Raw genomic sequence first — 68,236 nt, 5'->3', positions numbered from 1 at the left:
GCGAAGGGACAGGAAAGGGGTGGGGGGAAGGGGAAGGAGAAAAAGAAGAAAGCTTCCAGATGAATTTTCTCTAGCCAGGGCCTCCAACCACTGCGCTGTCAGGCGCTGCAGGGCAGACTCAGGCCTGAAGTCCAGGCAGAGTCAACCCCACGAAGCTGGGCACAGTTTGGCTTCCAACTTGCTGGCGGATGCGCATTTCGGCCTCTCACCCCGTTCCCTCACATCACCTTCTGGGCAACCGTTTCTGCTATTCCAGATTGTGGCTCTCAGCAACAAATAAATCTTTTTACCAGGTCCTGAGTTTGATTCCTGATCTCCCCCAAATAGAAACAAACAAATAAATCTTTTTAAACTCTGGGAAAAAAAATCTTAAAGAGTCTTAACTTGTCAGATGTCTTGTAAAACTTTAAATCTGAGGTTTTTTTAAAATATAGAGTCCAGTCCAATCTTGATTTTGCTACCAACACTTTATCTTAGGCTATTAATACAATAAGATTACATTACTACAATGTCACTTCAGCCTGCTCAGGTTTGTAAAAGTTTCAGCTGGAGCATTCAATTTCTACTGAACTCATCTAAATAAAAGAAGTATTTAGCCAATGATATATATTTTAAAAATATATACAGAGAGTAACTCCTTGTAGTAATTTCTTTTTTCACCTGAAATTGTCACACCAGTGCTTTGGTTGGACTGCAAAGTCAGAAGTTACTTCTGGCTGGGCATGGTGGTGCACGCCTATAATCCCAGCACTCGGGAGGCTGAGGCAGGGGCATCGTTGTGAGTTCGAGACCAATCTGGGCTACAAAGTGAGCTCAAGCCCAGCCTGAACTGCATATCGAGACCCTGTCTCAAAACGACAAAAAAAAAAAAAAAAAAAAAAAGTTACTTCTGGGTCTCACGGTCCATATTATGACAATGATACTGAAAGAGAATACCTGGAAAATATGACAAAACCCTTGAAAATTCAACACCATGAAGACTACACCTCAGCCCCGCTAAAACACCAGGCTCACCATGTTAGTGCTGCTTGCCTCACAGGGCTAATGGCTAATGTGCATCTCATAAAATGTGTCCTAACCCTGCCTGAGGCAGGTTCAGAATACTCTGTCACTATGGCCTGCTTTGCCCTCAAGATTATTTTCTCACAGAACATCACTGCTACACTCTGGCCAGCATTCCATGGTGTTCGTTCAAACACCTTCTTCATAATAGCTTTTCCAAATGCACAACTAACAGGGGAGGAGCATGAGCAGAGGTGGGTTCTGGGTTCCCAGCGTCTGGGTTTGGAGTCCCTCCCAGTATTATTCTTTGTGCCACTTTGACACAGGTTTTGTGAAATGGAGACGATGCTTGTCATGTGGTGGCACGGACAGGTGAGCATGGGATAATCATGTAAAACAGTCAACACGGTGGGGCGCACAGGCAAGCCCCCAGTACACGTTCCCACTGTTATTATTTACTAAAAAAGCACATCTGCCCCTGGTTCTGCTGACTGGTAGAGGTTGAACATAATTTTAATCTTGAAACATCAAGCAAGCTGAGCAGAGTGCGGTGGCGCCTATCTGTAATCCCAGCACCCTGTAGGTTGAGGCAAGAGGATCGTAGTGAGTTAGAGGCCGGCCTGGAATGCACAGAAAGCCTGACTCAAAAAACCAAAACAAAACAGAAAACAAAAAACACCAAGCAAACTAGATTTATTTATTCGCTCCACAGCTGTTGAGCAGCAACTCTGTGAATAAGGCAGATCAGAGCCCCAGCTCAAAGAACTTGGGTTTCTAGTGAGATCTGTGCATTTGCAAATTCCTCTGAGCCGGTTACCAGGCAGCGGCTCTCCAGGCTTGCACAGCAGCCTGCTCCTTCAGTTTCTTGCTGCCCTGTGACTAATAGGTCCTGTTAATAATAGCCTGAGGTCTCCAAGGCTTTTCCTTAATAGCACACTCCAAAGTCACGTGCAGCGTGTCAGCTATGCCCAGCATTGAAAGTGCATTTTCACTGCTGGACTTCTTTGCATGTGTTTTTCAAAAACCCGATGTCATTTGTCTTCCCTGGATAGAAATGGAAGCTTTGTTTTCATGCTTCAGTGTATTTAGTCTCAAAACGGCATCGCAACTTGGCAGGGTCTATACAACTAATTTGCAAAATTTACTATGCCAAACATATTGAGGAGGACTTGGGGGGGGGTTTACTGCCATAAAAGGCGATTCTTCCAAATAATTAAATGCCATCCTCTCTTGCTTTATCATGAGCATTTTTGGCACACTGCTTCACAAAAAATTGCCAGAGAGGGTGATACTTTAAAAAACTGGTCTCAGATAGGGTATTCGGTATCTTGATCTTGATCAAACTCATCACACCTATTGGCCCACTCAGCGGGTCCAAGGGAGATTTTTGTGGGTGAGATCCCCAAGTTAAAGAACACTGGTGTGCAAGACATCAGCAACAACGGTAGGCGGCATGGAGCAGAGCAGAGAGCCAGAGCACAAGAGCCAGTACGTCCTTATCTGCCAGTTCTGACATTTGGATGGTTCTGGTCTCTCCCCCACTCTGCCAGGTGCTGAGACTGAACCCAGAGTGTTCACACTGAGCTACACCTACCTCCATGTCTTTTGGAGGGTCTAAGTTGCCAAGCTGTCTAGGCTGACCTCATACCTGAAAATCCTCCTGTCCATCCTCACCGAGTCAGGGTCACAGGTGTGTGCCACTACACCTGGCTGGTATCTTTTTTTTTTTTTTTTTTGCAGTACTGGGGATCGAACTCAGGACTTTGCGCTTGCTAAGCAGGCGCTTGTGCCACTGAGCTATATCCCCAGCCCGTGGCTGGTATATTCTTGACTATGAGTTGTACTTTTCTTTTTCTTCACCTATCTGTAATTTTTGCAGAGTGAACATCACGAATGACATGTTGTAGACACGAGATTCTGTTAGCTACCTCTGGTGAACATTTCTTGCAGTAGGCTTGAAATTACTGGTGAATCTCAACACATTTGGTACGGCTTGTATTTAGGTTTTGTCAGGATAGATCTGAGTTTTGGCTTAGTGCTAGGGTGAATGCTTAGTCAGAGATTTATTCTGCACCCTTACAGTATGGCCCTTTCAGGGTTTCAGTGAAAATCTTTGGCTATTTGCCAAGCCTAACTTGGGGGAACTTTCAACTCTAAACTCCCTCTTTCCCGTGATGGGCAACTGCTGAAGTCTCTGCTCACTTCTTACTGCCACGAGCTCTAATTTTCTGCTTGGACTGCCAAGGAGTCTCACTTGCACGTGTACAGTTCGGGGGTTTGCCAAGGATTTGAGGGGAGTGTGGATACATTTTTGGTGCATCAGCCTTTGGGGTTCTTTCCTTTCCCAAAGTTTTACTCAACTCCTGACCACTCCAGACACAGCTCACTGTCTGAGTTGTCAGGCTAAGCCTGTGGCTTTCTGCTTTAGTCCTCGTCCCTCAGGGGCGCCCACTGAGAAAACTGACGTGGCTCTCACAGTGTGGTCCTCAGGCCAGCAGCAGCATCACTTGTTAGAAACGAAAGTTTCAGGCCACGTCCAGACCCAGCGATCAGAAACTCAGGGTAGGATCCCAAATCTATGCTTTTAATCACGTCCCCAGATATTATAATACAAAGTTTCAGAATCACCACCTTGGGGGAAAGCCATACAAGTGTGGATTTCCCTCACAGTGCTTCCTTTCTTCCAAGGACCAAGTCTCCTGTATTGTCTGGTTCTCGCCAGTGGGCTCACACAGGTGTTTTGTTTTCCTTTTTGCTCCGAGTTCACAGTTTCTTTTTTTTTTTAAGGAAGGGTTAGGCTTCTGCAAATTACTCTATGATGCCAGACCAGCATTTCAACATTGTTTTTTAGAATATACTACACATGGCTTGATCTTTTAAAAATAAGCATAGACATGCTTTGTAACTTAGAAACAAATTTAAAATATTTTAACTGATATTTGATTCAAATCTCTGTGAAACCTGGAAACATCATACAGTTTTATAGGACACAGCTTGAGTATCTCCAGAATAAGCCATATGATGGACAGCATGGATGGGAATTAACTTCAACCGTACAGGCGCACATCACTATGGAAACTGTCGCCATGGCATGAGACCCATGACCGAGGTGGTAGACGAGTTTGTGCAGAGCAGGGAGGGATGTAGGGTGCTGTCTTTCTGGTCCCTATTCCAAGAAATCCTGAAGATTTGCTTTACACCTTGACAGAGGAAGCCTGTATGCGGGGGCCAGGTTAGAACCTCTTTGGGAAGAGCAGTCACATTTCCAGCCTTCCAACTTGTTTTCAGGAGGAGGCTCTTAACTCCCCCAGGTCAGAGTCACTGAGCAGCTCAGCTCTGCGGTCCTCACCTGTTCACACTCCCAGCAGTGCGGAGGGTCCCACTTCTCAAGCTGTACACGTAAGATCTGTATGATTTACCACTTGTAAGTAATGCCCTAATCAAGAACACTGCACTGGAATGATACATATGACAACTGTTCCCTGTGGGGACAGAGGTAGGGCGGAACGGTCTGCCCTTACCTGTATTTCTAACACTGTTTCTTTAAAGAGATAGGGGCAGAGGGGGAGATGTTAGTAGCTATTCCATGTCAGTGGGGTCTGGGTGTCTGCTTTATTTTTTGTTTGAAAGATCTCATAGTAAAACATTTTAACATTAAAAGAATGCATGTGGAGACACGGTGCAACCTAGTCACCGGGAGGTCACCAACCACCCCCTGGGTCCCTCTGCGCTGTGACACGCTTTGGGGAGGAATGTGCTGCTCTGACCCAGCTCTTCCCCGCTGCCAGCAGACACCTGCTCCCTCCGTGCTGCGGCTGTGTTGCGATGTCACCCCATGCACACAGCCCAGTGTCCCACTCAAGTTCCTTGTCTGTAAAATGGGCATGTTAACGGTAGTAGCTACCTATTCGGGCTTATGTGAAGATTTAAATTTGCTGAGTGACAGGTACATAACTGTTCTATAGTCACTGACTATTATTAAGGAATTAACATGAAATTCATTTTACTTTGAGTATCTTTCCTACACCATGGATTAAGTCTGAGGCCACAGGGATGCTCAGTTGAGACCTGGCCACCAAGCCTCAAAGGAGAAAACACTTTCAGCTGTGGCTGGAAGAGCTGATGTGATCACATGTCCTCCTCGTCCCGGCTGCATCCCGAGTGCCAAGGCAGTCAAAGCTTGCGTCCTGCCTGCAAGGAGGGCGCCCCTTTCTGTCTGTGTGAAAGCCCCAGACTGCTGACCCAAGCGCAGAGAGCCTGGCAGAGCCCAGGGGGCCCCCTTCTTCTCTGCCCCATGCCTCGGGGGCAGCCCTGCCCTCCTGGCCTGTGTGGCTGGGCAGCAGTCCTTGCTGACACCCTAGGGGGCTGTTTAGGCTCTTTATTCAAGGTGATTTTCCCAGAGTGGCTCCGAGGGCAGCATCACCTCTGCAGCCCAGAAAGGGCTATCGCTGTGAAAATACAGCTATAAAGGATGAACAAAGATCCAAGAAATTTGTCCCCTAGAAGAGTAAGATTTCAACTACTTTTCAGTTGTGTTTTCTTTTTCTTTTTTTTTTTTTGTTTTTTTGGTTTTTTGGTTTTTCTCCGGTACCGGGAACTGAACTCACGACCTTGCGCTTGCCAGGCAGGCGCTTTGCCACTGAGCTAAATCCCCAGCCCCGTGTTTTCTGTCTTTTGAGCATTCATTCACTTTCTAGGTCTGGAATTTCACTTTCTCTGTGCTGCACTCCGAGATACTGTCCTCCCGGGTGAGACGCCGAGGCTCTCCTCCCCTGGATGTGGACAGGAGCCGTCACCCCACAGGCCACTTCCCAGGCGGCTCTCCTTGCCCTCGGGAGATGGACTCCCGGCGTTCCTGCTGTCTCCGGACCCCCAGACTTCTCCCGAGCCCCTCCCGCTCCCCCGGTCTAAGTATCCAGCGCAGCTCACTGTGGTCTGCAGCACAGAACCTGCAGTTCACCTGGCCTTTCCACTCTCCCTCTTCACATGGGCGACCCGCCTCTGGCTCCATCGCATCAGTGCCTCTGACCTGTCTCCGTGCCGCAATCTCAGAACAGAGCCTCCCCTGCTGCAGTAGCAGATACCACCCCTCTGCTCTGCCTGCCCCGGGGTTGCCCACCGTGCTTCTGCACTGCCTGCCAGAATATCCTTTCCAGAACACAACCCTATGCCAGCTCTCAGCTTAAACGCAGTCCTTTAACGCTGCCTTCCCCAACTGATACCAGAACACATGTTCCCTGTAAGAGGCCACTGCTGTCACTAGTTTCTTCTGCAGGTTTTCTCTCTCTCTTTCTCACACACACACACACCTTACTTTAAAAAAAAATATATATATATATATATAAATGGTAGCCATTTTAAATGTTGGTATAAAATTTTAAAACCCCAAGGGTAAACAGAACCCTTTGTACCCAAATACAAAGTCACATAGGCACATGCCTTACGACCCACCCGACCGTTTGCCCTGGTGCCCCCTCTGTAACTGGCCGGACGCTCTGTGCACTTTTGGCACTCCATAAGCACCCAGAAAATATTATTAAGCGGCAGTGCTGTGCCAAGTGCCAAGTCTGTTAGAGGCTCCCAGGTCTACTTCAACATGGGCAATCTCCAAGGAAAGAACGCAGGAACGGTGACGTCTGGAGCCCGGTAGAAACACACCAGACTCATCTGTCTGCAGTTCAGAGCCTCTGCCCAGCCTCCTTCTCTGGGTTCCTGGGTCTGCAGCAAAGGGACAGGAAAAGCAGATTGGCTGGGCTCTCAGCTTGCTGGCATAGAGCGCCCGTTTGTGCTAATGCCCAGGCTGGGGGTGCTGAGATCAACACTCCCAAGCCAGTTCTCATCCCCAGGCAGCATTTCCACTTCCCATCCTCCACCAGGGCAAGACAAGCCCGGACACACAGAGACCACGGGTTTGGCCGGAGACGGCAGTGGGGCAGCTGCTGTCAAGCAGCGGCCTCAAGCTCCTGCCATGTCCTGAGGTGCTGTGCAGTGTTTGGGGACCTCCTGAGGGTGATGTGTTCGGTCACTTGCTGGGTCCTCTGCTCCCACACAGTGCAAATCCGCGGGCTGTACTGAGAGGCCACCTTCCTGGCTGGGTGCCAGGTACAAGGGCAGCAGTTTCATGTCAGAAAGGTGGACTCCACTGAGGACACATGACAACACAAGAAGACACATTTCTTCCGCACCCTCTGAGGCACTGTTTTCCAATTTTGTTTCTGCTGCAATGCAGGACAGGTGGCTTCTATCACCAGTATACTCCTTGGAGGGTCATAAGCAATGTCCCTCAAAACACGGTGTGACATCACCCCTTCCTCTCCCACTCGAGAGCATCTTGGAGTGAGTGGGAAAGACACTGTCACATCCGCCTTGAACCCGTCTCACTGAGGTGCAGTTCAAGTTACCTCGAGTGGCAGCCCACATGCTCCGGTCCACTCATCTCCAGTCCCTTCCCAGGGTCCAGGCTTCCAGAAAACACCCGTTGGGCGGTCTGCACAAGAACTTCCAAACTCAGCCTCCAAACCAAACCTCTCTGAGGCGAGGCTAGCTTCCTGCTTTGAAAGAATAAAATGCAGGAAAAACAGAACCCGAGTGAACAGCTCAGTGTATTATCCTAGCGTCAATTTATAGTGAATTAACTAATCAGCCACAAATGTCAGTGCAGTGTCAAAGCCAGTGCTTGTCACAAACTGCCTGAGCAGCACATCAGAGTTGATGCAGCGCCACCGTGGCTTTGCTGGGGGAGCTGAAAAGGGAAGGATGCTCCCTGCACACTGTCCTCAGAACAAAAAATGAAGACCTCCTCCCAGAGGGAGCGACTTCTAGCAGTGATGATCAATACTGGTGTTGCCAGATGTCCCAATTAACTGCACCAAACCCATTCAACACGCAAGTGAGAGGCCCAGCCTGTTAGGATAATTAGGCTACGCTGAGTCAAGTGGAGGCTGCATGAAGACCACGCCTATTACCAAAGCTATCTCCTCACTTAATTAGTTAAAAACACCCTTGGTTTTTCACATTTATCTGACTGGGGACAGTGTCCCTGGACCAGTACCGAGTGACATCCGGGATATGGAAAGGTCTGAGTTGATGATATGGTGATTGGTTTTAAAAAGGTCATAGCCTTCCTGTATTCATATTTGAGCAGGCTTCTGACCAGGTGCTTTAAGTGACAAGGTGGAAATTCTCTTTCTCCATCTTTGTTTGTTTGTTGCTCCAGAGTGACAGGGTCTTGCTCTGTGGCCCAGGCTGGCCTTGAACTCACTAAGTAGCCCAGGTTGGCCTCAAGTTCTTCAGGATGTTTATTCCAGCCGCATATTAACTGGGACCTTGGAGGCAGGGTTCTGGCTGGTTCTATGGCTGATGTCATTGCTAGTACCTGACTGGTCTGGGTTCTGCGGCCTCGGCTCCTGCTGGAAGGAATGGCTACTGTCCAGTGTAGAATCTTGTTAATGGCCCCACCATGAGCAGAGGCCCAACACCACTCATTAATAAACAAGTGCAAGCGAAACCTGAGATCATTTTTACCTGTAAGTCAGACAGAGATGAAAATATTGATAACACAGGATGGACGAGGTTGTGGATAAATGGCAGACTCATCAATCACTGATAAGCATGTTCCATGGGCCACTCCTTGCAGTGGGTGGTTTTGTTAGTGGCTATTCCAATTTTTACATACTCATGCCCTTTCTGGCAGGTCCACTGCTAGATATTTATCATACAAACATACTCACAAATGTATGCCAAGAAAAGAAAAATGTACAGGGATGTTTCCTGCAGAATTGTCTGCAATAGCAGCAAACTAGGAACCCATAAATGTTTCTCAATAGGGTCTGGTTGAATATACTTTCGTGTAGCCATACAATGGAATTATGTCACCATGAAAAGAATGTGGTTAATCTTGCATGTAAAATGGAGAAAACCCTCCCAGATACAGCATCAGATGAAAAAGCAAGGTGCATATAAAATGTTTTTGCAAATATACACAAAATATTAACATGGCTATTTTTCTAATAAGGTACATATTCTCTATAAAAATATACACTACCTGGCAGGTTGTGGATAACTTTCCCCTTGCTTGAATTCTCTGGTAATCTATATCGTCTTTACGTATGTGTAAGTTCAAAGATGTCCATGAAAGGCTCGATTTTCCCTAACGGCCAGAGCAATACTGCTGGATCTGGATGTCCTTCCAGAACCTCGCTCCTCCCCAGCAGAAGGTGGACTTCACTACTCTCCTCCTGAAGTTGGTGGGACTCTGTGACAACTTCAAGAATTAGGATGCTGAGGAAGTGGCACCGTGTGGCCATACAGCCTCCATCTGGCTGCGAGCTGTTGGAATGCCATCCCGGAAGCCCACCGTGATGTGTGACCAGCCATCCCACAGTTCAGTGGTCTGCCTGCACTCACAGAGCTGTGTAAACGACCCCACTGTCTAATTCTGGAACACTTCCATCCCCCAAAGAGAAGCCCTCTGGTACCAAATCGTCTCCTTCTGAATGCCTGGAAGCCACACACCTACTTTTCTCTCCGAGGACCTGCCTATGTCCTGGACAGTTCACATAAATGCCATTGTACAGCATGTGGCGTTCTGTGCTTGGCTTCTGGAGCTTAGTGCAATTGTCTTCAAAAGTTCTTTGTGCATAAAATGAACACCCACCTTCCACCTAGCTCACACTCTCTGTATCAAAACTTCATTCCTTCCCATGGCTCAAAAATATTCCATTCTGTGGCTAACCCATTTTTGTTTATTCACCATTTGATGGATATTTGGGTTGTTTCCACTTTTTGCTTATTAGGAATAAGGCTGCTATGAACATTCACGGACTTTTTCTGTGATCCTGTTTTTATCTATTTTGCATTCAAGCATTTTAAAATCACCTAAATATTAGATGATAAATAATACATAAGTAAATGATATTAAATAATAAATGATACACAATTAAAATAACACCCCCAGGAACTACTCCTTCATGATGATTCAGATTTAACAAGGACCACTGGGTAAACTTTTTTTTTTGGTTTTTCTCCGGTACCGGGAACCGAACTCACGATCTTGCCAGGCAGGCGCTTTTGCCGCTGAGCTAAATCCCCAGCCCCTGGGTAAACTTTAAGTACCAACACTTCAAACCCAGGTCTTTCCTTCACATAACCTCTCACTAAGTCAGCCTGGATTAAAGACACACTTTACTGTCTGTATCTGCAAAAAAGAACCTAGAGCTATTAAGTGGTCTTCGAAATTCCTCTGCATTCTAACACAAAAACCCATCATTTTAATTCGACGTGGAGGAAGGACTTGAGCACCTTCTAGAATTTGGGGTTCGATGTAGAACACAGATAAGAACTCAGCTGCGTGGTTCTGTTCACAGCACCCTCTCCCTCAGGACTGTCCTGCCCTGCCCTGCCCGCCGCCTGCTGCTGGCGTGTCCAGCAAGCCTGTCTGCCATCAGAGCTTGCTCTTTGCCTCGTGTAAGTTGAGTAAGGAAACAAGACATTTCTTTGGGGCAACTGCTGCAGAAGTCACTTGTGGAAGAGAAACCTCATTTATAAGGAAGTGTAGATGTTTTCCCGGTTTCCATCCTTGGCGCCTCACCACTGAATGGCTTTCTTTCTCCTGGCCTGTGTCCTGGCACTCTATCCAGGGCAAACGATGACCAGGAAGCGGCTCACGGGGTGAGGAGCACTGGGCGCTTACCTGACGGGGCTAATCAGGGACCTGCACACGTCCTTGCCTTGTGGGCGACATAACCTATGTATGGACCCACACTTCCCAGAACAAAGGTACGTATCCCCTTATCAGGGGAACCCTCTGACTGGTCTCCTCTACGTGATCAGAGACCTACTGTCAGCCTCAGAGAGTTTTCCAAGAGCGTCTCTCGTCTTCTCAGACTCCCCACATTACTATGGAACCAGGCCCGTCCCATTCCCAGGTCACTCACGATGCAGGTTACTTCAGTGTGGGATGGGGAGGGGAAGAGCTTCATTGTTTTTGCAGAGGTGATATTTGCTAAATGCAGAAACACCACGTACTGACAGGTTGTTTAAGAGCGCCTGACATCCCACCTTTCAGAGGTAACAGATGTATCCCTTTGGCGAGCACATCTACTAATCTGTTTGACATGTGGAGTTCTTCATACAGTACTTCCAAAGTATACCTGAGAATGCACTGTTATTGTGTTCACCAAGAAGCTGACCTTAAAGCAAAGACTTCGGGAAACCAAGAAATTCATCTGAGAAATGCAACGAACAGGAATGGGGAGTGGGGGAAGGGAAGCGGAGGGGTAATCAGCTGGCTGTCCTTGCAGAGGGATGACGCTTGATTCCAAGGGGAAACCCAGAAAATAGTGTAAAACATGGCCTGAACTAGTATAAGACATCTCACCTGGTGGGTGTTGGGTGGGAGCATTTACCCCAGAGGACGCTCCCTGGAGCTGTTAATTCTGACCCCTTGCAGACTGGAGGGAGCACAGGAGAGGCAGGCAATGGTGGCCAACAGAAGCTACAGAGCGGGGCTGCTGAAAGACGTGCTGGTACTAGGATGGGTCTGGGCCATAGCAGGCGTCAAGAGAGTATCCACCCCACGGAGCCTTCTTTTCCCAGGGAGACAGGATGAACACGGCATGTGGAGTGCCCCAGGCAGTAGTAAGTTCTGTGGGACACGTGAGGCCAGGGAGGGAATTCTAGGGAGGAGGGAGAAGAGGTTGGTTCTAATGAGCAAAGAGAGCCACAGGTGACCCCCGAGTGAAGACCTGAAGGGCGGTGGCTCATTTGGGCCAAGAACACACCAGGCAGAGGAAACAGTGCAAAGGCCCTAAGGCAGGTGCATGCCTCAGGTGTGTGAGCAGTGTGAGGGGTCAGCAGTGAGGCCAGGCAGAGAAGAACCTTACTGGCCGCTGGGGTCCTGCAGGCTCCGACCTGGAGCAAGAACAGAAGCCACGGAGAGTGGATCCCTGCAGCTGTTACTCTGAGACTGCAAAAAGAGGAGCACAGGCAGAAGCCGGACAGGCAGGGCCTGCAACACTCAGGGCGGTGAAGCGGAGGAGTGAGAAGCAGCAGGCTTCTGGAAATGTGGTGGAGCCAAGACTGATGGAGGGTGTGAGACGAAGGAAGGAGTGGACGGATTTGGCCTGAGCAACTAAAACATGGAGCTGCCTTTTCTTGAATCAGGGAAACTTGAGAAGGACCGAGCTGGAGATCAGCACAGGCTGGGAGCCTGGTGTCGGGCTGATTTGTGATTCTCTTAGATCCTGGAGTGGCGATGCCAGTAGGAGGCTGGAGAGAAGGTCTGAATACCAGCGGACAGGCCCGACATGGGTGCAGAGTGCGGAGTGGCAGCATACAGGTGGGAGGACCAGCAGTTTGAGACCTCCTCAGAAGAGCGAGCCAAGCAGAAACGAGGTCTAGGACTGATGCTGAGTTCCAAAGCCTGAGGGAGGCGGAGGACAAAGCAAAGGAGCCTGAGAAGGTGCCACCTGGGAAAACCACTGCACGAAGTATTTCTAGACAGGAGTGCCAGCTGTAAGCTGTGTATAGATATGCCACCTTTACAAACCAAACACAGAGAAACACGCAACGTGGGTGTGTGTGTGCACGTAGAGTTTTACAGTAGTGGCAGTACATTGTACTATTTAAATTTTCTTCCCTTAAGTCTGCTGGGAGCATGTTTGTGGCAAGAGCGTGTCTGCTCCATCATTTTAGTGGCCGTATAATATTTCATTATGTTCATAGACCATAATTACCTTTCCCCCTAATTCCCTGATTACAGAATTCTAGATTACATGCCTGTGAGCATCTTGTGCATTAACTCTCTCACACTTGTGGAGTTACCCCATGAATGTGAGCCCCTAGGGCAGGGCTGCTCTGTGGCAGGATTTGCCCTCTCTATCTTGATTCTAGACTTCCTCCTAGAAGTCCTGCTAATCAAAGATGTATTCAACCTCAAAAGCCACTGGTCTTCAGAGAAATCTGCCAGGATGTCCCTCCAGGTAACCTCTGTTCAAGACTCTCTGGGCCAGGGATGGGGGCATACTCTCTAATCCCAGCTACTGAGGAGGCAGAGAGAGGAGGATTACAGGTCTGAGGCCAGACTGGGAACATTAGCAAGACCCTGTCTCCAAAAAAGGGGAGGGCTGGAGACATAGTTTGGGGTAGGACACTTCTGGGTTCAATCCTAGTCCTCCCCGCAAAAGATCCTCTGACCATAAGGCAGGCAGTCAACCTTAGAAGTTGACAGAAGTTTGGGTCAAGTCAGAAAGATGCAGGACAGGGTGATCTGCCGGCACCAGCTCTGCCTGACACATCCACTAAGGTAGACCTCCGAGTAAAACTGTTCGTGTCCATGGAGGGCGGAGCGGCTCCTGGGCCTGCAGGATCCCAGCCGAGCCACTGGGACTACTGCATCAAGAGCCAGACCAGCAGACGAGGGCAGACGTGCGTCTGCAGAATGACTGTAATTAACTCCAAGCCTTTCCGCATACTTTACTTTTGCTGGCGGAATTTGTCATTTTTCTGTTAGAACAAGCTCGTTACATGCCTGGGACAGTTTCCTTCTACCTTGTTATTTAGACAAAAAGCCCGACGTCTGCATCTGTCTAGGCACATCCTGCCGACTCAGCAGCACCTTGGCTAACACTCACTACTGCCAAGCAGCTGCCGGCAGCCCCCGCCGGCCCCGGCCATTGCGGGCCCTCGGTGCAGTCATGCGGTGCTGGGTGACGTGCACCGTGGCTTCAGACGCCGCAGGAAAACGATGAGCACAGAGCCAGGCTCCGGTTCCTCACTTCTCCGCAAGCAGCAGGCCAGGCCCCAGGCCCCACTGCTGCTGCCCCCGAACCTCAAAGGTAGAGGCAAGTGACAGTCATCCCTCCACCCCCTCATACCCCTCAGAGGGGCCCCTGGGGATGCAGTCAAAGGCCTGGGGTCTAAGGTGTTTAAAACTGTGCAATCAGTTTCTTCAGTCAGGCCCTTTACCCTGTGGTGTCCCTTCACCGCATCAGTGATCACACATGGATGAAGCCACCCACTGTTTCTTCCTGTTCTGTTCCCTGACAGATGCTCAGTCCTTCCAGGCAGTAAGGAGGGATTTCCCGAATGTCACCGCTGGGATCAACATCACTGCACCCAAGCACGCAGCACACAGAAGGCCCAATCTCATCCCCAGTGACCGTTGCTGATGGTTTATTGAGGCAGTTGCCTGCAGACCCGTGAACCCTGGCTTGCTGTTCATGAGCACAGCCTGGGGCTGACCGCGCCTCCTCTCCCTCTCCTCAGCTGCCCGCAGGCCTCCGCTCAGAAGGCCATGTAGTAGCACTCTGATGTGCTGAAGATGTCACTCTGGTCCTCCAGGAGCTCCAGCACCTGCTGCAGCACAGCCTCACTCAGGCCCGGGTGGACGCTCAGGTGTGCACAGGCCAAGATGTGCCGGAAGTGGCAGCCCTTCTCCATGTCTGTGGGGGAAAGGCAGGTGGGTAAGTGTGGACACGACTGCCAGCCCCTGCTCTGTCCTCTCCCTCTCCGGAGTCCCGGAACCGCACCTGCACCGCGGCATGATCCCCAGGCGATTCTGATGTACAGTAAAGTCAGAAGCACACTGGTCTAGAGAGCTCAAAAACAAATCCAAAAATCCTCCTCAGGCCCCTGATGCCACCACGTGGCATGACCCTGCTGCTGTGAGGCTCTGACCTCCAACCTTCAAGGATTCCCACGTAGTAATTCTACACCCACCACCCAGTGGGGTTTAGTTCTTGAAAATCTTTGTTCTCTTGCACAACTACAGGTGTAAGTGCACACGCTCAGCGCTCTGCCTCTGGGCGGCCGGCAACAGCCCTCTGGAGAGCCGCAGTGGAGCACAGCCTTCTCAGAGGTCTGGTCTGACGGGGCTGCCATGGGGAGGAGGGTTTCTTCCCGCCTTTGCCCTGTTCCCCTGCCTCCTCGCCTGGCTTCCAGCGATCTCTTACTCTGTCCCCAAAACTAAGACTGTTTGGCAGGCAGTCACAAAGCTGAGGATCGGCAACCGCTTCCCTGCCAAAAGCAATGACTTAGAGCAGTGGTTTCCGTGCTGGGTCATGACCACTAGGGGACCGTGAAATCAATTTTCATGGTTTGTGATCAGTACTTTTTCTTTGAGACAAGGTCTTGCTGTGTTCCGAGATGGCCTTGAATTCATGACCCTCTCAAGGTGCTGGGGTTACGGGCGTGTGCGGACATGAGCAGCTGGCATTCTTCTTCTTACCAAGCAGATTAAGATGGGCTAGAATAAAAGACTGCAGAATGTACTGCAGAATAACTAGGATGAGTATTATTTGGGGACCTCGTTTCATGTATGTGTCTTATGCATCAGCTTTATGTGAGTATTGGATTATGACGTAAGACGTATTTCTAACTGAGTCAAAATTGAACCTCATTCTTACGGCAAGCCATCCCCGCTTCCACACGTGAGGGCTCCAGGCTGGGCTGGGTGCGCAGCACCTCACACCCACAAGCCGCTCCACAGGCGGTGCGCGCTGGTTTCCGACGATAAATGCTGCAAGTGCAGGATGGGCTCACAGAGGCGCTGTGGTGTTGGGTAACGCACTGTGTGACGTTCAGTGCACCGCTGTGGCTCTGAGCAAACCACAGCACCCGCAAGCCTGTTTGCTCCCCTGTGGCTGGGGAACTGGATGCCTCTGAGATCCAGGCCTGCGCTACGCTCCACAGGCTGCTACCAGAATAACGAAGAGGCACGAAATTGCGACCTCTAGTGGCTGCGAACGCTCATTACGCGCCCTGACTGGTTCGCCGCTCTCCACAGCTGCCAGCTGTTTGAACAGTCACCGGCTAGATTTGCTGACACCTACTGGTGTGCAGCGCTGCATGGTGATGCAGAGCTGCCGCAGGCCCCATACCCAAGGGCATTCCCGTCTCCACGTCTGGGGCAAAGCGGCTTCTCCGACAAAGCCACCTACCTCACTGGTGGTTGTGTGGATGAAAGGAGACCCGTAGCTGTTGCTTCTCACTTGGGGAACCACTACGACTCCCACAACCAGAGGCACAGCCCGTGTCCTCTACAGAAACTCTAGCTCAGCCGGGCGAGGTGGCATGCGCTTGCCATCCAGCACTCGGGGAAGCTGAGGCAGGAGGACCGGCAGCTTGAGCCCAGCCTGCACAACTAGTGTGATCCTCTCTCCAAACAAACAGGGCTAGGGATACAGCTCAGTGCAAAGGCCCCGCTCTCAACCCCTGGTGCCACAAGGGAAAAAGAAGCTGCAGCCCTTCCCCGGGGCACTGGCTCTCGGAGAAAAGCTGGAGCGAGCTAAGCTGGGTGCACTCCTGACACAGGACAGAAAGGTCTCTCCCAAGCCTGCTGTGTGCCTCGGACAGTCAGTGAGACTCAGCTCCAACCTCAGTTTCCGAGCCCGGGTGCTTGGGCGAAGGGAGAGGAGTCTCCGGCACCTGTGGGCTCTGGGCAGCGGGCCAGCTGCCCGAGGGTGACCTGGTGAGGGTGTGCAAAAAGCCATTTCCAGCCTCCTGGGACCAAGGCCTAGGCTCTTCCTCATGTGAGTGATTGCTAGAGAACAGGATAAGGAGCAAAAGCCAGCAGGCCACTCCGCAGCTGTCAGCGCCACCCAGCGCTTCACAGGATAACCCTCCAGCAGCAGCAGACTTTTCTACAAGGCACTGCCCGGCGGCGTGGGGGGCTCACAAGGAACCTCCCAGGGCAATGATACCTGAGCCTTAGGTTTTCCAGGCACTTTTGCAGAAAGCCGTGTTTGGGCCCTACCTCCACCAGAAATCCAAACCAGGTTTCCAACAGACCCAACTCATATTAAACCTCAAGCCGGGTGTGGTACATAGCAAGACCCTGTTTCAAAATAGGGGAGCAAAGTTGGGAATACAGCTCAGTGTGCAGGCCGTGGCCTCAATCCCTAATATCGGGGAAAAAAAGGAAAGAAATCAATCTCATATATAATCTACTTACTACAAAAGGCTAGGAAAAATTATTCTAACAGGAGTGTCAGAGAGTATATGTCACAGGCACAGAATGAACCCCAGCTAGATACAGGGAACTCGGTGAAAAACAAACGTCATAAAGTAACGTCCAGTGAGACGCTGCCGGGCTAGAACCTTCGGATAGTCATCTGCCTGGGTGGGAAAGAGCCACGGTGAGCTTCTGGGAGAACAGCCCTACGCCAGGGAACACGCTGGGGCTTGCGGTGAGGTCTGTCATACAAGGCTTTCATTTATTCCAGAGGTTGGGACATTTTCAGAATAAAAAGTTGGGGATAGAAAGCCATCTTCAGAGTAGAATTCATTCTTTCTGTATAATTTGCCATTTGTTGTGTTCATACTTAAAACCGAAATCCATATATATTTAAAAACTTTTAACCCAACAATAGCATTAACTCCACACGCTGACTGCATTTAATATGGCGCCTTCCAGATCACTGCTAACCCAGCGGCAGAGAGCACACGTGAGCTTTCACAGACCAGGCCGGGGGAGAGGGGGTGTCACTGGCACCACCGGGAAATGAGCTCCGTTTTCCCTGCCCTTCAGTGGCCCTAATGACGTGTGCTTTGCAAACACCAGTTCACCGACTCCTGCTGGCAGCTGCTAGGTAGGCGCCAGTACTGTCCTCACCGTGCATTTGGAGGTGCTGAGGCGCAGGCTCGCCCAAAGTGACACGGCTAGAGTGGCCTGCAAGACGGGGCTGGAACTGGGCACCCACAGAGCCCAGCTCCTCCGGATGCCACACGGCGCCCCCCTTCAGACAGACCCCTGTGGTCCTCCAAGGCCCTAACGGGCTTGCTGTGCTCAACTCGTTCCTTCATGTAGGCTCAGCTCCGCCCACTGAAGCCTGGAGAGCTGAAGTCTGCCCAGGAGTCACCTGACGAGGACGAAGGTCGGCACGAGCGGCCGGCGGGAATGGTGAGGCGGCGGCCAGAGCTCTCTGGACACACGAGGGAGCACTGCACGCCAATGAGAGGGCTGAGCCCTGGCACATGGCCAGTGCCGCTGCCAATAGCTCCAAAGCCACAGCTGGGGGCCAGACCCAGGGTGCAGAACCCGGGTGCCGAGGCTAAATTCTATCTGTGCTTTTTAAAAAGGACCCACTGTACAGGTAGGTCTGCAAGCGCTGACGCCATCTCTGGAAGGGCGGGGAGAACTGGCGACGGCCGCGCTGTGCAGACGGGAGCACAGCGCTGAGGAGGGCTCTGGCTTTTTCCTCTCTAGTGTCACACTGCTTGATTTTTAATAATGAGCATGTATTATTACTCGGAATGCTGTTTAATGCCACAGGCTATGGCATTATGGAGAGGAGTGACTGAAACCAAGGCTGAGAGAGCCCCTTACTTGTGCTCCAGAATCCTGCTCCTGGGAGTCAGGGCCAGGTGAGTGGCTCGCGGCTTTTAGAGGCTCCCATGCACAGCAGAACGGCAGGGCCTGCTCACCCCAACATGCGCTCCCACCCGGGGGGCGCTGACCTATGGGTGGGCATCTACCGCTTCTCGGGTCGCCAAGGCTGTTAGAGATGACGTTCCCAGCGCAGAGCAAACGAGGACGTGGCTGTGGCCAGGGTGCCTGGGACTGGGAGCGCGGCAAGGAATGACAGCTCAGGAGCACCTTCTCCCCTGCTGGCTGAGCACTCCCACTGCACCCTAAGGAGCAGTAGACTGGCTTCCTCCTCAGTGGAAGGCCGCTCCTTCTCACTGTCCTGACTGCAGTGAACAAGAGTCACATGGCTGCATTAAAATCAGATTGATGGGGCCATGGATATAGCTTAGTGGCACAAGCGCCTGCCTGCCAAGCGCTAGGTCGTGAGTTCAATTCCTGGTACCAAAAAAAACCAACAAAAAAAACCAGATTGATGTAGGACCTGCTGTGCACTCTTTTGGGTTCTGACCTCACCAGCTCTCTGACAGCAGCGCAGAAGGGCTGGTCCACTCCACCTGTGGGCTCAGCCTGGACCTGGTTCAGGCCCCAGGGATACCCAAGCTGAAGGGATTACAGGTGGATTTTCCTGGGGATAAAGAAAGCAGGCCTGGGGACCTAGGGTCAGCAGCAATGCTTTACAGTTCTAGCATCATGTCTTTACCTAAGTAGCCATTCACCGTTAGCATATGCTTGTAAAAGGTGGACTCTGAAGTCACTTTGAAAGTTGACCACCGTACATGGGATTTAAAGACAGGACTAATGCTACCTTCTCTCTAACCAGTGTGAAAATGGCTCCTGCTCATTGTGACTTGTAGTTTGAGTATCTCCCCACTAGGGGCTGACCTAACGCCACTAAGGCCAACTATGTTCTAAGTCATTTCTTTTGCAAATGACCAGCTTCCAAGATGACTGCATCGTATCATTCACATACTGTAATGTCTAGACCCATTCCTTTCAACACGGAGAGGCCTCGATGTTTGCAGAGAAGGAAGATCATGTTTATGTTCAGAGACCAGGGGCAAGCACCAACAGGAAATAAGACAACTTAGAACCCAAGAACCAGAACATGACCACAAAGTCCTGGTGTAGGGGCTGACCATACAGAATCACACCTACCTGGGGCTCACCCGCTGAGTCCCCAGCCCATCCTATTGGTTTGTTTGTTTGTTTTGGTTTTTTCTTCCGGTACCAGGAATTGAACTCACGACCTTGCGCTTCCCAGGCAGGCACTTTGCCACTGAGCTAAATCCCCAGCCCCAGCCCATCCTATTGGAATGAGAAGCATGTTTAGAAGCTCTCCGAGTTAAACCTTATTTGCAGGCAAGGTCCAAACTACTGTGCTGGCCTAAGCTCACTGTAAAGGGGTGGAAATGGCTCAGAGAACATGGGTGTCCTGACCGTCACTTCAACAGGTCACTACTGGAAAAAGTCCTGGTCTCTGGATTCTCCATCCAGGGTTCTCCAGAAGGGAGTGGCCCTTCCAGTGCACCAGTGCGTGGCGGGCATATTACACCACTTACGGCTTGGCTTCTGGCAGTCTTCTTGGATGATACGGTGGATCTTTCTGTGCAGGTCTTTGTCTTCTCTGGTTACCTAAATAGGAAAGAGTTCCAAGAGAGAAGGTTCTTAGGGAACACAACAATTATATCGCCCAGACTCCTAAATTAGCATTTAGGAAAGTTTCTAAGATTTCTTAACAATCATCTCCCTATACCAACGATGTGACTTTTTGACAGTATGCCTGTGTCAAACCAGTTCAGGTAGAGCATTTGGCTGCCTATGTCGAACCAGTTCTGTCCCCAGCAAGAGGCCGCCTGAGTCAGCCCAGGGGACACACCCTCCGGAGCTGGTTCACTGGGGGCCACGCGGTTAAGGAAAACCGGAGTTCAGTATGTCTGAGAAACTTTCTTCTTAAACATTCACAACATTCCCATGTCTCTCATTTGTTGCTATAATTCTGAGGGGGCACAAGTGACCAACGCCTCCAATCCCCACAACTGCAGGGAAAAGCTAACAAGAGATTAAGTTGAGCCCATTCACAGAAACACTGTCTGCTCTCAAAGGCAGATAAAACCAACCATGTTTCTTTCTCAACCATTTCAGGTGAGAGGTAAGCAGCAACCAAGTGGATTTCACTTTCATGTTCAGCAGCAAGTCTGAAAGCATAAAAGAGAAAAGGAAAGGAAAAGAGGAAGGAGAGAAGGAAGGGGAAAGAGGAGGGAAGAAAGGAAGAAACCATCCGTGCAAACACACAACCGTAGTTCCCACTGCAGAGACAGCCACGAATGCCTGGGGCCTGCCTTGTCTCAACTCATGTCTCAATGGGAAAGTTAAACAAGGTAAGGTGTGTGAAGCTGGGCCTGTAATCCCAGCACTCTGGGAGGCTGAGGCAGAAAGATCTCAAGTTCAAGCCTGGGCTGTGGCAACTTAGCAAGACCTTATCTCAAAATGTTTTAAAAAGCACTGTGGATGTAGCTCAGTGTGAAGAACCTGGGTTCAATTCCTGCTGTTGAAAAAAAAGAGGCCATGTGTGTCAGCTGCTCCAAGCTGGAAAGCATCAGCCAAATAGGAGCCCTGCCCTTGCTGTGAGAACCACCTCCCTGAGCCTGGTCTCCAGAGAGAGACCTGTGAGGCGCACAGTGAGTGGGAGGGGAGCAGTGAAGTCGGGGAAGCGGGCAGGAGGCCTGCTCCTGCCTGATCACCCCATTCCAATCCAGAGTGAGTCACAGGAGGAAGTGTCCAGCCCTGCCCCGCCTTACCCCTGGTGGCTGCCTGTGGCTCTGCAGCTCCCCAGGAACAGCTGCCCTCTACAGACGCTGGCCCAGAGCCTGGGGGACAGGTATGTGTGCCGAGGTAGAGCTGAGCCACCCTGCGGGCCTGACAACCCCAGCCAACCCCATGCACCTTCCCATTCCTCCAGAGGCTACCAACAGCACTGAAAAGGCCTCGGATTCAGAATGTCGAGAGCAAATGAACAGCAGGAAGTGTACTATTCAGGAAACCTTCCTTACCCATGGGAATCTAGCTAGACAGATCTGACCACAGAGACGACTCACTTTCCTGAAGCCACATTTATGCTGCTGACCTCGGTGTCTCAAAGAGACTTGTTTCCAGCCGGGCTCCCCCAAGGTGAAGGGGTTGCAGCAAGAGGCAAATTGTAACTGGGGAAGAATGAGGAAGAGGGGTGTCCGGTTTAGGTACATGGCGGGGAGGCAGTGGGCACGGCCTTTGGGAGGCCCATTGGACTGCGCCAGTGGAAGCTTCAACACACATGAAATGTTCCCTCAAGTCAGTCTTACAGAAATAGTACATGAGCTCACCAAGACAGCTGCATGAAAAGGGCCGATGCAACACTGTCTGTAACAGCAGAAGTTGGGAAAACCATGACAGTCCATTGAAAAGAAAGGCTAAAATATGTCTGGTAAGTAGCCTTACTGTGAACTACCATGAGGACATCAAAAAGAATGAGGTGGATTCCTAAGTATGAGTGTGGAAACGTGCCTGTGATTTGCTATTTTAGTATCAAGAAAAGCCACTGAGCATTATTTAGAGCAATGGTTCTCCCATCCAAGTACTAATCAGGCCTGACCCTGCTTAGCTTCCAAGACGAGATCAGGCGCGTTCAGGGGGGTATGCCGTAGATAGAGAGCAATGGCTCTCAGATGCCCCAGGGAGCACTTAGCTATGTCCAGGGACGTTTCTGACTGTCACAATGGGAGAGGCACCACTGACATCTAGTGAGTGAAGGACATGGATACTCTACATGTCCTACAAGGCACGGGACAGTTCCCCGGCAAACAGGCACCTGGCCCACTAGTGCTGAGGCGCACAAGTCCTTATTTAGAAGAGGACCACATTTTTTATAAAACAAAAGAGCCACAGGAGCGTATGTACGTGTGCACATGTGAAGGTACCGATACATGTCTGGAAGGACGTATGGTTTGAAGAGGTACCCTGCAGAGAGGTAAGGCTAATTTTCACTTCTCACTTTATGTGCCACCTACTAATTTTTAAAAAACAGTAGGTATTCATTAGTAACAGTGTGTTTGTAATTGAAGCCATAAAGGAAAAAATTAAGTTATGAGTCTCACATAGTACAGGTTATCAAAACCACCATTTTTCTGGAAAACGAGTCCTTTTTCCTGCAGCAGCTGTATAGCATTCTTAAATATACTATGAATGGCCTTGGAACTGGTGTTGTTCTTAAGTTCCACCTGGAGAGGAAAAAGGAAGAAAAAAAAAGAAGAGAAGTAAGTTCCACCTTACAGCACCTCAGAACAATTCCCCAGACTAACTGGTTTATGAATCCACCTAACAAGCTTCTAATCTGCTGAGTCAAGAAAGATCCACATGTGTGCCAGCTAAGCGGATGGTACGTAAGGAGAGTAAGTTTCTCTGGTAGAACTAAGCTTGCTAATTGTTCCATACTTTAGTCGGGATTTGTTTGTTTAATGCAGTGATAGGGAGCGGAAAATCTGCAACTCTCGTGTTGAACTACTGTGTACACATTTGCTCCTTTCTTCTGTAAGACCAAGTGGCAAGGAGAGAGCGTGCAGGCCTGTGAGACGAAAAGCAGTTTAGCTGTGAACAAGGAGGGCTCAATAGAAAGGCTCTCAGCAAATATAAACAATGTGTGAAGTTTCCTTTCCAGAAACCTCGGCCTCAGCTGACCTCGGGACATGTTTCCTGGCTTGGTTTAAAGACTGGCAGACTCCAGGGGAAGACTTCTAGTTCCCTCTTCCAAAATGCCAGCAGCTCCTCCTGGACTGGGATCTGTGTTTTTCTTCTTGTTCTCAAAAGAGCAGTGACAGACTCATCCAGGTCAGGAAACCAAAACTGCTCAAAGACTGAAACAGCAACTGCTTGAACGAGCCAAGCTGGGCTCAGGTCAAGAACTGGGCAGCTCCCTGAAATATATATAGTCTTCCCTCCCACACAAAAACCACATTCATCCAGCTGTCAAAGGAAACAATGGTTTTGCAAGATCTGCTTATCGTGTTTCTGGATTTGCTAAGAAGGGGCTAGATGGAAAAAGAACAAAGGGAGAAACATTCAAACAACTCTCCTCCTCTAAAATCTATGACACCATCACAGTGACTTTTTGTTAAGCTCGACAATACAAAGTGCCAGAGGCTCTCAGGTTCCACCATCACTGTGAGCATGTTCAGTCTCCCAGGGCTTTATTAAATGGATCAAATGTAATGACACCAACCTCTCCAACCACAGCAATGTGACAGACTTATTCATAATTGATGGAAAAAATCATCTCCAAAGATAAAGCAAATCCAGTGCCACAGCCATTCCCTTTTAAACACGCAGCGCCGGGCAGATACAATTCTCTGCTGTAAGCATTTTGAAAAAGCTATCAGCTCAGGACTTCCTCACAGATCATTTCAAGTGGAGGCGCTACTCAGTCCTTAAAGTGTCCTTCTGTCTCCCTGCTTAATTATAGCTAGCACAGAGGAACTGGCTTCGTGGGAAGAATGTGAGCTTCCCTAAGCGCTAGTTTCCTTGTAAGCATGTGGGCAGTCATCAGAAGGGGAGGTCAATCTGGCTTTGAGCCTCCTCTGCATGGTTAAGTGGAAAGGTCACTCTCTTGTCAGTGGACAGCTGGGAAGCTGGGACTGTGTAGAGTGACCTCGGCAAATTGCAAAGCGCCCAGTTGTGACCTTCTCCACCTAGGTTTTCTGAAATGCTATTCCTCATTTCCCCCACGAAATCCTGGGTCACTAGGCACATGATCCTGTTGTCAGGAAGAGGCAATTAGGTGTGTGAGCACACCTGAGAAGCAGTGGCCATGCCTAGGAGGCCAGGAGGGTGACCTGGGAGCTGCTCTACCAGTACCACAAAGTGTAACTTAGGTTTCTTAGCGAGAGTGTTCACACACAGTAGCCCTGCTGGTAATGGAAGACTAGCAAACATCTGACAAGCCCAGGGACAGAGAGACTGGTTATATACGCTAACCAGTCGCTGGGTTATTCCATGGTGGCAAATCTACATATATTACCAGGAAAGGATCTACAGTGCAGAGGTGCTGCTCAGGGAACAGCTGGGCCTCTTCTAGGGTTCAGTAGCATGCTGCCAACTGGGTACCATATACACGGTGTCCATATGCACACACTGTCTCCACAAGCACATTCAGGAGCTGACAGTGGACTTGTCTCTGGGGACAGGGACAAGATGGGAGGAAGGATGGGAAGGACACCTATTTTTAACTACCTCCTTTGGGGAACCATTTGAGTTTTTATAAGTATTCATTTCTTCAATCAAATAATTACCAAGAACTTGCTTTCTCCTGCCCTGCTTGAGGCCCTGCCTGGGTAGAAAACAAAGAACAAGACAGACAAGGCCTCTGACCTCACAGGTATCAAACTATGATGGAGCAGAGTGACATCACAGATACAAAAGTAACAGGCTGGAGGGGCAAGTGGCAACCAGAACAGGTAACTGGGGGAGGGGAAGGAAGTTATGTTTATTTATTTTAAAATAAATACGAGCTATCACAATAACAACAAACTTAAGCATGAGCAAAAGGCAAGCTAAAACCAAAGTCTCCAATAATTCTTAATTTCAAGCAAATAAACACCGAACAACTAAAAATGTTTGCCTGTAACACTAGAGGTTAAAAAAAAAAAAACCAATAAAACAGAAATTAACTTCAGTATTCCAAGGCTTTTACTTATAAATCAGACGGAATACAATTGGATCTCTATTTAATAATAGACTCCAAAACATGACAGACTAGCCTTATCCTGAAGAAAAGGGAACATCATCAAAAACCCTGGTTCCAGTTCACAAATCACCCTGTGGATCAGTAACGTGGAGGGAGGTGAACCTCTCAGCCACCTCCCGTCGCTGGGCTCTGGCTGAGGTGCAATACCCTCTCAGTGAGGACTGACAGCCAGACCCAAGCCTGTTACTAGTGTTCTGCTCGAAGACCAAGTGCAATGAGATTAAGCAGGGAGGAGCAAAGGGCAGGTCTCCCTCTTTTTAAGCTCTTCATGGCCAGTGACCTTTCCAAAATAGAAACAACGTATGTCAGAACCGTGACTTACGTTCCTTGGGTCCACCCTGTGTCTTTACACCAGTCACGGTCACCCACAAACCTTTGGCCGCAGGACTCACATTTTCAGGTGAGCACACCACACTCACTTGGCTGGAGCAGGCGCCATGCATCACGGGCTGACTGGCGAGGGACAGCAAGGAGGCCACGGCTTCCAACTCCTGCTGGTAGAAGGTTTGCACTTTCTTCTCCAGGAGGAATTCTTTGACTTTTTCACTCAGCAAACATGTGAGACTGGTAACGTCCAGGGCACCTGGGTTGCTGGTGGGGGAAAGTTTTTAAAAGCCCTGCAGAAAACCATCACCTCTCTTTCTTTTTTGGTAGGCATGATAGGAAGTTAGCTAGAAATGCAACGTCATGTTGCAGTACCAGATGCAATACTATGCTGGTGCTTGTTTCTGACATCAAGGGTAGCTCATACAGTGAAGATGTTGGTTTAAAATGATGAGAGAGAACTGTAAGAACTAACAGAGATATTCATGATAGATTAAGAAAAAAAAGCAGAGCTGGGTGTGGTAGTGAACGCCTGTACACCTAGCACTCTGGGAGACTGAGGCAGATTACAAGTTTGCACTCAGCCTGGGCAATTTAGCAAGATCCTGTCTCTATGCAAAAAATAAAAAGGGATGTAGCTCAGTGCGAAGGCCCTGGGTTCAATCCTCAGTACCCCTCTGCAAGAAGAAATGAACCCACAGGGAGACACGGCAGCCTGGAGCAGGGGTAACCTCTGGGGAGGGGACAATTGCCACTTTTTGTTTTAATTTCTAATTTTTTTTTTTTTTTTTTCCCCCGGTACTGGGAACTGAACTCACGACCTTGCGCTTGCCAGGCAGGTGCTTTTGCCGCTGAGCTAAATCCCCAGCCCCCACTTTTTGTTTTATAAAGGTCTACCAGTTATACTTCATAAAAAATTTCCTGGATATGTAACACAGTCACATTTTTAAAAATTCAAAGGAGGGCTAGGGATGTAGCTCAGTGGTATAGCACTTGCCTAGGATGTGAAGGGCCTGGGTTCCATCCCTAGAACTGCAAGAAAAAAATTTTTTTTTTAAATTAAAGAGGGCACATTTAAAACTCCCTTTCTGTCCTTCTCCCATCCTAGCCCTCCAGCCTGTACCCCTGGGGGGCCAATGTTCCCATCCTTGGGATCGCTTCCCACGTACCAGCGAATTCCACCTATCACTCCTCCTGCGTTGGGCTGGCTTTGGTCTCACCCACTGGAGGAGAAGTGCTGTTTGCTGTTGCTGGCGGCTCTGCTCTGTTCTGCAGGCTTTGGTTATGGCATGTTCGGGTACAGTGTCCGTTTGTGATGTGCCTCACTAGTTTTCTTCCTGTCTCTTGCCCCGAGTCTGTAGAGTTTTCCTCCAACATGGAAAAGTGCCTCCCATTATTTCTTTCAGTACTTTTCCTGTGCGTCCCTTCTACTCTGTTATGGGTCAGATCTAAAGTGTGTGCCCAAAGCCTCAAGTTTGGAAGTGGGGCCTGGCTGGACGGCGTGGGTCACTGGAGGCGGGGCTTGGAAGAGTGTGTTCGCATCCCTGACTCCTGCCCTCTCTCTGCTTCCTGGCCGCCATGGGGTGAGCAGCCTTCCTCTGCCCTGCCCCTCCAACTGTGCTGTTTCTGCTTTGGGGCCAGAAACCGAGAGCCAAAATAAATCGCTCCTTCTTTAAGTTGTGTCAGGTACTTTGGCCCAGCAATGGGAAAGCTGTCAGTACCGTTAATGACACACATATTCCCCTCGCAATGACCCCAGGACAATTGTACCACCCTCACTATGCAGATGAGAAAACTCTCTTCCTTTTTGGTAGGCATCCTCACTGTGCAGCTGAGGAAACTGAGGCTCACAGAGGGTCAAGAGCTCCATAGTGCTCAAGTCTTCTGGATCTGAGCCCAGGCGAATCCCAGCTTCCAAGCTGCTGCTGCCCGGCTCTCCTGCACATCTTGGGCAGGGACGGAGTGTAATGTACCTGCTTGCCTCTTCTTGCTCTAGGGCCGGGATGTGGAAGGGCTGGTCATACACTCTCCTGTAGAGATCAGGCAGCTCAAGCATTCTTGCAATTTGAATGTTCCACATCGGGTCATCCACTTTATCTAACAAATCCCAGGAGAGAGATGCCAGAGATTACACTACGATCAGGGCTTTCCCAGTGCAAATCACCGTAGGGGCAGCAGTCTAGATGTACCCGATGGTTCCAGTTACCCTTGGAGAGGGAAGGCAATGCCCTGAGCCTCAGGAGTTACACAGAGTGGGTGGGGACCAGGAAGGTGCAGCAGGGCCACGGCTCCTCTGTGACGCTGGTACACAACGGAACTGCCCTTGACATTTCCAGCTGAGCATCACCCAGCACAATGCACAGGGGAGCTGATGTGGGACTGTCCCATTTGTGATAAGCTGTTTTCTTCACCTAAAGCGAAGGGCCTAATGGTGCTCAAGAAACTTCCATCATTTTGATGGATATGAACAATCTATCTGAGTGGACTGACACTTAAAACTTCAAGGTACCAAAAAAACTTGCAAACTAGATATAGTCAGTAATTCACTTTCTTTCCCAGCTTACTTATAATTAGCTTTCTTCAAAATGAAGTTAAAAAATGCTGGGATCTGGGGCGATAGCTCCATGGTAGACTGCCTGCTTGGCATGTACAGGACCCTGGGTTCAATTCCCAGCAATACCCCCCAAAATAGTCTAAACTGGGTGTGATGGTACACATCTGTAATCCCAGCACACAGGAGGCTGAGGCAGGAGGATCACTGAGAGTTCCAGACTGGCCTAAACTACATAGTGAGATCCTGTCTCAAAAAACAGAGAAAAAAAAAAAAAAAGAAATGCTGCTTTTCTAAAGAAAGCAATCTACACCATATAATTTCCCCCATTAGAGTTAAGTCTTGAGGTTTGACTTTTAGCTACACAAGGGTTCACTGAACACACACCCAGAATAGAAACCAATTTGGCAGAAACATCTTGTACTTACAATAAATGGTGGCATGAATTTCTCGCTCTTCTCTGTATGTGCGGATGTAGCCTCTGATTCGGATAATGTCCCCAATTTCTATCCTGCTTCTCTGCTCAATGGCCTCTTGCAGCTTCTCAAGTTTTGAAATCACACTCAGTTCTCTTGCTGAGCTTGGAGCAGCTGTGAGGGCCAGCAGGGAGGAGGCAGGCATTAACCCATCGCTCTATCACAGTGGGAGGAGCAAAGGGGGAACCAACGCATTTGTTCTCCTTCTAATCAACTGCTCTGTATAGCAGCTCCTCAGAGCCTTTAGAAATACTCTACAGAATAAAAGGCGTAACTGTAATTATTCCAAAGTAGAATGAAGGGGACAGAGTATAGAGTAAGGCCAAGTGGGTGAGCTTCAGGGTGGCTTCAACGCCTTCTGCCCCACCTACGTATGGACAGCTTGGTCACAAGGCCCCATGCCCAGCTACGTACTCAGCTGGGCTTGAGGGGACGACTGGGCTAAACAACTAAAGTGTTTGCACAAAGCCCTGTTCTGCCGAGGCTCTGATATTGTAATCTAGCGACAGCAAACCTTTCAGAGACTGAGTGCCCAAACTGCAACCCCAAACCCTCTTATTTATCACAAAGCGTCGACACCGCAATTAAACCTGAACACCGAGGTTTTACTTCAGGAAAAACAACTCATACAACTCAAGGCATTACCGACGAGAGGGCTCTGCTTGCCTGCTGTGGCACAGGTGCCATAGGTTCGCCACCACTGTCCTAACCTCTCCCTTTGCATGACTCCTGGCAAACCAGACCAACCTCACATGCACTCACTCTCACACCACTTAAAATACAACCTTAAAAGCAACTTCATGGTTAAAAGAAACCAGTACATACTCAGTCCTAAATAATCTTTATCACTCAAATTTCACTTGCAAATTGTGTAACTTAAGAGCAGCTGTGAGTGTTTGGACACAGGGCTGCTATTTACTAAAGCCTTCCCAGGGTATCAGCACATCTAAATCTCACAGCCACTGCTATCCACTACGGCCCCACGGCAGAGGGAAGGAGTCAGGGTGGAGAAGCGGCCGGTGAGCAGCAGCTACGGTGCGTACTCGTGCACTCTCCAGCCGCAGGGCCCTCCTGCTTCTCCCAGCATGCACTCACTTCCCACAGTTAGTACGATCAGTATAAAGACTTTATGCCATTTTCCTGCCTACTGTAATTTCAAATACATATTATGTATCATAGAATCTACAAAACACAGCATTTCAAATAACAGCATAGCATTCTAAGAGAATTGAGCTAGTCTCACTCAGTATTTCCCTTTTTCTATTAAAAAAAATTTTTTTTTTCATATTTTGAGACAGGGTCTTGCCACATAGTTCAGGCTGACCTTGAGCTCACTTTGTAGCCCAGGCTGGCCTCAAACTCACAGCGATCCTCCTGCCTCAGCCTCTCTAGTGCTGGGATTACATGTGTGTGTCACCATGCTTGGCTAAAAAAATGTTTGATTTGTGCCACTAGCACCGTATGGGGGCAGTACAGCTCAGTGGTCAGCATTTGGCTCCTTGACTAGGACCTGACTTCAACCTCAGTTCACCTCTTACTAGCTGCGTAACCTTGCACAGCTTACTTAACTTCACTGTCTCTTTTTTTCCTCTCCTCTAAAGTCTTCGTTTCTTCAACTATGAAATAGGGATAATGATAGAGTGTCCCTGCACCACAGTTGCTGTGTAAGATCTAATTTTATGCGTATGATCTTATTTAACTCTTATATCATGAGCTTTGACCAAGGCCAGATCCACAGGGAGTGATAAATACATGCTATTTGTGAAGCTCTCTAGACAAAATTATTTTGTTTTCTTTGGAGGTCTTTCATTACGTTTACAGTTTATAACTCATTGTCAGAATGTCTGCCAGAAAAAAATAACCAAGCCTCTCAGTCTTTACATAATGTCATTGGCAAGATACACAATCCACCAGCTTCTGCTTCTGGGATCTTTAACTCCTTAACAAACACAACGTGAGTCCATAAAGTTTTATTTTGCTTTTAAATTGTAAGAGAGGCTCTGTGTGACCCATTCTCTTATGAGATGATCTACTCTCTATTTCTTTATGGGTAAGTCCTTCATGTCTTTAGCTTTGTTAGTTTCTTTTAGATGACAGGACACGTTATCAGTGAGCCTTATTACTTACACCGTCCATGCTCCACTTGCTTTTCACATTTATATGACTTCATTCTATATGACTTCATTCATCACATTTATGAAAGTTTGAAATATCTTGACTCTTGTTTTATTTTGTTTTTGGTACTGGGAATCGAATTCAAGACCTTACACTTGCCAGGCAGGTGCTGTGCCGCTGAGCTATATCCCTGGCCCTCTATCACGGTTTTTCATTCTATCCATCTTGTCACTGATAACAATTTTCAGGGCTTTAACATCCAGGAGCATAGAGAGCTTAACACGTTTATTGGTATAAACAGACAACTCTGTCTTCCTTGAGTTGTTTTATATAGGCTGCAAAACAGGAAACATGGTGAACTCTTTTTAAATAGTTATCTACCTGTGTTACGGTTTAGATGTCCCCCTCAAAGCCTCATGCAGTCATAGGGTTTTTTTGCAGGTGGCCGAATCTAGAGTGTGTGATTGATTCATAGTACAATGCTGGCATTAAGTGCTACACCTGCCATAGCATGGGTAGCCTTCATACAATGTAAGGCACAGAAAAAGTTTTGTCTCTTGTTGCTTTTGCTGTCTTCTGTTGCCATGAACTGTTGCCCCTCTCCCATGTGCCACTCTGCTTTGGAGCCAGCTGATGATGGACTGAAACCTCCAGAAACAGTGAGCTAAATAAACCTTCCCTCCCCTAATTTTGAGTGTCAGATATCCTGTCTCAGCAATGAGAAAAGTAACTAAGATACCCTGAAACAACGACTTTGTTACATGACTTATGTCCTATTGTATTATTTGTGGTTTGCCTTCTAGGGCTTCTAAGATGGAGCAGATGTCTTTTCTCCGATCACATTTTCTGCCCTAATACGATGTTGACGACTGTGCCTTTGTCCTGTGAAAGGAGTTCACTGTAACACGTGTGCCATATGAAGGGAGACAGGGAGGACACACGCAATAACCAGCGCCTAGGAAGCCAGACACAATCAGCACAGCCGCTGCACAGCTCAGTGCGTTTCCCTTCAGAAAACAGGCAAGAACCACTTCCTGGAAGTCTGTGTCCTCCGTGCTCCTGGCCCCAGCCCCTGTTCTACTGAGGGTGAGGGTTAAGGGTGTTCATAAGCCTCACCTCCACTGGGCAGAGACCACAGGTGACAATAAATACTGACGTTATCAGGCTGATGTCTGTGCAAAGGAGGCCGAGTTCTCATTTAAAGGGAGAGCCACACTGCCCCAGGAAGGCTCCGGCATGCGATGTAATGAATGTATGAGACGGCTGGAGCCTGACAGAACTTCATTTTAGGTAGTCTGTGCCAAGATACATTCCTTTTAACATTCTAATATTGAGGGCCAAGCTTTCTTAGCTTTGCTCATAAGCTAAGTCCAGGCGGTACATTTAACGTGACATTTGTAAGAGTGAATATTATATTCCTCTACTTTAGCTGACTGGAACATGATTTTGGCTTAGCCTAAATTTTGTTAAGAAAATTTTGTCTTCGTTGGCCACCTTTCAATGGAAAGTTTTTAGACTTTAAGTAATTATATTAACATGAGAGAATGGGCGAGTTAGGAGTGATTGAAAACACGGCTGCATGTGTAACAAGATGATAATCATCTGCAGGCTTCTTTCTGACACTCTTACCCTCTCTTCATAGTTGTAGAGTACTTTTAAATTAAGCCTACCCTCTGCAATTGATTGAGTCATCTACTTACTGACATTTAAAAAGTCTTTAAAAAAAAAGAAAGCATGAGAAAACTGGAAGAATTAAATTATATATTGAGTGTTAAAAAAACAGAATGAAAATCTTACTCTCAGTATTAATGGCCATTTCGTTGACCTAAAAAATTACTAAATATAAGACTTACATAATATTTCTGATGATGTCATTTCTTTAAAAAAATTTAATTGGGAAAACTCTTAAAACAGTACCTAAGACAGAGGGTCCACAAACCATAGCCCCAGACTAGATTCACTCATCACCTGTTTTCATAAATGAAGCTTTACTGGCCCATCTGTGGATCTGTTAAAATGTTAAACTGCGGAGGTGCAGACCACAAGTTTCTAGAGCAGTGGCGTGAACCTGTGGTGTGTGTGCTGCAGTGGGCACGCACAGCCCTGTGTCACACATCAGCCACGTCGCCCCAGAGCTAAGCATTGGATAGCAGATGTTTTTTCTAAACGAAAACCTTAGTGTTCAGGTTTAATTGCAATGTTGGCACTTTGTGATGAACAGGTGGGTTTGGGGTTGCAGTTTAGGGAATCGGTCTCTAACAGGCTCACCATGACTGTTCTAGAGGTTTAAGTCCAAAATCAGGCAGCCCCACTGCTTGGTGAATGCAGCACACGCTGGCTCGATTCAGTGCAGCAGCAAGCAGCTGCACACCGAGGCAGGAGGCAGCACAGCGAGGGACCTGAGGACCACAGTGCCCCTGGGTTCAATCCCCAGCACCAAAAAAACAAAGTACTCAAAAAATATTAAAATGTATTTAAGTAACTCCCAATGCTGTTTCAGTTATAGTCAATGGGTTCAACGTACAATTTTAAAGTTCTTTTGTGGTTTATGTCATTTAATGGCTAATTCCCAAGTGGCTAACTTCCAAAGGAATCCCATCCTAACAATCTTGAATTTTTGGTATTCGTTTTAATTTTTTGGGGGCGAGGGCTTCTGGGGAATTGAACTCAGGACCTTGCACCTGCCAGGGAGGCATTGTGCAGCTGAGCCATATCGCTGGCCCTCATTTTAATATACTAGAAATTCAGATAATCTGGACCATCACAGCAGAGAGGCTAGCGGGAAGAGAAGTTTTAAAATTCTGGTCAAGGATTATGACCTGGTGGGCAATCAGGCTAAAAGCCCTTGACTTACATAATAGCTGGCATAGTAAAAACTGAGTGCTGGAACTCTTGAGAACCTTTTAACATTCCTGTAGTCTCAGGAGGGAACGAGCACCAAAGAGATGGGAGAAAGAGAAGCAACTGCACATCGCTCACCCCGGGGCAGTTTTCAGAGCACACGTCCCTGTGCGCAGTGTTTCAAGTCCCTCACTGCACTGGCTAATGGACGAAAGTGAAGTTCAGCCGGATAACTGTTCCAAGGAGCGACCTTGAACAAAATCCACTGGTGAAGAGCAAAGGAACATGGCAAGCAAAATTACCTGGTGAAGACTCAGTGCTGTCTGACTTTTTCCAGCAGATGCAGTTTATAACTCCTGTGCTATCGTCCACTGCAAGAAAAACAGAAAAGGGCAGACGAGAGATCTGGGCACAGCTGGTGAGCTCACAGACTATCGTTACGTTCAGCCACACTGAAAAATGATGTTTTCTAATCACTTAGATGGGGAAAGCCCTTATCAAAATTTTCCATCTTTTTTCTAGTGATTTTAAAATATTTTTGATTTTTATTGGTACGTGCTTGTAACACATAATGATTATATTCATTGTCGGGAATTGGTGTATGCACATAACACATCTCCGTTCTTTCTTTCCACTTCTGCTCCACGCCCCCTTTTTGCCAGCATTACAGTCATTATTTATCTTACAAGGTCTTCTAAAGTTAATTATCACACATATGCATTAACAATCAGTCTAGGGCAAAAAAGTGTAAAACACTTAAGATTCTTACTCTAAATTGAGATACACTTTTAGATACTTTGTCCATGGTGGATGATAACATTTCTTTTCTCTCTTTCTCACTTCCTCTTTCTCTCCGTGTGTGTGTGTGTGTGTGTGTGTGTGTGTGTGTGTGTGTGTGTGTGTGTCTCCTTCTCTTTGTTCTTATTCTTTTATTTGCATTTGTTTACATACTGAGATTCTCTTATAAGAGAAGCCATGTAGTATTTAAGTTTGTAAATGTGATTTACTGCACTGAATGTCATGGTCTCTAGAGGCATCTGTTTTCCTACAAATGATTCAAATGTATTGTTCTTTCTGACACAGCAGTACTCCATTGTGCATAAATACTACATTTTCTGTATCTATTCATCTGTTGATAGACTTACAGGCTGTTTCTAAAATTTAGCTATTATGAATTATGTTGCTATCAATGTGGGTATGCATGCAAAAGTTTTCCATCTTTAAAAACCAATCTCTTGCCCTACACCAGAATGGCCCACATGTACGTGTGAGTGGAATATCCAAGCCCAATGGGAAGCACCCAACACTTCTCTGACCCTACTTGACAGTACTAGTGATTCGCATCTACACCCCTCTGCTAAAAGTGGTATCCTCAGGAACTTGTGTGCGAAGATCTAATGACTGCCCGCATACAAAGTCAACCTTTCCCTCCCACCTTGAAACAAGACAGCACCACACAGTCTGTGATGGGCACCAGCACCGAGGGCACAGCCTTTGGTCACCACTTCTCTTTCACTGGCCCCTGACATCTCGAGTCAAAGGGTCCCACATTTCTGGCCAGGGCTTCTCTGTGCAAAGGGAGCCAAGTACACTGTAGAAAGGCACTTTTATTTTCATAATAGAAAATAATTATATCCTGCCAAAAAATATTGGTTCAATCATAGTAAATGGATAAAAACTGAAAGCTTTCACTCCAAAATCAGGAATGAGACAAGGATGTCCTCTGTCTCCACTCTTATTCAACACAGTCCAAGAAACTGTAGCCACGGCAATTAGATAAGAGAAAGAAATGAAAGGAATAATGACAGGCAAGGAAGAAGTTAAATTATCACTATTTGCAGATGACATGATACTCTACATACAAGACTCCAGAAACGCCACTAAAAAACTCTTAGATTTAATCAGCAAATTCAGTAGCATAGCTGGATACAAACTCAGCACTCAAAAATCAGTAGCCTTCCTATACATGAATAACAAACTCACTGACAGAGAAATTAGGGAAACAATACCTTTCACAATAGCATCCAAAAAAATGAAATACCCAGTAATCAATCTAACAAAAGATGTAGAAGACCTCTACCTTGAAAGCTACAGTATTCTGAAAAAGGAGATTAAAGCAGATACCAGAAAATGGAAAGATAGCCCTTGTTCTTGGGTAGGAAGAACAAATACAGTCAAAATGGCCATACTTTCAAAATTTTATACAGATTTAATGCAATTCAACAGCACATCTCACGGAATTAGAGAAAACAATCCTAAAATTCATTTGAAACCAGAAGAGACCAGAATAGCAAAGGTAATTCTGGGCAACAAGAGCAAGGCAAGGGGGCATCACAATACCTGACTTGAAATTATACTTAAAGCTACTGTGATAAAAACAGCATGATACTGGCAAAAAAACAGACCTGAAGGATCAATGGAACAGACTAGAAGATGCAGAAACAACTCCAGATGTACTCAGCCACCTTATATTTGACAAAGAGGCCAAACACATTCACTGGAAGAAAGATAGCCTCTTTAATAAATGGTGCTGGAAAAACTGGCTCTGCACAATGCTGAAGATTAAAATTGGACCCATATCTTTCATCGTGCAATAAGCTAAATTTAAAATGGATCAAAGATCTAAATATTAAGATGAAAACATTAAATCTGCTGGAAGATAGACTAGGTAAAACTCTTGAAGACCTTAGTGTAGGCAGACTTTATGAACAAAACCCTGACTGCACAGGAACTATCACAAAGAATCAACAACTGGGATCTCATCTTATTAAAATGCTTTTGCACAGCAAGAGAAACCACCAACAGAGTGAAGAGACAACCCACAATGTGGGAAAAAATGCTTGCCAGCTGTTCCTCAGACAAAGGTTTACTACCAGGAATGTATGAATAACTCAAAAAAATCAGGCCTCCCAAATTAATTAATTAATTAATTAATTAATTTATCTTTTTGAGACAGGGTCTCCCTATGTAGTTCAGGCTGACCTTGAGCTCACTTTGTAGCCCAGGCTGGCCTCAAACTCTCAATGATCCTCCTGCCTCAGCCTCCTGCGTGCTGGGATTATAGGCGTGCACCACCATGCCTGGCAGACCTTCCAAATTTAAAGACCCAACCCAGAAATGGGCATCGGAGATGAACACACACTTTTCAGATGAAGATATACAAACAGCAAATAAATATATGAAAAAAAGTTCAACATCACTTGTCATTTGAGACGCAAATTAAAACAACACTGAGATTCCACCTCACCCTGGAAAGAATGGCTATCATCAAGAAATCAACCAATAACAAATGCTGCAGAGGCTGTGGGGAAAAGGAACCCTCCTTTTCCACTGCTGGTGGGAGTGCAGACTGATGCAACCACTGTGGAAATCAGTGTGGAGATTTTCAAAAAACTAGGATTGGCAGTCCCATTTGACCCAGCTATTCCCCTTCTGGGTATCTTCCCAGAAGAATTAAAAACACTGTACTACAGAGATACATGTGCACCCATGTTTACAGCTGCACAATTTCTAATAGCTAGATCTTGGAAACAACCCAAATGCCCATCAACTGAGGAATGGATAAAAAAGATGTGGTCTTTTTATATAAAGGAGTATTACTCAGCCATAAAGAAAATCAACTGGAGACTTTTATAGGTAAATGGATGCAACTTGAGACCATACTCCTAACTGAAACAGATCAGACACACATGTGTAAACATCACATTGTTTCCCTAGTGTGAGAAGCTGAAAGAGTAAATGTGATCCAAAATGTTCAATAGATAATGGTAAAATGGGAAGAAGCTTCAAAAAGAAAGAGAAACTGGTTTAGGGGAGTGGAGAAAAGGAAGGAAGGAAAAAGAAAAAGAAAAAATATATATAAAAGATAGTTAAAATAGTTGTACTACTAATTTCTCTCAGTTCATTGAAAAGATAGGTTTGTTCCAATATTGTTTGGACAATTAAATGCTGATATCTTGTACTCTGAGTAACTAATCTAAAGATAACAATATGCAGTGTATTAATGATTGCTATCCTTCTATCATATTGTTTTTGATTTTGTTTTTTTGGGTTTTTTTGTTTCTTTTTCTTTAAAACAAAACAAAGGTATACTGGCTCAGCTTGTTTTATTTCTAGTACAAAACAAGCCAAACAATTCCCATGATATCTGTAGAAGAATTTGGAGATTTTCTCTTTGCCTAATTTGTGACAGACTCAGAACCAAGGTTACTAAGCACCAGCTAGTGGGCCTCATAATCAGAAGAAAAAAATCAAGTAGACTGTTGTAAAGTCACATGTAATATAAGAAATCAGATGTAATAGAATAAATATAAGGCAAAAATATTTTATTGCTGGTTTATTATGTTGAAAGAAAAAGTCAACATACTTCTTATAGTAAAATAATTCCAGATGTGTTTCATTATATTAAAGAAAATGTGGGTGAATATTTTAGGCTTCTGGTTGGTGGGGAGAGACTTTTTTAAGCACAACCTAAAAATGAGAACTCATTTTTTAAAGTCTGAAATGCTTGCTGATCTAAAAACCAACAAAGATAGCAACTTTTTCTAAATGATAGGGTTAGTGTCTTAATATATAAAGAGCTCATACCATTTAAGAAGAAAAAGAGCAAGCCACAAGAGTGGCAAAGAAAAAAAGAATATGCAATTAACCAAAGCTACAAGCATGACCAATAAATACGTCAGTATGCTAAATTCATCACTTACCATAGAAAAAAGCCAATTTAAATAACTTCTCAACTATTAGATACTGATATGCACATGTTGTTAGTAGAAGTATTGGTTAGCACTAAATTTCTAAAGAGCAAGTTTGAAAACATGCATCAAATTTTGAAACATATATATCCTTTGACTTAGCAATTGCTTCCCATAAATTATTCCTAGGAGAAAAACAGAATATGTAGATATATACATCTCCTGTAAGGCTGTTCATTGCAGTAGTGTTTATAAAAATAAACAATAAAACTGTAAATAATGATAAATTTTAAAACTGTAAATAACCTGCATGTTAATAACTATGGAACTGATTAAATAAGGTACAATAACAGTATATAAGAATAAAGTGTCACAATGGAGATCTATGCTCATTGCTGTTAAAAGATATAGGTGCTTTACTGTAAAACAGAAATCTTATATATCTTAGAAGACTTACATATAATTTACGCAAAACAAAGGCTATATTATAACATAAATGATTTTTACAAGTTGGGTGCTAATAGTCTCTTTTAGAGTACGGGGAAGGAACCCCACACTGAAGGTATGCAATGACTTTAAGTCTAATTTCAAACACACAAAGAAAGGACATATGTGTAACAGCACTGAGGAAGTAAGGGATTTCTGTATTTCTTAAATAGTGGCACGTTACAAATATCAGGAACAACGTTCATCCAAAGTCTTGACATAGTTTTTGTCTCATTTATAACATTCACATGACTTGTATGTATACCATTAATATTTTCTCTAGTTTTAAATTTTATTGTCTAGTGAGTATCATTTTAAGAAGCAAATAATCACAAAGGGTGTTTGCATTTAAAGAAGGTATGACATGTCTAGGCACACAACTTCTCTGGCCAGTTGAAAATGCTGATTTAGAGTACATGAACTTTTGTCCTAGGAAACACAAGGTCTTCCTGATCTTGATCTGAGCTTCCCAGGTTCTAGCCTGAGCTTGTGCTCTGCCAGGTGCTCTGTGCACTGCGGGCACTGCCACCAAACCCCAATTCCTTGGTTTGTAACCTCTCCCAGCAGTCCCTACGTCACGGTCCCAAGGCCTGCCGCCTCTCCAGCTGGGCAGCACTATGGGGGACTGGGACGTTCAGTGTGGGCAGATGCAACCCCAGCATGGGCCTGTGGTGAAATGTGTGGCGAGGTGGAGCTGCCTGGAAGGTGGCCTGAGAGCCGAGCTGGGCCTGAGGACAGCAGGGAGAGAAGCGGCTCTCTGCTTAAACAGGCCAGGTAAGAATTAGTCACAAGAGCATTTCCGTTCTCCATTACTTCCACATTTAGACGTTTGCTGTCTTCGAGCAACACATGGAAGTGGTGGGTTGCTGGCTCCCACTCAGAGGGAAAGGCTCCTTGGGAAGAGTCAAGCACACAGCCTAAATCTTTCCATAATGGGAAGAGGGCGTAAGTAATGCTCTGTTAGGTCACAGGCTAATTTTGGCCTGGCTGTAGAGCCAGGATTGAGGTTTTCAACAGATTCATCTCTTTGATCTGAAACACTGAAAACTAAACACCAGATCCAGCTGATCTGTGCATAGGGGCCTGAATGAGAAGGGGACAGACAGAGAGAAAATCCCGAGTTATGTGTAGATGGCAGAGATCACAGGAGACTGGACCCACAAACCTGCATTACTAGAGCCTTAAGCCAGTTATTGACCCTCAGTTTTTACCATCTACGAATGTAAATAATTTCTGTCCTTTCTATTTCAAAAGACTAGGGGGAGAATAAGGTGAACGATGACTGTAAAAGTGCTTTGTAAACTGAAAGATACTATTATTTTACCCCTAGTATGTGGGGAGGAAGTACTTTATTGTACTATAGGCAGTGCACTTGCCCTCAGCTGGGTATGCCTTCACTGAAACGGAGAAAAACAGGACCAACCTCTCTGGTCAAATAAAGCAGAGAAGAGAGTCAGTATGTAGACACCTGACAACAAAGTGATCTATTCCAGATTATGCACTGAGAAAAAGCAGAAGGCATGGAAGAGCTCATCTCTCGCATGTTATTTTATAAGCACAAGACAGTCATCTTCAGGAAAATGAACAAATGTTGAAGAAATGCAGTGATGCTGTATCTATAATTATCAATCATGTGTAGACTGCCAAGGAAATATTCTTGCTCACAAAGTCCAACGCCTTCTATCTCCCTCCAAGTCCAGCAAGAATACAAATCCAAGGCAACATCACAAAAAGCGACAGTGCCCATTATAGCAAAGGTATGGAATTCAAAGTTAAGTTTCTCACCAAGTGCCAAACTTGGTCTCTTAACTAGAGAATTGTGAAGTTGCACAAGGCAATATATTAAAATGCTTATGTTAAGCACAAAACAATCAAGAACCACTACAGTAAAATCACATTCTATCAATTCTCTGGTATCTAAACTATAGAACCCCTTATATAGTTTCCATCATCGGAAGGGAAGGGAACTTTTCTGATAATGGATATTTACCCCTCTGAGTACCAAAAGGTTTTTAAAAAAACTGTTCAGGATATACATCTATTTTTCATCCCTTGGTGTTTTTGTGAAGAGTCTACTTTGACATCAGCCTGGCCCTTTCTTTGCAAAGGTATCACTGTAACCATATATTATCATCCCTTGCTATTTATAGCTGTGCTCACCGGTATCAGGTGTCCCCCATCAATCTCGCATCCTCCACTGCCGTATTTTCATTCTTCCACCTCCTGACTCCCCAGCCGCGGTCACTTCAAGGTATCATTGGTATCACTCAACCTCTTGTCTCATTTTACACTCAGTCCACACCTGGGGCTCCAAGAGGCTCCCGACAGAGGGATGTGCTTTGTGAGGGTACCCAGCAGCTCTGAAAGGCTGGGGCCATTGAAAACCCAACCTTTAGTTACATGGGGGCTATGTACCTCAACTCAGTTTCAGACACCAATTGCTCTTACCTCCGTAACTGTAGAAAGCATCTCTTTCTCTCATTCCAATGACAGTTCCCAGGATGTCTACCTGTTTTATTGGATGCCCATTGTACAAAAAGATACCTAAAATTTAAAAAAAGCAAAGTTATAGGTGATTAATTTTCTGCTTCATTGAATGTCTCCTGGGGGTGGGCGTGACGGATGTAAGAAGCAGAGGCAGGCTGCTGGCTGAAATCCCAGCCCTAACAAAGAGCCCTTCAACAAATGGCAAGTTCCAGGAAGTCCACAGGTCTCTTCCTCACGGGTGAGATGCAGAAAGCCTGGATTTCCAGTAAGTTTTTATCATGCAGAAAAGGGAGAACTAGTGTTGTTCAGCCAGATTTGGTGAACTGGCTTTCTATGTGCGAACATGAGGTGGACCCCGAGAAGACCCCTACGCCTGAAAACAGTCAACACACGATGGGACCAACACAGGACAGGAAAGAGAAAGGACACCATGAGAACTCCTTTCTGGACTTTTTTTTTTAACCAGCGCTTTTCCAAGAAACAGATCATTGTTTCTATGAATTGGTGAGAGCCTTCCTTTTTTTCTTTGTAAGAAAAAAAAAGATAATGTGTAGATTGCAAAATGCTACCCCTTGGGGCTGGCAGATTACAAGTCAGAAACTTCTCTTTTTAAAATGTTTCTACTGGTCATAGTGGCACACATCTGTAATCCTAGCACTTGGGAGGCTGAGGCAGGAGGCTTGCCATGAGTTCAAGGTCAACCTGGGCTGCATAGTGATTTCAAGGCCAGCCTGAATTACATAGTAAGACCCTGTCACAAAACAAAACCAAAACCAACCAAAAAACCAAAAAACCCCTGTTTTTCAAAACGTAGAATAGAGGTTCTGGCAGGCAAGTTCCTCCAGAGGAGAAACCTAAGAGGGAACCTACTATTGACACCAAGTTTTTCTGACTTGGGGATGGGACACAGTAAAAGGACCCCTAGGAGCCGAGTCTCCGATTCTGACCTGCAGTCCCCGGGCTTCCTGGCTCCTGCAAAACCATCCTTCTGCTCCTGGCTCCTTTTGGGAGCTTCCCATTTCTGCTTAAGTGACATGTGCCGTGGTCCTGTCACCTGCACGAGGGACCCTCACACCCTCTCTCTTCCCCCAACATGGCTGGGCTCCGTACTTTCGGGAACAGGTTATATACTTCTGAATGGCCATTTTCTTTCTAAGTAAATACATGGGTTATAAACAAGCCATGGTCACTTTAGGCATCTGGCCACCTCCTCCCCTCACTAGTTAGAGCCTGGTCAGAGCCTCTGGATTCCAAGCCATGGGTGGGGGGCCTGAATGCCCAGACTGGCCTCTGTGGAGGGTTCTCTTGTTCTGCTAGAGGACAGAGGGATGGAGGATGAGTCACTCACCACAGAGTTCCAGGTGTGGACAATGAACCCCTGAGCCTCAGTCTGCCAGAGAGAGACTAGGAGAGTGACGTGGTCGGAGGGAAGAAAACATACCCAAAGCAAGCCTAGGACTCTGTGGAGCCACACTTCTCAAAGGACTCTGCATGGGTGGCCAGACTCAACCAGCCACGGAGGCCATGAACTGAAAATGCCAAGGGCACAAAAGGGCAGGAACAGGGGTCACTGTGTCACTCCCAAAGGACGAGTTGCCCCATCCAGAAAGTGGGATTGAATGGGGATCCACAGAAAACCTATGAACTTTTAAGGCCTTCAAGATGGAAGAACAGATGGACCACAGGTGCTCTGCCTGGGCTGAAATCTTTGGAGAAGACAGTGAGAGAGAAGGTTGGACTAATAATACAGCCCATGACATCTCTAAGTCATCTACAAATGCTGTACCTGGCAAAAATAAAAACAATAGCCCAGCATGGTGGTGCACGCCTGTAATCTCAGCACTCACGAGGCTGAGGCAGGAGGATCACTACAAGTTCGAGGCTAGCCTAGGCTACATAGTGAGTTTAAGACTAGCCTGGACCACACAGTGAAACCCTGTCTCAAAAATAAATAAATAAATTAAAAAAAAAAAACAATGAACAAGTGTTCAGTTGAGGACATAGTAGACTTCCTTTAAAAAGAATTCACTCTGGTCTCATAAACTTCCACCCCACAGCTTCCCCTCAAGGACACATACAATCACTCAAGGACACAATGAAATCTTTCCAATCCCAGTATGCAACATCTTCAAAGCCTCACTAAACAAGAGAGGACAACTGCAGCAGAAAGTAATACAGGGTGTGAATGTAAAATCTCTGAGGAAATTGATGGAGGAGGAAATGCACTACTTACAAATTCAGCAGAGATGTCTCACAGTACATGGAAACATGCACCACAAGAATGAGATACTCAGCCTCTACAAAAAGACAGAAGATATGGAAAAAGAATTAGAGAATCACTTCCTTCTATCGGAGCACGATATTTCATAGGAGAAGAAAGCTCAAGGGAGATGGACAGAAGTGCTGTAGATCCACAGAAAGCTCCACAGGCTAAGAAAATGATCATGAAGACATGTTCCATATATTTATGAAAACATCACATTGAAACCTGATATTCTGTAAAATTTATAACTACCAATGAAAATACATTAAAAAGAAAATGGTTACTGCAGACAAATGCTAGCAAGTTCACATGGCAGTCTTTTCCAAGGGGCCTTTCTGCTCCCACTCTTCCTATGTAGCCCACAGAAGCCTCTATGTACTAGAGATCCCCAGATCCTCACGTCCCCAAAGGAGGAGGGACAGCTGGGAGGGTTCAGGGACCCAGGGTCACAGGTAGGTTTAAAGCAGACTTGAGACAGCTGACCTTGGACATCCACAACCATGGCAAGACATTTACCTGTTACTTCTTTTTGAAAGGACAGTACTTTTGATGGATATCTTTCAGTTTAATTGCTATTATTTTATTGCTGCTATAATTGGTCTCACTGAAATCTGATAGGACTAAAATGCCTAAGATAATATTTTCAAACACAGATCAATATTAATCCAATTCTCGGGCTGGGGATTTAGCTCAGGGGCAAAGCACCTGCCTGGCAAGCGCAAGGTCGTGAGTTTGGTTCCCGGTACTGGAGAAAAACCAAAAAAAAAAAAAAAAAATTAATCCAATTCTTACAAATATAGTGGTCGTGGGTGTTGATGGGAGATTGGTTCCAGAACTCTGTGTGGATATAAAAACCTGAGGATGTGCAAGTCTTTATAAAAAATTGCCATTAGTACTTGCACATAACCTACCTGTGTCTTCCCAAGTACTTTAAATCATTACTTATACCTATACAACACAAATGCTATGTAAGTAGTTGTTATACTATATTGTTTAGGGATTAATAAGAAAAAGGCTGTATAAATTCTGCACAGACACAGACTTTTTTTCAAATATTATCAACCCTACATTGGTTGTACCTAGGGATGAGGAACATATGGATATGGGAGGCTGGCTGTATGGTTCATCTACTTCATTGCACTTGCTTAGAGAGTGTAAGTACATTGATCTAAAAATAAGAGATTGTTATCATGGTGTTATGATGTGTATTTTTTAGTTTTCATCCATGGTTCCTGGCTTATACCTCTCTTCAACGCAGGTCATAGAAACAAATTCTTTTTTTTTTGAGACAGGGTCTTGCTATGTAGCTCAGGCTGGCCTTGAACTCTCTGCATCCTCTCGCCTCATCCTCCTGAGTGCTGGGATTACAGGTGTGTGCCACCATGCCTGGCTCATAGAAACTAATTCTGCTAACCTTTAGCTGGCCATAAATTCTCATACCTATCCTGTCTAGTAGTAGGTCCTAAGACCCTCCTCATTGCAGAGCAGTCCTGCCCTACTCCCTGGAAGAAGGAACATTACAGAGAGAGGCCAAAAAGAATCTGAATGGACAGGTCTTGCTGGGTTTCCCCCACTAGTTTCTTAGCAGTGGATCATGGGAAGTTTGTCCACCTACATTTCAACACAGCTGTCCACACTTCCATCATGCCTGTGCAATGAAGTCTCTATAAAAACCCCACAAGGTGAGGTTCTGAGAGGTTCCAGATAGCACCCAGGAGGGTGGCCCATCTGGGGAGGGTGGCAGCCCAGTGCCACCTCTCCCTCACCTTCCTAGTCATCTCTCCATCAATAGCCTGTGATACTCTTCACGATAAACTCAGTCTTGTCAGCTGCTCACTTGTGGGAACCCTGATTTACCACCAGATGGTCAGAAGCACAGTAAAAACCACCAGGGCTTTTGACTGGCATCAGAAGCACCAGGGTATCTTGGGAACGGAGCCCTCAGTCTGTGGGATCTGACACCATCTCCAGGTAGACAGTGTCAAAGCAGAGATCAGAGGAAGCCCAGGTGGTGTCCACTGCAGAACTGGCTGCTTGCTTGCTGGTGGGGGAAGAACACCTTATACTTTTTGGGGTCACAGTTTTCTGTGCTGTCTGTGATATAAGAGCAGGGTAAAAACAAAGTAGCTTGTTTTTCATAATACTCAGCTTTTAAAAAAAATCAATCTAAGTTTGACATGTTAAGACTTTAAAACAAAGACCATTTCTGTGTTTTATGAGCTATTATTGAAAGCTTTTTTTAAAATACAAAAAGCAAAACCCAAAACCTAAATATCATCACCACTACAGTCAAATCTGAAAAAAGTTTTACTAGTTTAAACCATAAATTCATAGTGTTAGGGACATGACATTTTTTTTTTTTTGGTACCGGGAATCGAACTTACGACCTCGCACTTGCCAGGAAGGTGCTGTGCTGCTGAGCTAAATCCCCAGCCCCAAGGGACATGACATTTTTGCAGGCATCCTGCAATGCAGTTCTAATACTAAATTCCCACTTAGGTTAAATTTCGCAGATTTAGGGCACAATCCCCCACAGGACTGCTGTCACTTCAGTTACTAACCCCACTTTTTGTGGGGACCCTCAGACAACCTTCACTTTTGACCAACTGGCTGTAAATGTGGAGGTTCCCATGATTCACTCCCTTAGGTATAATAATCTGCCAGAACACACAGAATTCAGAAAGGTACAACACTTGAGGTTTTGTGATAAAGGGTAGAAAAAGGACCAACTAAAGGAAGAGATGGCACAGTGCAAGCTCTGGGGCATCCCAACATGAAACCTCATGGCCTCAGTCACATCATCCTCTTATACACCAGTGTATGGTGACCAACCAGGAACACACCCCCAGGCCTCACTGTCCAGAGTTTTTATTGAGGTTTCATAATGTAGGCATGACTGACTCATGGCCATATGACTGAGCTCCCTGAATCTCCAAGTGTTCAGACTGATACAACTTGGGTCCAGACCCCAACCATCTAATAGGAAGGCTGATCTTTAGGTGCAGACAGTTCCCATCCTGAAACTAAGGGGTCAGCATAAGGCACCAGATGAGCACCCACTCAAGTATGGCATCAGTGGTGAGCTGTCACAAATAACTAAGACACTCCTCTCTCTCAGGAAATTGAAGGATTTAGAGGTTATCTCCCAGGACCCAGGACAAAGCCAGGTGAATTCTTTATCATAGCAAACACTGGATTCATATTTTGTCATTTTTTTGGATAATCTTTGTTGTCTTCAGATTTTTTGTTGTTTAAACACTTCTAAATTTTATGTTGTCACATGTGTCCTTTGTGTGCAGGGACTGAACCCGGGGCGGAGGGGGTCGACATCTCTGGTGCTTTTTAAAATTTTGAGACAGGATTTTACTAAAAAACCCAGGCTGGCCTCAAATTTGCAGTCCTCCTGCCTCAGCCTCTTAAATAGCATGGATTACAGACCTCCATTTTCATGCCCAGCTACAAGTTTCCTCTTTATGGTAAACCAAAGTAAACCAAACCAACAAAACAAAACCTAGACAAATGTTCCTTTCCCCTCTGAACCCTAGCGTCTGAAGAAAATCACTAAAATTATAGTTGATATCTACTTCAATCATGAGGTTTCCTTTAAAAAAAAAATGCAAAGATCACCAGTACTAGTTCTCACTGATTTGTCTTAGCACATCATAACATCCTTGGCCTACAGGAAAAATGAAGCCCCCACATCTGTCTGACGCTTGTTGCTCACCCACAGATTTTCAAGCAGAGCTGGCATTTGGTGTGAATTAATTTCTTCCTGAGGAGATGAGCTATGAAGAAGACCAGATTGTTGTGGAAAATGGAAAACTATGGGGGAGGCTGGCTGCCTTCCAAGGAAAAAAACAGACAATGTCCAACAATAACGAGGAAATAAAGGTGTGGTGAAAAATCTGCACAGAAGGCTTCGGTGGAAGGTCATCCAAATACATTTGTATATAACTAGAACCACAGGAAACCTCATCTCATTCAGACTGTGGATACTTGAGATTCCTCCTTCTGACTCACACACAGCTTGCTACTCAGAAAGCCCACAACCAGAAAGCTGCGCTCAGTAAAGAGTTTAAACAAACACCTCATATAGCGCAGTAAACACATGAAGACCCACCCACAGCTACTTGAATTATTCAAACCTATCCCCCAAATTATATTTGCTGTACGTTTAGGTGTTTCTTTTAGGTGTCTTTAATAACCACTGCTTTCCTAAGAAAGATTTAACGTTAAATATAATGCTTTGTTCCTTCAATTGCGGTTTCTTTTTCTTTTGGCTTTTTGAGATAAGGTCTCATTATGTAGCCCAGCCTGGCCTGAAACTGGTGATCTCACTGCCTCAACCTACCCAGTACACAGTGGGTAGTAGCTACGTACCACCGAGCCTACTCCCACAGCTGCTTCTTGTGGGACCTCTACGTGCAAAGTGCTTTTCAAGGCAAAACAAATCCTCACAAAATCAGGTAGGATAACGCCCTTTTTACAAAGAAGAAACCCAAGCTTCACAGGTGAGCCACGTGAACCCAAAGAGGGCAAAGGCACAGGGAGGCCTAGCAAGGCCCAGTCCAGAGATCTTCCCACCAACAGAGACACTAAGAGAAACAACTGAGCACTGCGTATCTGAAGGACCTTCCACACAGTAAAAGCCTTCTTCCACGCAAAGGCTACTCCCCCAAGCATCTACTTTTTAAAAATAGATTTAAAAAAAAAAAAATCGCAGAGAAGGGTCCAAGCTGGGTCGTTTTCAAAGCCCACAGCAGGGCGGCCTCCTGACAGCCCCTAGGCAGGAAGCGGGCGCAGACGAAGCACGGAGGAGCTACCAGGCTGCCCGGCCACATACCTGGGACTTGGCGGGATTCCTTCATGGCCAGGATATCCCTGATGTAGAGTTTTGCAAAAGCTACAAACACAGGATCCAAACCCCACAAGAGGGAAGGAGTCTCGTCACAGCGGCTGGACTCAGACTGCATCCAGAGGCTGCGATGTGGCATGCACTTCAGCTCAGTCTGGGGGCTCTGCTTTGCTTAGTCAAGGGCCGCCACGAGGCGCAGAACCGGGCCGGGGGACGGGAGGCGAGCGCGACACTGGCGCGGCCAGGGAGCGGCGCCAGGCAGGCCTCCGAACGCCGCGAAGCCAGCCCAGCGTCTGGAGCCGTCCGACTCTTCCCCAAAATACCAGCCTCAGAACAGCTAAACAGCTCTTCACTCCGGGCAGGGCCGTCCACGCGGGCGCACCCTGAAACCTCTTTACCGCGCGGCCGCACCGCCGCTGGGACACAGAAGGGGGCCTGTCCGTCTCGGGCTCTGCACCCTCGCAGGAGCCGCGAAAAGGAACGCGGGAACAGACACTGGGCCTGCCGGCCGCCCCTCCCACCACTCCTGTGTGGGTGCCCGCAGCACGCGGGCCTGGCCGGCCACGGAACTGCAGGCGGCCTCGTCTGGGCCGCTCAGGGGCCGACACGACACCCCACCCCACGACACAGCCTGCTCAACCCGCCGCTCTTCCGCTTCCCGCCGCCCGCGCCTCGCGGTGCCCGCCCCATCCGGCCGAGGCCCCGCCCCATCCGGCAGATAGCCCCGCCCACCCGCTCCCGGCCGCGGCTCCGCCCCACGCTCTCCTACGGGGGGCGGGGCTGCGCGACAGCCAGCCTACACGGTGAGAAAGTCCCGCCCACGACCTGCCCCGCTCGGGGTCGCTGAGAGCCCCTTCCGGAGGCCTGGAGGTGCTTCCTTCCACCTGGCTCCTTTCCGGCACCCCTCGGTAGTGGCGGGATCCTTAAGATATTGGAACAGGATCCAAATTTTTGTTCTGGCTCCTGATATATTCGACGAACAACAAAATAAGGCAGAGCCCAAAGCAGGCTTGCACTGTGACTTTTTTACGTTTATTCCCTGCTTGTAAAGGAACCACTGACATACACTCTGCAGACTCATTTGCAGATAATGCCAGTGTCTAAATAAGAGCCCTTGAGTGGACGTGAGGCCTTGTCTTTGGCTGAGATCAGTCCTGCAAGACCATGACAATACATTTTGTCTACTCGGTCCACTGCCATTGTGACATAACTAGAGATGGTGAGAGTTCTCTTTAATTTATAGGAACTCTGACATGGTAGGAGAAGTACAGGTTACCCCAGCTGCCCAGTCCTGGGAGCCGAGTGGCTGCCAAAGAGGTACTTGCTAAACTATTTATCAGTGACAGAACTTCAAGCAGCTGGAATGGAAAATGTGTGTCATTAGAACCATGGCATTCAATTACCTTCCTGGCCACTGAAGAAGCAAAAAACAGAGTCCTTGCTAAAATGCAGCCTCACCCAGATTCTACTTCAATGAAGAGTTGGGTCTGTGGAGTTTAAGGTCTAATTAAGAGAAGACACCTTCTCTCATAGAAGGGAGGCTGTCCCCAAGGAAACACACCCAGTAGGACAGGTGCTCCCAGCTCACCTGTCAGGTGGGGAGGGACAGGTTGGGTGGCATTTTCATGACTGCACACATTTGCTAAAGGGTGGAACCCAAGAAGAAAATCATTGGTCCGTGTATTCAGAGGCTGAGATGACTTCAGGAGTGACTCTTAAAGACTCAGGGTAGAATGCTGAAAATAAGAGCTCTTGGGGACTCCCAGTTTATTACCAGTCTTGTGGGGAGCCACACCCAGAGGCTGTCAGCAGAGAAGACTGCTCCTAATTGTGTATGAGGACTCCTTGAAATTGGGGGTGCTCATTTGGATCTGAGCCCCAAGCTTGTAGGAGTAGATTGTAGCTGGCGTGTAAGGTAAGATGTGGAATAGAATTCCCAGGTTGCAGAAGCTCCTAAAGGAGTCTGAGAGGTCCCCTCATCCCTTCAGGCTCCAGAACTACAGACTTCAGATTCCACAACCTACTTCCTGGACATGTGTGCGTGGAAATTACCAATGCTGCAGCTCCAGCTGGGACTCCACAGCACCGCAGAGCAGATATTCCAAGACCCAACGGTTAACACACTAGGAACCCTCTCCTATGGCTTCTCGATGTGAAGTAACTAGGTTTTGTAGACCCTTTTTTTTTTTTTTGACAGAATAGACAGTCCTTTCTAGAAAGTTAAGATTTTATCAAACTCTTCTGGATAAAGGGGAATCAAGCTGCATATATTTCTACCTCAAAGCTCAAACTATCTTGCTGTAACTTTTTTGATAACCCCTACAGGTGGAATGGAGTTTGTCCACTTGCAAGTCAGGTTAGATGTTCTGTTCAGAGACTCTCTCCTTGACCAAATGCTAACCATGCTCCTCTGAGAGCCTCTTTTGTCTCTCTCTTGGCCCACAAAAAGTCGAACAAATGTTAATATAGTTTCTAACAGCTCAAAGCCTCATCCTAGTCCCCCTTAAAATGCCTGTTTGAGGAAACGAGGGAGACAAAAGAATTGGCTTTTCATCCCTGTGCACTTGAAGACAAGGGCCTGTCTCCCAGATCTATGGGAGGAGAGGAGTCTGCCTTCTCCAAGTGTCAGTTAGCAAAACTAGATGGATTTCACATACACCAACAACTCTGCCACTTTTGTAGCTTTTCACTTCCCTGGCTCTGATTAAGGCCCCTGCCATTCCTCTCCCTCGTTCCCTTATTTTCTCTTTTAAAAAAGCCCCAGTTACCTTATGTCTTAGTTGTTTCCTAATTGCTGGGACAAAATAACAACATACCTGACACCCAAAATTTAAAGGGAGGAGAGGTTTATTTTGGCTTACCTTTCTGTCCATACTTGGCTGGCTCCAAGGTAGGACACCATGGTGCAGGGGCATGGCAGAAGAGAGCTGCTCACAGCGTGGTGGACAGGAAGCAGAGAAACCAAGGGAGGAGCCAGTGAGGGAGATAACTCTTCCAGGTCGTGCTTGCGTTGCCCTACTTTTTTTGCCCAACCCCACCCCCTTACCGGAACCCCCATGATCTAATTGCCTTTCGAAAGCCCTGACTGAGCACATAACACTTGGGGAGGAGGATCTAGATATAAACCATAACACCTGGAGCCTTTCCTCTACCATCAGAATTACTGAATAAAATGTTTTCACTGCTGTAACTAAATTTTCAGCTATGTTTATCTGTAATGTAACGCAGATAATGTATTGACATTCTCGTTATGCTATCATGTTAGGGGGACCTTTGGTTACTCAGCATACCTTGAGTTTTCTGTATTTGCTTTGGCTACAGCGAAGCTCTTATTTCCTTGGAACCAGAAGAGTGTTGCATGTGATATATTAAATAACAAGCAAGAGGCTAACTTTCAACTTCAAACACTGTGTGGCCTAGATTATAACCACTGTGTGAGCTTTGGCAGGTAAATAGAGGAGCCTCCTTAAATGAGATAACACAATATAAGTAATTACTGGAACAAAATAAGTACTTAACACATACGAAGCTGTTATTTGTGGGGAGGTGGGATTTAAGCTGGATTTTGGAAAGATGAACTTACTCATTTATGAAGCATATGGGGCTGGGGATTTAGCTCAGCAGTGCAGCGTCTGCCTGGCAAGCACAAGGTCATGAGTTCAATTCCCGGTACCGGAAAAAAAACCAAAAAGACATTTATGAAGCATATTTTTCTGGTCCTTGTCAAGCACTGTTCTAGACATGGGGGATAAGAAAGAGACAAAACAGGTAGGGTTCCAGCCTTCATGGCGCTTTCATTTTGTTGAAGAAAAGGAGAAAAACAATGAACAAAAATGAATCCAATAAGTACAGATTGTTCTGGATGATGTGGAGGAAATAAGTGTATTATGGTTGCTCCTAACAGGCTGTGGGATCTACTTTCATCAGGTGAGATGAAGTGGTGTTCAGGTTGAGCACTGTGAGAGAAGAACCAGCCCTGCACAGTATCAAGAAAACGTTCCAACTGCGTAGTGAGACCCTGTTTCAAAAAAAAAAGAAGGAAAGTGTTCCAGGCAGCAAAGCAAGGATGAGTGTCTAGAGGCAGCAAAATCTTCTTTCTCAAGGAAGTGGAGTGACAGGGGAGAGTAGTCACCCACACAATTTCCTTGGCATATAAGCATGCTTTTTCACTGTCCTGACATGTCATCAGCCTCCAGCCTCCAGCTTTAAGAAAACACACTTTTGGAAAATCTCTACCAGTTTAACTCCTGTCCTCTGGCTAACCATCTTGCTCTCCTTTCAAAACCAAGCTCCTTGGAACAGTCTAGGCATTCCCTGTCCACACTTCCCTATGATGAGTCTCCAGTTTAATCCAACATAATCTGGCTCACTTTAATCTCCAACCAATCCCACTCCAGCCCACCATTCCACTGAAACTGCTTCCCTAAGGTTAACCTTTACATTCAAATTATCACATGTGATGGATAATCTCCTTTCCTTATCATTTTTCATCATTTTTTTTCTGGTTTTCTAGGATTTGTTGTTGAGTTAATCACATTCTCTCCCTACCCCACTTTGGCTTCCTGAGATCACCTTTCTGGTTTCCCTTTTATCTCTCTGTGCCTTCTCAGAATGCTTGTCTACAGTTTATCTCTTACACGTTGATGTTCCCTAAGGTCTAATCCTTTGCTTATATCCTCAACCTGCCTTCTCTCTCTTCACCTGGGTTATTGCCAATATAAATGTCAGCTTCATAGTTTGAGCTTACTTTTAAGTACACATATATTTCTAAGTGGTATGTCTTCCTGATGTATGCAGTCAGCATGATCAAGTGTCTTCCTGTTATGGCTTTTATCTAGATGTTCCCCAAAGCCTCATGCAGTCATAGGTGGGGGCTTTTCAGGGGTGGCTGGGTCTAGGCTATGTAATGCTGGGATCAAGAATGCAATGCTGGGATTTATTCACAGTGCAATGCTAGGATTAAACTTGTGAGTGCCACCTACCCTAATGGGTAGCTTAGACAAAATATGAGAGACAGAAAGAGGGCTGCAGTTGCTGTTACTTGTTGCTTATTGCTTATTGCTTATTGCTTGCTTCTTGCTGCTTGCTGCCTTCCACCTGCCATGAACTGTTTCTCCTCTTGAATGCCCCTCTGCTATGTCATCCTGCCTTGGAGCCAACCAATGATGGACAGAAACTTTTTATCGGTTAGCTTAGTTCTAAAAGTGGCTTGCCAACTAAACGTTAACAGATTCTGAGTTGCTTGCCTCTCCCTCTGGAGTTAGATTCCAGATTCTTCTACTCTCAAAGAATTGGATGTAACAAGCAAAAAACAAAACAAACAAAAACAAAAACAAAAACGTAATAAAGTTTACTTGAGAAAGTAAAAGTGAAGAGTGGGGGAGAAACTGCAGAACAAGCTTGAGCTGAGTAAAGAGAAAAAGAGGGTTAAAACAAAAATAAAAGTACATGCTGCATCTGTGAAATGCAGTGTGGGCTGTTGTGGAAAGTTACAATAGCAAACTCTTCATGGCTTCGTTGTGCCCTTTGCATTGTACAAATCTTAAGGAAGAACTTCCTCTGTGTCCCAAGAGGTGGTCCTGGGATCTTGCGTCTCAGGCTGACCTCAGGTCTAGGCCACACTACTGAAAACCTGCTCCAGTTCTTGAGCGAAATCCACCTGCAGGGCTTTGGGAATTATTCTGTGCATGTTTCCAGGATCTATGTAGTTAACAGGTCATGCCTACTATCGTAGCCAGCTTTGTGATGCCTTAATCTCTTATCTCAAAACCTCTATAAACTGTGAGCCAATTAACTGTGGGTGCTGGGTATTTTATCTCATGGGTACTGCACATATAGATCACATACACAGGCATACCTAGCTTTATTGTACTTTGCCTTACTGTGTTTCACAGATATTATATTTTTTAGAAACTGAACATTTATGGCAAAATGCTGCATCAAGGGAGTCTACCAACAGTGCAGATGATCATTACCACTTTTTTTTTTTAACCAGTAAAGAAATTTTCATTAAGTATGTAGAGTAGCTTTTGCTTTTGTTTTGCAGTATTGGGAATAGAACCCAGAGCTTTATACTTGCCACTGAGCTATATTCCCAGTCCTTTTAAATTTTATTTTGAGACAGGGTTATTCTAAATTGCCCAGACTAGCCTCAAACTTGTAATCCTCCTGGCTCTGCCTTTTAAGTAGCTGGAATTACAGGTATGTGCTACCACATCTGGCTGTACATTGTGTTTTAAGGCATACCACATACTTAATAGAGTATATTATAGTATAGACATAACTTTTACATGCACTTGGAAATCAAAAATTTTGTGTGACTCACTTTGTTACAATATTTACTTTCTTGTGGTCTGGAAAAAACCTGTGATATCTCTAAGGTATGACTAAAGTTGGCTCTTGTCTTTAATATTTTTAAGGTATGATTGTAGTTGGCTCTTACTCTTTAAATCTAGTCTTACAATCTCTGCATTTTGCTTGGGGTGTTTACACCATTCACATTTAGTAGAATTATTGGTGTAATTAGATTTGGCACTTTTCTATTTGTTTCCTATATGGGAACTGTGCTTTTAATTATTCTGTCTTTTCTCCTTCTCCTTCTCTTTCTCTTCTCCTCCTCCTTCTCCTCCTTCCTCTTCCTCTCACTCTCCTTCCCCTTCCCATTCTTCTTCCCATTCCCAATCCCATTCCCATTCTTTATTCTTATTCTTATTCTTTTATTCTTTTTTGCCTTTTTGAGGGAGGGTTTCACTATACAGTTCAGGCTGAGCTCCACCTCACTTTGTAGCCCAGGCTGGTCTGCAACTCACAACAGTCCTCCTCCCTCAGCCTCCCATGTGCATGCACCACCATACCCAGCTTCTGTTCCTCCTTGATTGCTTTATTTTGTACTAAATACTTTAGGGCAACATTTAAATTACTCTGTTGTTTTTGAAAAATTATTTTTAGGTATTTTTAACATAACAATATATATTTAATTTATTATAATCCATTTTATTAATACTAATTTAATTCCTGAAAAATACAGAATTTACTTCACTATGCCTCTAGTCCTTCCCTCGTTCTTCATGCCCTGTGATGGTGGCAGCACTGTGGCTGGTACTTAGCTAAGTTGACCGGACAGAGTGGTTGCAGTGACAAACCTGGGGTGGTGGGAGACGAGGAGCGGCCCCAGCCACAACACCACAGGCTTCACTGCTCTTACCTGAAGTTCATTCATTCTTCAAGCATACCTGCTTTTCAGGTTGTTGTCCACCTTGAACGTATTCTCAGAGTGCCAAGATGATTGTTCCAGTCATTTTTGTCCAGCTTTCCAGTTGTATTTGGTGGCATGATTTGCTGAACTTCTCTATGGCTGGAAGTCCGTGATGATTGGGACTTTAGTTCACAGCAGGTTCATTGGATGAGGTGGCTCAAGAATAGGGAGTAAAGGACTGGCTAATAGAACAAGGTCAGAAGTTGCCAGTTGGAAAAACAGTTACTCATGGCCCACGCTGCTTCATGCAGATGGAGGAGATTCCTTTGTCCTCAGAAGGCCATGTGTGACCCTACAACTCACTCACTGGGGTACCTTCTAGAAGCGGAAATGACAGAGAGACCCCTGAGAGTGAGATGCCCTCTTTCATTTCAGCCAAGTAACTTTTCCTGCCCAAGTGGCTTGCTTTGACCAAAGGGAATCCAGAGATTAGCATGATGATCTCCTCTCCAGAGGAGGGAGGAGCAGGAGGTAATGATGGGCTGGGCTCACCCTGTGGAAGACAGAATGACTTTATCATGGGGGAAACGTGTGCCACAAGCGTCTGAATTGTGTGCATGACAGTTTTGCATCCAGTGCTTGGGAAGCCTGTATCTTGAAGAAAGTGGAAGGATTGTTGCCAGGACCTGAGGAGAGACAACAGGGGGAATTTTTTTTCAGCACCAGGGATTTAAACCAGAATCTTTGCACTGCACTACATCTCCAGCCCTTTTTATTTTTTATTTTGAGACAGGATCTCACTAAGTCACTAAGTAGCCCAAGCTGGGCTCACATTTGTGATCTTCCTGCCTTAGCCTCCCAGAGGGCTGGGATTACAGGTGTGCGCCCACGGGGATCTATTGTTTAATGAATAGTTTTAATTTTTGCAAGATAGAAGGAATTCTGGAGATGGGTGGTGGTGATGTTTGCACAATAATCTGAATATAACACCATGAAATTCTACTCTGAAAAAATGGTGAAGATGCTGCATTTTATTGTAGCATATTTTACCACAATTTTAAACATTGAAAAGAACATGAAGTATTTTTTTAAAAAGTGTATCTCAGAGCAACGTTGGGCATGGCTTGTGTAGTATGTGGTATGTGAAATTATGTGACAGTCACCTGTGCTCTACATTATGCATGGTTATTTAAGCCACAAATCCAAACAGTGTCTTGCCAAGGGTAGAGGTTCCCATGGTTACTGGCAGTTTATGAGATGGGTGGAGGCTTTTTTTTAAAAATTTGACTCATGCTTGTAATGAGGTAAGTGGCAACAAGCAAACCTTGGTTCTTGACCTCAGATTTAGACATACACATTCTTGAGCAAGGGCAAAATTGTTCCTCTGGCAGATGTCAGGAATCCCTGTAGGAGCAGCGTTGGTGACACAAGCACTTTCCTAGTGGCCACCAGCTTGTAGTGGAAAGTACTTGTGGCTTATTCTTATATTTATCTTATTATAAAGATGCCACATAGGTTGTAAACCATTTGGAACTAAGGATTAACTTTTGATGAAGTTGGATGAATAATCAGCAAAATAAGACAGGATAAGAAAGATTAATAAAAACAATGCTGCATGGAAGAAGCCACACACAAAGGACAGTGTATGTTGTATGACTCTACTTATATCCAGTACAAAACCAGGTGAAACTGTTCTGTGCTGTTGGGAGTGAAGGTCATGGCCACCCTTTTGCAGGGTAAACAACAAGGGAGCATGAAGGGAGCTTGTGTGGACCTGGTAATTTCATGTTTCTCGATCCTAATCTATATTCTATTTCAATAAAATGCCCTTTCAGCTTGCAACCTTGGTATTTGAGGTTGCACTTTAAATTGAGAGGAATTGAAGAGTAAACTCATAAAAGACATAAGAACCCACATTTTGTTATTGTTGCACAGACAATGAGATCTTTTTCAATGTTAATGTAATTTAAGAAAAAGGGTACAGTTTTACCCTGTGTTTTCTTTATTATTTGACATGTGTGTATAGGCTTAAGTAGCTGTGGCACTTTATCAGCACTAGACTAAAGCTGGACAACTGAACAGATTTTATTTCTCTTATCCATTTATAAATCTCTTGAGAGCTCCTTTCAATCAGAGAAAAATTTAACTCCCTGCTGATGTCAAAGACAGCGCACTCCAGAGGTTAATTAATGAGTCACCCAGAGAAAATCAAAGGGCTGTTACCCTGACACGTTCAAGCGCTAATCGGTTCTGATGATGTCATTTACACTGGTCCTTGATGTATATTAGCCTGATGGGAGCAGCTGCTCTGCCCCGGGATAAAAGTCGGAAGAGCGAGTGCTGTCAAATGGACTTAGTACAGAGCCAGAGTGATGCAACCAGTTCTGTTCCTACCCTGCCCAGAAAGCCTGTGCTCTCCTCTTGTCTTTATTTATCCAGATTTTACAGCCTCGGCTCCAGGTTGCCTCCTCCCACCGCTCTCCAGAGACACAGGCTCTGCCCGGGCTGCTGTGGCAATGACAGCCTCACACCCAGCAGCACTTACTCTTTGCGAGTTATGTCATGGCGGAGTATTTGGTTCCCCAACTTTGTGAAAATCTACTCAAGGACGTAACGTTTTCTATATCCTCACAGCATAAGGAATGATAGGCACAACAATTAAATAAAAAACAACTGGAGCAAGTTGTGGGATATTTGGGCAAGAAGAGGGATGGTTAGATGAGAGTCTTTTCTACTCTCCTTTCTACTTTCATGTGCTTGAAAATTCCCTTGATCACTGCACAGGCAGATTTAGCAAATAAAAAACACAGGATGTGGGGGGACACGTTTAAACCACAGCCTAGCCTAAAACAGTGGAATTCGCTATTATGATCCATCTAGCAATAGATTGCAATCCCCCTTTCTCAACAGAATGTTCTGATTCATAGACACAACACTCATCAAACGTCTCTATCATTCCAGGATGCTGAGATTAACCCTGGAAGCATTTAGATCAGGTACCAAGAAGCATCTATGGTTTCAAAACAAAGGGGTCCCTTGTGCAAAATATGCACAAAGGACTCAAGAGAAGTTATTGCACCTCTTGTCCAGGAAATAATTAGAAATAAATTGGATTTTTTTCACTGTAGAAAAGTTTGGGTTTTGAAATCAGAGGTAACATGGCTTGAATAATTTTTCATCTTCTTTTTAGGGAGTCTGCTTTATATGAGTCGCTTAACCTCTCTGAGCTTCATTTATTGTGGTGGATTGACAACTGGTGGTCAACTTGTAACACCCAGCTGAACTGAGAAAGTGTGGTGCTGGGTGTGGGATGCCCATCTGGGGATTGTTGCCAGCAGCATAAGAGGCAGAACTGGAGAAGAAGAAGGCTGTTGGGAGCTGGTAAAAGCTGTAATTAGCTGTTGGTTCTCTTGGAGGAGCTTGTCATGCTGGCTTTCCTGAGGAACTTGGCTGTTCTCATTGTCGGACGAGCTCAGCACCTTGTTGTCATGGGTAATGGTTTCGGTTCACTTTTGGTAGGGGGCTTCTGGTCCTCACTTTGAGCGTTGCTTCCTGGCTTCGGAGGGGCAGATGTTGCACTGTTCAGTCTCCTGGAGAAGCTTGTTGTATTGGCTTCCCTGATGGGAACTCAGCTTTTCTCATCATTGGAGGAGCTCGGGACCTCACTGTTGCTGAGGATGGCTGGGTAATTTTCGGGAGAGCTCTGGTTCTTATTTTGAGTGTTGTTTCCTGGCTCCAGGGCAGATCCTTCATCCTGCTGGTACAGACTCCCTAGATAATACCACTGACCTTTGGGCCTTCCCAGCGCAGATCTGTGGAACAGGCCTGCATGAGATACTGTTATGGGCTCTAGGTCTTCAGCTGGACTCATGCGGGACATTGCTGTGGGATCCAGGTCCTCAGCTGGATTCTTTGGTCCTTTAGTGTGTGCACAGATTTTCTGCACTCTGTATATGATTCTTTGGGTGACTATTATAAATAATCTTATAAAATATGTGTCCTGTATTATATTGTTTCTCCTTGCAAAAAACCCGAAATATGACATCTACTATAAACACGAAATAGAGATTACCTGGGATTTTGTAAAATTTAAGCAAGATGAAGCATGTAAAATGCTTAGCTCAGGGCTGGGGATTTAGCTCAGTGGCACAGCGCCTGCCTGGCAAGTGCAAGGTCGTGAGTTCGATTCCTGGTACTGGAACAAAAACAAAAAACAAACAAACAAAAAATAAAATGCTTAGCTCTTTGTCTGCCTCATAGTAGACCCTCACCTAATGTTAATACTGTACCTTGTTAATGTCTTCTCCTTTCGGGAATAAGGGCCATTTTACCATTGAAAAAATAAAAATGCAGGATGTTCAGTTAAATTTGAGCTTCAAATAAACAACAAATACCTTTTTATTATTCAGTTATACAATTAATTAATTATCGTATGACAGTATCTATTTAACTTTATCATAGAATGTATGCCAATATTATGTGTATGCAGTGCCTTTCAACAGGGTTACTCTGGGAAGTGCATCATCAGGCAGTTTCTTCTTCATGGGAGCACCAGAGTGTATCTCATGCAAACCAAGACAGCTACGACATCGCTAGGTGGTGTACTCTTGCGGGCCCACTATCATTTCGCAGTCCCGTATGGACTGCAAAGTCTTGTTTTATAGTTCATGATACTACTATAACGTTTTATTATAACATTACCCTGACATTATGTATTTGTGCTATTATTATTTTGTATTCCCATGAGACATGTATGTATGTAGAAGTTATTTGTTACTTATCTGAAATGCAATGATAATGGGATGTTCTCTCCTTTACCAGTCAACTCGTTAGCAACTGAAATCACGATGGGTGAAAGACGCTGATTAATTAACTGGGCTAAAATGAAGTAGATGGAGGAGGCCCACACTGTTTCTCAAAGGGCCCTCTACTGCCGTGTGCATCAGAAGCCCCTGCAGCCCCTGCAAGGCCACCCCTAGCACCTGCCCTGGAATCCCCAAACCGATGTTTCTGTGGAGGACACTGCCCTTGCACTGCGAGCCCCAGACACTCCGATGCTGTCTGCAGCGCCAACCTGGTCTACGACTTGGTCTTTTCTTTCCGTGTAGTGGCTTTATCTGAGCAACTCTGTTGCATCTGGGAGATGAGCACCGCTGCTCTGTGGTCTAAGCAGCCCACCAGGATTGTAACTCAGCCCCAGTGATAAATCAGACGGACAAAGCTCAAGGAAAGGAAGACACTTCATTTGTAAAGAGGAAAAGGAGGGAGAAACGAGAAGACAGCTACCCTGATAAAAAAGAATCAGGGTAGAGGGCTCCAGAAAGATGGAGGACCCCCGAGCCCTTGTTCTCAGCTGTTTTTATTGGGGGTATGAGTGACTCTTTCCCCTCCACCCAGAACTCACCATAACTGGATGGGCTTCCAGGCACCTCTGCCTAAATGTCATTTCTTCTGGTGGTCTGTGTGCAGCTTCTTTCCGTCTGTTTGTTTACTTGTCCTTGTCCTCCCTTGTAAGGCCTTATCTTTGGTGTGGGTAGCTAGTGGGCAAAGGGGTGCCTTGGTTAGCTGAGGGTTAGTAAGAGGGCATTTGGATATCTGTTGTACTCTGTAATGACCCTAGAGTGAATAACACAGTGACTCTAGAGTGACTATGCATGTATAGGTATGCATATGTCAGAGCATAGGTGTGAGTACGCACTGCCTCAAAGTTAGTCAGCCCTCCCTTGCTTCCCCTATATTTTGTTGGGTGGGGTCATTGTTTATGCAGCCGGCTTTCCTTCTGTGTCCTGCCTGTCAGCTGTTTTTCTGGTCTCTTGGTGCAAGCCCCAAGGCCATTTGGTACATTTCTTTATCTTTTTTATTTTGTTTTTGTTGTTTTTTCTTTTTCTACCCCTGTCTTTGGCTCGCTTCCCAGGAGAATGTCTCCAGTAAAGTTTGTTTTTAACTCCTTCTAGTCAGGACTAGCTAGAAGACCTAAGGAGGCTCCTATATATTTTTTGAGAGAGTGGTTTCTGCAAACCACTGTCCCCGTGTTTCTATTCTGTTTCTATGTCAGGGACCTGATCTAAGAAATGTTAATATTCCTGTTCAGTGACCCACTGAATATTATAAGTCAAATACAGTCACAGGTTTTCTAGTAATTTGAGGGGGTGAGGGTACTCCTTAATATTCATCCAGGGCCCTAGAATCTCATCTACTGACATACAGTTTACTGACTACAATCATTGTTATCGAGAAATTATAGTTGGCAAAACTGTCATATACTTTAGTATTTTAAGGCCAATGCTTTTAAAGTGACCAGACATTCTGGTGTGCTTGAGACCGCTTCATTTTTATCCCTGATTTTCCTGTTCAAGGAAATAGTAGTTTATCTACAGTGGAATGAAGTCACTATTACTGCTCCATTGCCAGAGACCATGGTGAATCTCCAAGATAAGGCTAAATGTAAAAGCCAGAAGCTCTCAATGGCAACCTAAATCCAGACTCCCTGGACCCAGAACTTAAATTACAAAGTAGGAGTGCTCCAGTGAAAAAATTCTCAGTCCTAGTGAGTGGGCTAGGTCCAAGTCACAGTCCTACCTGCGAAGGAAGGAGAGCCTGCGACACAAGATGAGAACTGGGAATGCACCACACTCTTGCCCTCTAGATTTCCTCTGACCCCTAAGGGCTGGTGGGAAGGCCCACTGTCTGAATTGGTTAAAGGTTTGTATATCCCATTTTTGAAGTCAATACAGAGATGTTTTGCCTTGGAGAAATCATTTCCTTCTATAAGACCCTAACTCCCCACCACTCTCTTCCCTTAAACCAGTAATCAGGGTTAAGTTGCAACGTAAGTGATGGGCCAGCCAAAGGAGAAAAGAGACTGTGCCTTCAAGGAGTTGCAGAACCTAGAGAGGATCAGATTTGGGATGGTTGGACTTACAGTTTTTGACTTTACGATAATAAGAGCAGGAAAACTGTACTTTGAATTTTTTTTAAGTTTGTTTTTTTTTTTTTAAGACAGGGTCTTCCTGTGTAGTTCAGGCTGGCTTTGAGCTTACTATGTAGCCCAGGCTGGCCTGGAACTTGCAGTGATCCTCCTGCCTCAGCCTCCCAAGTGTTGGGATTATAGGTGTGCACCAACACGCTTGGCTTGTACTTTGAAATTTGATTGTTTTCTAAGCTAGTGATCTATAGTATGATTTAATCTTGCACTGTGACAGTTCTATGCAATCTTGAAGGTGAATGGTTGATCCTCTAATGTATGCTGTGTTGCTCAACGACTGTGTTTGGTAGGTTAGATGTACAAAATGCATTTTGGGTGTATGATACTCAATTTATGATGGCTTTATTGAAGCACTGGAGTTTTTACACTCAAATCCACCTACTGTGAAGTAGAGACTTTAACATGTTAACATAAAGCCCAAGGCCCTGGAGAATTTAAGCACCCCTAGAAATGTTAAAATAGCTAGCAAAATTGAACAAAGATAGACTGGGCAGGCCGGCCTCAGACAACTACAAGATTGAGTATCTAATTTGTCATCATACAAATTAGGAAGATGGGTAATTGTTAAAAATGGAAAGATGACTTGTAAATGGCAACAAAGTGGTAATGCTCTTTATAGGTGTCCTCAAACAATTTAAATAGAAAATATAAGCGTACTACAGAAGTTTTCACCCATGTTTCCTACCTAGTGCAGAATGGGACTATGCCTGAGATCCAGATATAAAACCATCTCTCAAGGACAGATGCACAGAACAGTTTCTGAAGCACATGAACTTCTCTTGAGGACTTCAGCAGTTTTTTTTAAGAGGCACAAGAAGGATTTATTAGAGGTGCCACTCCTGTGACAGGCGTAGCAACTCATTGAGACCAGGCCAGGTGGGGCTCTGGTGCAGGTGCACACATGCTGGGGTGAACAACTAGTGAGACCAGGCCTCAGTGCAGGTACACATGCAGGCCCAGGTGAGACCAGCAGGGTAGAAAAGCCTGAAGCACAAACGAGGAGCCAGCAGTTGGTAAGTTAGGTGAACCAGCGTTGAGCTTTCACACACACAAATAGTAGACGCAGACACGTCTGCCATTCTATATCAAAGGGTTTTGGAGAACTCCACCAACAGATGACCAGCCCCAGCCCCCACATCCAGAGGCCAAGATGGGCTTCATACCCAGCATAAATCCCATGGCAAACGTGGCTGGAGTACACAGCACACTTCTGGGATCTATCTTGGACACTACCACAGAACTATGAACACCAGAGGAATTTTACTACTTCTATTCTCCCATATTTGCCTGATTGGCTATCCTTTTCCTGTCTGGTTGGTTTTGGTCTTGTTTCACTTTGTATTTTGTGGTTATTTTTGTTTTGGGGTTCTTACTTTCTCTCTTTCTTCCTTTTTTTTTTTTTTACTGTTTAGGTGTCTTACATTTCTTCTATGTTTTCTTCTACTGATCCCCTTGTTCTCTTTCTTCAACTACCTCTTCAGTTTATACACTTTCATGTGAGTAAACATTGTCTCTTCCCTTTCTGATTCACTTCAATACTTCTTTGCTTCCTCTTTCATTCTTTCCATCCTGTGTCCTCCAGTTTTGCAAAAGTTGGGTGATCATCCTTTGACCTCCAGCCTTGATTCTACTATATTAGACTTCATTCTTCACTTTAGCTTCCCTCTACCCATCTTAACTGCCCCCCACAACAAGTAAAAGAACTCCACTAAGGGGAAAATCACTGCAAGTAAGAATCTGCTATAGTTTGGGTTTTGTTATATGACATTAGAATCTGCTTCTGTGGTTAAAGGTATCAGGTTAAAAGTTACTATAGTTTTCAGTAACAAAGCTTTACTAGATACTACTATTCTTGTTAACTGTACTACTTTAGCCAGGATGTCATACATGTTATAATCAGATTTTCTCCCTTGTATGATAACACTGGGATTGTATGGGGTCATACAAACTACTATAGTTCAGTATCAAAGGACTGAATGCTGAGCCAAATAGCAACTTTCCATCCTTAACAAATTGGGAAGGTAGGTTCTTGGGATAGACATAAAAAGCACCTATGTCTAGAAGACATCCATGAAGAACAAACATCTCCTAGGGAAACCTCTATTCTAATGACAAGGCTACCTACCATAAGAAATCGGCAAGAACCAACAGAGACAACAAAATAAAATAAAAAAGAGAAAATAGAAAATGACAGGATGCAGAAGGAAAATGCAACCCCAGACCCCCAGACTACCCAGAACAAGCCTGGAGCACAATGAGATAGAGGAAATTGGAAGTAACCACTGGAACTTTCTGAAATGATAGCAACAGAAGTGAAAAAACAAGTGGAAAAAGCTATAAAATTATCTCTCAGGTACAAAAAGAAATGATGCTCAAAATGAAAGATATTAGACTAGACACAGAAAAAATGAAGCATTTGGGAAAATGACAGAAACCACAAATGCACAACAGAGGAAAGAAATGGAATCTATGCAACAGAAATCCAAGAGGTTAAAATCTCCATCAAAAGTATACACAACAGATTAGATGAAAGTAATGATAGAATATCAGAATTTGAAGATAGAATTGCAGGCAGTGATTATGAAAAGAAAGATATCTTAAAAATAGCAAGAGACCATGAAAAATCAATCCAACAGTTGCAAGATGAAGAAAAGAATGATGACATAAGATTGATTGGGGTCAATGAGAAAGCTGGAGACTGCACAAATGCCATAAAAAAACTTCACAGATACAATAACACAAAACTTCTCAGGCATGGATAAAGAATTTCATGTATAAATAAATGAAGCACATAGAACTCCAAACAGCCATGACCAAAATAAATCTATACCCAAGGCATATAATAATGAAGATTCCAGAAATTCAGCACAAGAACAAAATATGAAAAGCAGTTGGAGAAAAGAAACAGATCACCTATAAAGAAAAGTCCATCAAAATCACAGTAGACTTCTCAACACAAACCCTCAAGTCATGGGGAGCTTGGAGTGAGGTATTTCAACCCTAAAAGAAAACAAACTTCAACCCACACTGATGTACCCCACAAAGCTATTTTTCAAAATTTATGGAATAATAAGATACTTCCATGACAAAGAGCACCTGAGGAAATTCCTGACCATGAAACCAGCTCTCCAGAATTCTCTGAAGCATATATTAGAAAAAATGAAGAACACAACTACAAGAATACCAATAGAAAGAAGCCAACAGGCAGAGCAAACAGTTAAACAGAGAGGAAAGGCAAGGAACCAACAATAGGAAATAATATGAAGAAAATAAGCCAGTACATATCACCTATAACCATCAATGTAAATGGTCTCAAATCAAAAGAAACAGACTTGCAGAATGGATCAAGAAGTAAGATCTAACAATATGCTGTTTCAAGAAATACATTTAACTCAAAAAAAATTCATAGACTGAAAGTCAAAAGATGGAAAACAATACTATATGTGGAAGGATCCCAGAAAAAAAGCAGAGTAGCTATTCTATTTGCAAATAATGTGAACTTCAAACCAAGACTGATCAAAAGAGACAAAAAGAGTCACTACATACTTGTTAAGGGAAGACTCCAAGAAGAAGAGATAACAATCATAAATATATATGCACCAAACACTGGTCCACCCAACTATGTAAAACAAATATCAATGGACATGAAAAATCAAATAAGCACAAACACAATTGTAATGAGGGACCTTAATATTCCACTGTAACAATTAGATAGATCAACTAGACAAAAAAATCAACAAAGAAATATAAGAATTAATATAAACCTGTGAACAAATGGCCTTTGTAGATGTCTACATGGTGTTCCACCCCACAACATCAGAATACACATTCTTCTCAGCTGCATGTGGGATGTTCTCCAAAATAGACCACATGTTACCCTATAGAACATGCCTAAGTAAATGCAAAGAAATTAAAATTATCCCATAAATCTTATCTGACCATAATGCAGTGAAATTGAAAATCAATGGCAAAAGAAACCACAAAACTGCATAAACACATAGAAATTAAACAACACTCTCCTGAAAAACCAGTGGGTCACAGAGGAAACTGAAGAAGAAATTAAACAATATCTACAATTAAACAAAAATGTAGATACAACATACAGGAACTTATGAGACACAATGAAAGTAGTCACATGAGGGAAATTTATAGTGGTAAATTCTCACATCAGGAAAACAGAATGAGATCAAATAAACAACTTAATGTTGAACCTAAAACTCCTAGAAAAAGAACAAATCAAACCCAAAGCTTGTATGAGAGAGGAAATTATAAAGATCAGAGCAGAAATTAATGTAATTCAGATTAGGAAAACAATACAAAGAATCAATGAATTGAAGAGTTGGTTCTTTGAAAGATTAAATAAAATTGATAAACTTCCAGTCAACATTATCAAAAAGAGGAAAGAAAGGACTCACATTCAAGCAATTAGGAATGAAAAGGGTGAAATCACAATGGATCCTGTGGAAACTGAGAAGATCACTAATACCTATTTGAGAATCTTTATTCTAATAAGATGGAAAATGCAGAAGAAATGGATAGATTCCTACATATGTGTGAATTACCACAGTTGAATCAAGAAGATATAGAAATTCTGAATAACCCAATATCAATTAATGAAACTGAAAATGTAATTAAAGACTTACCAGCAAAGAAAAGTCTAGGTTCTGATGGATTCATGGCTAACTTCTACTAGAAATTTAGAGAAGTTTTAATGCCAATACTCCTCAAACTCTTTAATGAAATTGAAAGGGAAGCAATACTCCCTAACTCATTCCTGGAGGCAAGTATTACCCTGTTTCCAAAACCAGAGAAAGACCCAACCAAAAAAGAGAGCTACAGGCCAATCTCCCTAATGAAGATAGATGCAGAACTCTTCAATAAGATACCAGCAAACAGAATGCAGCAAATTATCAAGAAGATTATATACAATGACCAAGTAGGATTCATCCCAGGAATGCAAGGATAGTTCAACATATGCAAATGTTGAACAATAAATGTAATACACCGTATCAACAGAGCCAATGACAAAAATCACATGATCATCTCCATATATGCAGAAAAAGTTTGACAAAGTCCAACACTTATTCATGATAAAAAAAAAAACCCTACAGAACATTAGAATAGATGGTCTTTACCTCAATCTGATAAAAGCCATCTATGGCAAACCAACAGCTAATCACACTAAATAGACAAAAACTGAAAGCTTTCACTCTAAAATCAGGAACAAGACAATGTCCACTATCACCACTCTTATTCCATATAGTTCAGAAGGCATAATTTTTAATCAACTTTACCCACCCCCTCAATCTTGTAAAGTTGATTGGGAGAGTTGCTACAGGTCCTGCACATAGTTTCCCCTACTATTCTAACATGCTTCGTTTGCTGCAACCAATGAAACAATATACATTTTTAGTAACTGAGCTCCATACCTGTATCATCTTTACTATCACACTTTTTCTACTTTAGTATCTCATTCAGAAGACCATGTTATATTTAGTTCTAATGTCCCCTGAGGCTCCTCTGGGCTAGGAGTTTCTATGACTTTCCTTGTTCCAAATGACCTTGATAGTTTGAGGAGTACTGGCAGGTGTGCTGTAGAATGCCCTTCCATGTGGATTCCTCTGCTGTTTCTTAGGGTTAGCCTAGTGTTATAAGTTGGGGAGAACACTCTAGAAATCAAAGGTGCTCCTCAGCCACATCCTACTAAGGGTACATGCTCTTAACATGCCCTACTACTGCTGAAAGTTGATCACTTAAGAAGACAGCATTTGCCAGGGTCACTAGTTACTTTTCATGTCCTTTCCATGTTATACTCTTTGGAAGCA

At 45.2% G+C, this 68,236-nt stretch overlaps 1 protein-coding gene and 2 long non-coding RNA genes across 7 annotated transcripts in view; 1 reads left to right on the top strand and 2 right to left on the bottom strand.

The window, feature by feature from the left end:
* Positions 1-13,456: 13,456 nt before the first annotated feature.
* Obfc1 (oligonucleotide/oligosaccharide-binding fold containing 1) lies at positions 13,457-48,894 on the bottom strand. Of its 4 annotated transcripts, XM_005403798.2 has the most exons (10): positions 48,220-48,292; positions 43,347-43,410; positions 41,075-41,170; positions 33,752-33,820; positions 28,446-28,607; positions 27,440-27,563; positions 25,535-25,733; positions 22,501-22,623; positions 19,930-20,002; positions 13,457-14,444 (listed from the first exon to the last, which is right to left on the bottom strand). In XM_005403798.2, the coding sequence occupies exons 3-10, from the start codon at positions 41,106-41,108 to the stop codon at positions 14,287-14,289; spliced, it is 942 nt and encodes a 313-aa protein (XP_005403855.1). In that variant the 5' UTR covers positions 41,109-41,170; positions 43,347-43,410; positions 48,220-48,292; the 3' UTR covers positions 13,457-14,286. The 4 variants fall into 4 exon arrangements, with proteins under 4 accessions (XP_005403855.1, XP_005403853.1, XP_005403854.1 ...); XM_005403796.2 differs by lacking the exon at positions 43,347-43,410 and having other exon boundaries at positions 48,220-48,894; XM_005403797.2 differs by lacking the exon at positions 43,347-43,410 and having other exon boundaries at positions 25,562-25,733; positions 48,220-48,894.
* LOC102028757 lies at positions 24,688-31,792 on the top strand. The gene is made up of 2 exons (XR_263912.1): positions 24,688-24,852; positions 31,412-31,792. It is a non-coding gene; the product is annotated as an uncharacterized LOC102028757 (long non-coding RNA).
* A 6,174-nt stretch (positions 48,895-55,068) lies between the features above and the next one.
* Positions 55,069-68,236, bottom strand: part of LOC102028544 — a 49,358-nt gene continuing 36,190 nt past the window's right edge. For both annotated transcript variants that reach the window (XR_001231083.1, XR_001231082.1), the window contains exons 5-7: positions 60,831-60,963; positions 59,499-59,621; positions 55,069-56,112 (exon numbers count right to left, since the gene is read on the bottom strand). This is a non-coding gene — a long non-coding RNA (uncharacterized LOC102028544). The remainder of the gene's footprint in view (positions 56,113-59,498; positions 59,622-60,830; positions 60,964-68,236) is intronic.

Source organism: Chinchilla lanigera, unplaced genomic scaffold (assembly GCF_000276665.1).
Source record: "Chinchilla lanigera isolate Chin_1 unplaced genomic scaffold, ChiLan1.0 scaffold00084, whole genome shotgun sequence".
NCBI classification, from domain to species: domain Eukaryota; kingdom Metazoa; phylum Chordata; class Mammalia; order Rodentia; family Chinchillidae; genus Chinchilla; species Chinchilla lanigera.
The sequence above is the reverse complement of the archived record's forward strand: the minus strand, read 5'-3'. Positions and strand labels throughout refer to the sequence as shown.

Bases quoted from the DNA above. Each gene is read 5' to 3' on its own strand.
- Obfc1 (XM_005403796.2), bottom strand. From the start codon at position 48,370: ATGCCACATCGCAGCCTCTGGATGCAGTCTGAGTCCAGCCGCTGTGAC. The intron at 41,171-48,219 runs GTATGTGGCCGG...TTTAAATTTTAG, and splicing joins GGAATCCCGCCAAGTCCCAG to GTATCTTTTTGTACAATGGG. The intron at 28,608-33,751 runs GTAATTTTGCTT...TGGCCCTCACAG, and splicing joins CAGCACTGAGTCTTCACCAG to CTGCTCCAAGCTCAGCAAGA.